At 50.4% G+C, this 69,617-nt stretch overlaps 1 protein-coding gene and 1 long non-coding RNA gene across 5 annotated transcripts; one reads left to right on the top strand and one right to left on the bottom strand.

The window, feature by feature from the left end:
- The first annotated feature begins 7,924 nt into the window (after positions 1–7,924).
- On the top strand, positions 7,925–36,180 carry LOC127194051 (uncharacterized). 4 transcript variants are annotated; one of them, XR_007831198.1, is made up of 5 exons: positions 7,925–9,852; positions 13,434–13,507; positions 13,611–13,831; positions 22,417–22,500; positions 22,772–23,583. It is a non-coding gene; the product is annotated as an uncharacterized LOC127194051 (long non-coding RNA). The 4 variants fall into 4 exon arrangements; XR_007831203.1 differs by lacking the exons at positions 7,925–9,852; positions 22,772–23,583 and adding an exon at positions 36,019–36,180 and having other exon boundaries at positions 13,160–13,507; XR_007831197.1 differs by lacking the exon at positions 7,925–9,852 and having other exon boundaries at positions 13,160–13,507.
- Positions 36,181–56,057: 19,877 nt separating this feature from the next.
- On the bottom strand, positions 56,058–60,556 carry Rtl1 (retrotransposon Gag like 1). The gene is made up of 2 exons (XM_051151480.1): positions 59,880–60,556; positions 56,058–59,792 (listed from the first exon to the last, which is right to left on the bottom strand). Exons 1-2 carry the CDS (start codon positions 60,322–60,324, stop codon positions 56,164–56,166), a joined length of 4,074 nt encoding a protein of 1,357 aa, XP_051007437.1. The 5' UTR covers positions 60,325–60,556; the 3' UTR covers positions 56,058–56,163.
- Between the last annotated feature and the right edge of the window lie 9,061 nt (positions 60,557–69,617).

Raw genomic sequence — 69,617 nt, forward strand, 5'->3', positions numbered from 1 at the left:
CTCTTAACTGAAACCAGAGTTCACCTCTCTGTCTGGGCTGGCCAGCAAGTCCCAGGGAGCCTCCTAATACTGCAGACTGCAGGCGGTGGCTTCGCTGTCCGGTGTTCTACATGGACACTGGAATCTGAACTCGGGGCTTTGGGCTTCAGCCGCCCACTTGTCCGTCTCCTCCTCAGCCCCCTGTGCTGCCTTGTCTTTTTCTCTTACCACTTTTCTATCTAGCATTCCTTCTAGATTATTTGCTTCTTATTTTATGTGGACGAGTGCTTGCCTGAAGGCATGTATTGCATCTCATGGCTGCCTTGTGTCTTCAGAGGCCAAAAGTAGGTGTAAGACCCCATGCTACTGGAGTGACAGGTTACGGGGAGCCACCATGTTTGTTCTTGGAAACAGACCCAGATCCTTTGCAAGAGAGTGCTTGTATCGACTGAACCATTTCTCTAGCTTCTTCGTCCTCCCCTAAATGCACACCGGGTAAGTAACATGTTAGTTGAAAAATCATATGGGGGGAAAAGAAACCTCACTCCAAATCCATTTACCCAGAGCAACCATTGAGAGTGTTGCTTCCTAACTTTCTTGATGACCCTGCTTAGGAAAAGCATGCTGTGTACCCAGGAAGGTACAGCAAGGGACTCTTCTCCCTGGGAGACGATTACCCCTGAATTCCTGCTGGCCTTGGCATGGCTGGGCAGGTATTGCACAAACATGACACGCACACAGGCCCTGCCACGAAACGCAGCAGTTTGTCGTGAAGTGAGCTTTACTCTTGGCCTTCTGCAGAAGGCACAGGACTGATTTTTTCTCCCTACATCTACAATATGGCCAATGCTTCTTTGCAAGCCAAGGAACTGGGCTGCAGGGGAAGCAGTGTACTTCTGACCCTGGAGATCTGGGGCTGGCATGCCTTCTAGGAGAAAGGTCCATACTTCCAGAAGATAGGACTTCTATTGATTAATACTTTCTGTGTCCTTCACTTTCTGATGGTGGCACAGAGGGAGAAACCCAGCTACCCACCAACTCACAAAGAAATCCAGCCTAAGACCCTCCACGTGCTCTCGTAGGGTTCTCTGACTCTGGCTGAGGTTTACGTGGGAAAGGAAGGGGTTCGGAAGTATTGTGGCCCAGAGATATCTGCCTATCTCTGGAGGACAGTGACAGCGGAAATCTGGAAGGGCCATTCCGTGCGGTGGCATTTATATGCTATTTTACAATCGACGTCAGCATGGTTTTACAAGAGTGCCATTACTAACCCATGCTCGGGAAAGGAAAAAATAAGACCTTTTGTTCACTTCCTAACTTCGTCCGAGAACATCTGTATACTTTACCACAGATATGGGCGTGGGGCAAGGGACTGTTGACGTACTTTTACAGTTCCTGAATATGAATTTTAACTGTCCACCCCACAAGAAAAACTGTGCTTAAAATTCCAAAAGCCAAGATGGCAGAATTGTTGTAAGTTTGAGGTTAGCCTGGACAATAATGAATTTGAGACCAGCCTGGGATACTCAGTCTTAAGAAAAGAATTAAAAAAGAAGGGAAAATATACCTTGAGTTAGATCAATCGGGAAGAAGAGGAGGAGGTGGAGGCAGCTAAGCGAGCCTTGGGTCTGGAAAGCTGGCTGCCCTCCAGGCTGCAGGAAAGCCACGTTGTAGCATGCATAGAGAGAAAGTGCTCTTTTTCAAGTATGGGTCTGTTCCTCTGTTTTCCTTCCCAATCTGGGCCCTCACATACCCTTTTTTTGAACAGGGTTACGTACTAGCATTGCCCAGGCAGAGAAACATTTCCTATCCAAACACTACCATAGGTTTGGCTTTTTCCAGAATTTCTCCCATTGCCTTGGACCAATAAATATTTAAAAAGTTAGGTTCTGAGCTCCAGAAAAGCCAAGAAAAACATTTAAATATATGGATTTTTTTTTATTGTGGTTAAACTATGCTCAGTAAAGATTCATTTACAGCAGCCCCCCATCTTTCTTTCTCTCTCTCTCTCTCTCTCTCTCTCTCTCTTTCTCTTTCTTTTCTTTTCTTTTCTTTTCTTTCAGGAAGCCAGAGGATAAACATGTTGCCATGGAGTTCTGTTTAAAATAAAATACAACGGAAAGAAAAGCCGCGTGATGAAGTGACCACGTGGACTGCAGGATACACCTGATACTAATTATTCTCATGAAGAATGTTCTGGAAGACATTTGACTCGCCTGATGTATACATTCAAATCAAGCAAAGCAGGACTGGAAGGCTCCTTGGGGACCCTCCTGTCCAACTCTTTCCTTTTTCCAGATGAGGAAATAGGGGCCCAGTTGAGGGGAAGGGCCTGGACCTTGGCCTTCCAGCAGGGAGGGAGCAGAGCTGAGATTCCAACCACTGTGCTTTCGTCAGAAACACATAGCTTCCAGGGTCTGTTACCTTGGCCTGTCAGTAAAGGCTTTGAAGCACAGGGATGCGGTTTGCTGCCAGGAACAGGCTTAGAAGCGAGGGGCCCAGGAAAAATATGCAGAGGCTGACTTTGCTGCTGAGAGGCCCTCCTTCCCTCAAGGGCATAGGGCCTGGAGGACAGAGAAGCCGAGAATGGCTGCCCGCTGGCTATCTGAGGGCCCTGTCAATGCTCGGCAGCGGCTCTCACCAGGCACCAACTCATATTCTTTTGGGGTTGCAAGGCTGACAGTGTTCAGGGACCCCCAAGTACATGGCTGCTGATGCTCTCTAGTGGCCGTTGTGGTCCCAGGCGTGGGCCACGAACATGAGGCCCCGTGACAATGCGCACCCCTTGCCTCTGCCCCCAGAGGCTAGCAACTGGGCCTTCTGGTGTCTGATTGGCCACAGGGGCTTGACGACAGGGTCTCCTTGTTCATGATTGGCTTCTGCCAGCTCTGGCTGTTTCCTAGCTATTAATACTGTGGGCTAATAAATGTCTCCTGTTGACTGGGGTGCTGGGAGCCATGTTTTTTTGAAGCTTTAGTGACGTCTGTAGCTGGTGAAGGCCTTTTTGCCTTGTCAGGGGCCCTCTTTTGGGGGGGGGTGTTTGCTTGCTCTACAGGCTGAAAAAATGGTGTGTTTTCTTTCTCTCCCGGTATCTGACACATTCAGATAGCTTTTCATGATGTCCCCAAAGCCCTAAACCTTTACTACCCCCTCCAGTAGCACCCCGGTCCCTACAATCACAATGCCCCCACCCCCAGAAAGGCCCGAGCCACCGGAGAGCTGATGATCCCTAAATCTGAGCTCAGCGGTGGCCCCTCTCTGTGCCTCTCAGCCCCAGGACCCGAGTTACCGAGTTACCGTGGCGGCGTTCTAGGATTGCTGGCCACAGGGGCTTATGTGAAAGCAGCCGCAGAGCCCCAAATAAGGGCAGGGGGGCACTTCCAACCTCACGACCTCCACGAAGCCTGCGATTTTCCTTTTAGGGGCTCAATCATTCTTGGTCCTTTTCTGTCACCAGGCGCTTCTGCCCTGGCCTCCCAGTTGCCACCCACCTGTCACCCTAAGATAGATCCTTCCTCCCTTTCAACAGCATTTTGACCTTTTCGAGAGGACATTTGATTGACGTGCTGCCCACTTTGTCACTTAGGGCAGGGGAGAGCAGCCGGAGGTACCACCTGTTAAGGCTTAGCTCTCCTGTGCCAAGTCTCAGAGAGTACGCAGCCAGGCAGCTATGCGCCATAGCAACATGTGTTACTGTCGGTCTGCTTGGGCTGTGGAGGGGGGGGAGCACCTTCCAAAGTGCGGGGAATCAACTCGAATTGGGGGTGTGCTTTAAGCATTACCACACAGAACCCCATTTTCACTCATGAAATGCTTTTCTTAGGGTGGGCACAGTCGCGTCTATGCGTCTATATTCACAGTACAGTCTGGGTTGCAGGGTACCCCCTTAACGGGCAGAAATGGAGTCTCAGAAAAGGAAGAGGTATCGCAAGGTTTGCGGTGCACAGGTTGTGTCAGCAGTAGAGCCCAGGACTCGGGGTTCTTTTGACTTAAAGATGCCGTACCGCCCTTATTAAGATCGTCCATCAGAAATGGGGTACGCTATGTGGGGGTGACAGCCTCGGGCTGATATTTGGGAAGCAATTATTTTATCTGGGGTTTTTTTTTATTTTCTAGCGCAATGATAATTTTTTAAAAATTAAAAAGAAAAAAAAAAAAAAAAACCCCAACCAACCCCAGCGCTCTCTTTTCCGCCTCTGACTGATGTTCTGCAAACCCGGGCAAGCGGTCTGCCAGTCCCCGGTATCCCACCTTTATCCTTGGCCTCCTGAGGACAATTATCATTTGGGGTTATTAGCCCCCATATTATGTCTACAAATTGCCCTTCTACCCATGATCAGGGCTCATGTAGGGAAAAAACATCAGCGACCACAGGGTGTTGGTCATGGCGGCCAGGGCCACTGCGGCAGATTTTTTTTTCCTCCGTTCTTTGCTGCAGTCTGGGTGCGGCTACAGCAATTTGTCATAGAATCTGGGGGGCTCATTTTTCCAGCCAATCACTTTTAGAGAAATGAGCGCATTGCAGCAGAATGCGCTGACGTCAAAGACCACCCCTTCTGCGCCTTTATATAAACCCCACCCAGCCAGCCCCTAGCGCAGACGGCGAAGAGCTGGTATAGAGCTCGCCTCGCCTCTGCTGGCCTTGGCTGCAGCTCTTCCAGAGACCGGGGCGCCCACGGGAGAATCTCTTACCTGGTGAGTTGTTGGCCATCCTCTGCCTGAAAGGATGTGCAAAACGAAGGCGACATCCCCCTCTTGCTTAGGTTCTGTCCCCCTGGACTTGCCGAAAGGCGTATGCTGGGCGACCTTCTCCTGAAGGCAGCCCCTTACTTAGACTAGTCCCCCGCATCTGACGTGAAATTCTGTCAGGAAGGGAGTCCACGGACACATTTTCCTGGAGTGTAGACCAGAGCTCCGTTCTCACTTAGTCCTGGAGGGTGGGCTGTGTGGAAGACACCCCAGTTATGAATAACAGCAGTAATCAGAGACCCCCCAAATCCAGTGTATTGTGGCTTCTGGGGTCTAAAAGCTTGATTTCGGGCGTTCAAAGCCACCTTTAGAATTGCATTAATAGTGGGAGACATGGCGGCGATGCGTTCTGCAAGCCTCACGGATTAGGGAGGGAAGGTACCTGAGAAGGGTCTTGAGCCATCTTTTTCTCCTAGGCTTTAGCCAGGTTCTCGGTGGATCGTGGGCGTGAGATTTAGAGGTTCGTGTTCACCAGCGATTCTGAATCCAGATGCTCATGTTTAGTGTAGACCTGACCTCATGCAAAATATAGGAAAAAAAATGTTGTAACCGTTACTATCCGCTTCCCCCTGATGCGGCCAATTTAACGGCGGAGAGAGATGGTGTCACAGGCAAATCTGATGGAGACCCTCAGATCACACAGGGAAGGCTGCAGTTGGGTCTAGGGTCAAGGAATCGGGGGGGCACAGATAGAACAGAAGTGGGAGGTGGGCTAGGGTAGACAGAAATCCATGTCCTTGGATCTGAGAAGAAGGAAGAGAAAACTGCAGAAAAGGGGGTGTGTGGAGGTGTGTGTGGGGGTAATCAGAGTGCTGGGAATTCAGCATTGCGGATGATGGTCATTGCAAGATTCTGAAGTGTTGAAGGTTTTTGACTTTTGGTAAATCACCTTTTGCCGTTTCCTTTGTCCCTGTCAACCCCCCCCCCTCTTGGCCGCCCCCTCCTCATCCTGGGCTGGCTGGCGGGGGGGGGGGGGGGGGGGGCGCCAGAGGGTTGCTACGTGGCAGGTTTCTGGAAGGTTCTCTTGATGGCCGCAAGAGGGCGCTGGTGGCACTGCGGAATTTTGGGGGGGGGGGGGGGGGAGGGGAGGGGAGAGGAGGAGAGGGGAGGTGGCCTTTGTTCTCCTGCAGGAGGGGGTCTGGCGGGAGATTGGCTGCAGGACTGTGGGTTCACTTATCTATGGGAAAATGTTAATAGATTCATGGGTTCACTGAGGCGCTCCTGCAGGACTTGCATAGGCCAGAGATGGCGTCATCTGCAGTAGTTGTGTGTTTAGGGTGTCATAGACGCAGATTAATTAATTTTCAGTGATTTTTGTTTTCGGAGGGGGGTCTTAGAATGGTGTGGCGTTTTAGAAAAAGGATTGCAGAAATGTTAATTAGGCACCATCCTTAGGGGTCTTGAGACTTGGTGTGGTAAAGGGGGGCCAAGGTTTTGGGGAGAAGGATGTTGATTCTGGGGGGAGGCAGAGTGGTCTGCCTTTATTTGATGTCATCTAGCTGAAGACCTGTGTATTAAGAACTGGGTCTTTAAATGTTAATTATGGTTAATTGGATTTATTGATAGTGGGGGGGGGGGCAGGCAGCTTTGTGTTTTTACTTATCAGAAGTAGAATTGTGGTCTGGGGGAGCCCCTTATGCAGGGTCTTATCTCTGCTGGGAGGTGGCTCCTAGATGTGTGTGTGGGTGCTGAGTCATGTCTGTAAATTGGCTCTGGCTACTGTTACCTTGGAGAGGCGATGGGGGTGCACAGCGACCCTGAAAGATGGGCTGGTATGGGCTATGCCCCCCCCCTGAAGCTTGAAACCTGTTGGGTACCCCCTCCCTCCTCCTACGTCAGCGTAGCTCTAACAGCTGCGCCTTGGCGCCAGTGGGGGCGCCGCAGGTGGTTGTGCTATTCGACTCTTGGTGAGGGCCGCGCGCCCCCTAGCGGTCTCTATGTGCAAATGGTTCTTGGCCCGCTAGCGTGGCACTAGAGTTGCGCATGCGCACATAGCTAACACTTGTGACCTGTCAATCAACTCATCTGTACCCCTCCCATTGCTGTCCTCCCCTCCCATTTCCCCTCCTCCTCCTCCCCCTCCCATTTCTCCTGTCCCTCCTCCCCCTCCCATTTCTTTTCTCCCTCCTTCCCCCTCCCATTTCTCCTCCCTCCTCCCCCTCCCATTTCATCTCTCCCTCTTTCCCCTCCCATCTTCCCCCTCCCATTTCTCCTCTCTCCTCCGCCTCCTCCCATTTCTACTCCCTCCTCCCTCCTCCCCCTCCCCTCCCCATTTCCCTCATTCCTTTTACCCCTCCCTTACTTCTCCCTCCCCTTCATCTCATCCCTGCTCCTCCTCCCTGATCCCTCCCTCTTTTCCTTTCAAGCCTTCCCTTTCATTTCACTTGCCCCCTCCCTCTCTATGCTATTCTATGCTGTTTCTAACAGGCCCCTCCCATACCACAGGATCGCTCATCAGGGATGACGTCACCCCAGTCTTCAAGGACCACCTTCTTTGGATATCAAGCTGCTGCTCAAGCACCTGTGGCGGTACCTGCTCTGCACCTCCGCCTTCTGGTACCACAGCCACTCCCTCAAGTTGCTTGCACATTATATGGCCAGTGGACTCCCCGGCCAATTTCCCACTCACCACCCCCAGACCCATTAGCCATTAAGGACAATTTAAAATGTTAAATAATTACCTGTAATTGTAATTAATTAGCTTGAATTGTAATTAATACTTGGACATTTACTGAGTTCTCTAACCTTTGGTTATTTGTAGAGCCAAGGAGCATGGATTCCTGGAACCCACCAGCCTACAGAGCAATCTCTTGTGGACCCCCCACGATCAGGACATTGAGGGACAAAGGACAGAGAGGACCAGCATTTCCAGCTAGCCTCCCTCTGGGTTTAAACCTTGAACCATTGCCCTAGTGAGGGGGCATTGGTCATTGCCCTCAACCTTTGCTCTGCTTGTGCCTTGAGTCTGAGCCCTTCCGTGTATGTCTCTGCTTGTGTTCATCTGCAGTGAACTGGAGTGCTCCCCTACCCAAGGGGGGCATTCTTTGTGCCTGATGATGTCCTAACAATGTCCTGAGCAGAAGGATCCCTTTGGGAACCTCTCAGGTGGGGGGCCTGGGCCTGGGGCTACCAGCATCTTGCTGGCAACTCTGTGGGTGGGGTTGGGTGCTTCTGGAATGAGCATGTGGCTGACCCCCAAAGGCATGCTCCCCCCTCCACCCACCTCCTTGGAGATGTCCTTTCATTTTGGGGTAATGGGGACATTAGGAGCAACCTCCTAGGGTTGTTGTGAGAATTAAATGAACTAGCGCAGCCTGAGGTAGGGCTGGGCAGAGACCTCAGCACATGTTTGTTGAAAGGCTTGCAGGTGGGTCCGCTCTCACCTGTGCATTTCTCTCACTTGTCTCGTCTATTCTCACACAGACTCCTGCAGTCCCTGCGCACCAGGTAGGGGCTCCTAAAGACAGCAGGCCGTCGGGGAGACTTTGAGTGAGGACATGTGGCCATTTCCAGAGCACTTTCTATGTAATACGCCTATGTTGTTTCTTTGTAAGATGTGTGTGTACAGGGGGTAGTGTCATGTCCAGAGAGGGATGAATTGGCAGTGCTATTCATGATTTTAAACAGGTAGGTGGGAAAGAGAACTGGGAGAGGACAGCCTCACTCATAGGCTTGGACTTAAATTTACGCTGAGGACAGTGAAGTATTTTGCCACGTTGCTTGGCAAGAGAAGGGTTCAGAGTTGGACTTGGGTGGCCCTGATGGTCCCATCCCCTGTCCTCTGCCTAAAGTTCTTCGAAGAGTCCTTTTATCTCCTATCAGACATTTCACAATGGCAAAGTCTGTCTGAAATCCCAGCTTCCCAAGGGTGGTCTTGGGGAGCTGCTGGGGAGGGGGTGCCCAAGTCTGGTCGCATGTGCTGACTTCACCTCTTAGTAATGATGTGACTTACACAAGTCACTTAGCTTCCACGTTTCAGTTCCTTTCACACCTAAATAGGTATTTTAAAAAGAAGAAGAAGAAAAACAAATAAAGAAAAAAAAAAAAAGGGGGGGCGGGGGAGGGGGGAAGAAATCAGTTTATCTACCCCACAGAGTGCTTTTGAAGACCAAACGGTGTACCTTATAAGAAAGTGCTTTGTAAATTGCTGTGAAATTGCAAAATACTAGCCAATGAGGCTGTTCATATCGCCCACTGTCCAGCCCTATATTCTCTCACGATAGTGAGCACCCCGTAGGTGCTGGGTGTATTTGTGTTCAACAAATAATTTCCAGAAGTAAAAAAGAAATTAATTCAACAAACATTTTCTGAGTTGCTGACCATGTGCCCAACTCACCAGGCTATGGCTGAGGTACAAAGACAATTAGAATAGTCTCTCTCGGTGGCTAAGCGAGGCCCTCATTTTACCAGCACTTTCTTTGGTTGCCTTTTAAGCCAACCAGTTTTGTCCAGACAAGACAAAAACGCAACTGGGTTGCTTTAGGGAAGCCCAGCTTGGAGTGGACAATAGTCCAGGCCTCTGAAAGGGCCTGATTGGATTATGAGGCAAATAAAGGCAGAAAAGGAAGACTTAGAAGGTGACAAATGCAGTGGGCGGAGACCCGCTCTGAGTTAATTCAGGGTGACCCTTTCTATCTTCCAGAGTGGCCAGGGGCGTTCACGATTGCCCGTCCCCTCGTTGCTCTTCAGAGCACGTGGAGACTGGAGCTACCCTGGTCCCTCTCTTCCAATCGTCCATTCATTTGATGCTCACAATCCCCTGTCCTGACCCAGGGCCGGCCTGCCATCCCCAGGGAAGCAGAGGTTACCAAGTGGTTTCTCCGTCTGGGGCCCCCCACATAGTGTTGCCCTCATGACCTCTTCGGTTTCAGCAGTGGACATGTACCTGTTTGAAGCCCGCACCTCCACCTCAGTTCCCCCTCTGGACTCCTGACTCTGCTGTCTCTACCTGGAGCCCACTTCCTCCTGTTCTCCTTCCTTGCCACTGCAGTGTCTGTCTTTCCTTCACAGCCCGGCTTCTCGAGAGGCCTGTCTACACTCGCTGCTTTCCTTCCTCACCTCCAATTTCCCCTCCAACCCACTGCTTCCTGACTCGCTCTTCTCCATCGATCGGCTCTCGCTCAGGTAAAGACTTTTCTGTAGCTTGACCCTTGGCCCGGTTCCAGCCTGGCTGGACACAAGGACACATGCACCTCCATCTTCCTGTTCCATGGCTTCTTGGCTCTGGTTCCCTTCTATTTCCACATTACTTGGCTTCATGGACACAACTCCTCTCACCTTCCCTGGGAACTAGCATTCCCAGATCTCTCAGTTCCCCAAACCTGCCTCGTGCCCCCCCCCCCCCCCCCCCCGCCAGATGGCAAAGTGCTAGAGCACACTGGACCTCTGGGTTCAGGTCTTAGGTAAAGCACTTGACCTGGGACTACGGTGTAGGTCAGCTCTTCCAAGCCCTCTTGGCTCAGACAACAGGGTTAATGATCTTCACCTGAAAGGCCAGGTGAGTTCTGCCAGGTAAGACACAGACTCCCTAGCTGAGGGACTGGAAGTGAAATCAATTAGGAATTCCTGAGCAAATGCAATTTGGGTCATAATTAAATTTTCTCGAAGTTAGGTTCCCACAGAAAAGACCAAAGAGGAGACGGGCAAGGGGAGGGCAGAGGAGGGCAAAGGGGCATTGAAGACACAACACAGGCAAGGAAGGGGGATTAGGAGACTGTTAGGACCAACCCAAACCTCATCTAGAAAAAGCTTCTCCTTAGCTTAGCCTGGGCTTAGAAGGGGGGAAAAAAAACCAGAAGGAAGCTTTTAAGTTGATTAACCAGTGACAAATCCCAGGAAACTCCCACATCACAGCACCCCATTGAAAGGTATTGAGTTCCTCTCTGAGGTTTAACCTCTGCATCACCAGCCCCTTCCGTACTGCCTCCCTGGACTGGTGATTAAGTTCCAGTGGTACAAGGGTCTCAGGGAATGACCCCCCCCAAGCTGAGCTCCCCCCCTCCCAGTTTTATTCTACTCTTTACCCTTTCTCCTTAATGAACATGGGGCTAATCTTGGGGCCTCATGGAAGGAAGAGGCTGCACAGCTAATGAGGTAGCTGCTGGGCTCTAATATTCACCTCCTAAGGAGCCCTCTTTGTCTGCAAAGGGAAAACACACTGATTACCATAATGAGCCAAGCTGGTGGCTGTGTGGTTGGGGAGGGGGCGCGGGGGCTTGGGTTCTGAAGCCACACTTTAATGTCAGGTATAGATTTCCCTCCTTACTTGAAGTCTAAGCCCTGTCCCAGCGCGAGACCCATTGAGTGGGGTTGCAAGTTGAAGGGAGCTGAGTTGAGGGGCTACAAATGGTCCACAGTGACCACACTCATACCTTCTCTCACCCAGCCCCCTGCCAGGTTTCCCAGTTCCACCCCAGCAATCAACAAACCTGTTAAAGGCCCTGTGATGGGGGCTCCCTCCCCTCTTCCCTCAGTGGGTCCACCAGCTAAGTTCTACAGCACTAAGGGTCCAAATTAGGTCCCCATCTTGTGTTAAGAGTTGAAGCTAGGCACTAGGCTGAAGGTCAAGGCCTCTGGTAGTCAGGAAACACACACGAGCTCCCCTCTCCACAGTGTAGAGTCAGTTATAGAGACCTCCACTGTCTCCAGGGTCTCCCCTCTCGCAAATACCTACCAATTAGTAAAATACTAGATCTCTGACACCACTTCTGATATTCTAGGACTCTGGGAATATTTCAAAAGTTAGGGAGCATGTAGAAGGCCTTGCTTAGCACCTTACAGTCATAAGTCATCAGGCCTCTAAACTTCAGCCTTGAACTCAAACAAGAGATCCCCCCCCTCCTCCTCCATGCCCTCCAGATCTTGATGGCAGGCAGCCTGTAAGTAGGAGGGTTCGAGCTAACTGCTTCCTTCAGCACAGTGTTTCACTCCCTATTCTACTTCCTGAGACTCAGCGAACATTGGTTCTTTCCAGGCATGCATCAGTGGATATAGCACCCTTCCCCCCTTTCAGCCCAGCTATCCAGGCTGGCTTCAGAATAGTTGGCCCACAGGCCTAGAGCATTCTGGGTACTCAACATCTGTGGGATCAATAAGGATACATTGGGACGCTGTGGGGATTAGGCCAAAGGGGGGGGGGCGAGGAGAGGCAGGAAAAGCCCTAGCCCCCAATTCTTCTGAGAACTACTGTTTTCTGCCTCTACTGCCCATTTCCCCCTCCATTCTTTGTCTCAGTTTCCCTCTGTTTGTCTCCCTCTCCCATTTGAATCTGGCCCTTCTGGGGTGCCCCTAGGCCACCCCTTCCTCCTCTGGGTGTCCCAGCACCAACCTGGTAAATAGTGGGGCTCAGTAAGAGTATGTGGGATGTATGGTGGGACAAGTGGACGAATGGATTGGCTCAACTGTCTGTCACGCCTGGGCAGCTGAGGGTCAGAGGAAGGAGGGGGCTCAAGGGACTTGGGAACTGCAGCCTCCTGCCCTAGCGACAGCCCCCTTTGAAGGGGGTCCTACTGTTGCGCCTCTGCATTCATTCGCGTGTTGACCCTGTCATCCAACAGTTGATCCTAACTGAGCGTGCCCATGGTCCTGGCCCTGGGCTTGGCACCTGCCACCTAGCTTGTCCCTTGATGACCTCTGCTTCCAGGGAGGGCAAGCTGGGGGGTTGTCTGGGAGCCAGAGCAGTGGTCTCTGGCTCCGTAGAGGACATTCAGAGGGCATGGGGTGGGCCTGGTTTGCCTGCCCTGCCTTCACGCAGACCTGCCCACCCCCAGGGCCTTGCCCCCCTCTCTGCCTCCCTCCCCATTCATGGCTGAGTACGGGCTACTGGCCCTGCAGCTTAGGGCTGAGGCAAACGCAAAAGGAACAGCTGTGATGTGCCACCGGTCCTGGCCACACAGGTCTCCCTCTATGAGATGATGATAATAATGGATGGGGGTCTGAGGCTTTTGGGCCCTTTCCACAGTTTGTTCCTCCCCCTGGGACTCAGTCCAGCCTTTTCGCCCCCAATTGGCTAGTGACTGTGTCCCAACTGCTAGGAGCCTTCAGAGAGCATGTGCAGGCCCCGCCTCTGCCTGGCTGCCCACCTGCTCTTCTTTACCTGCTGACTCACCCTCCCCCCCTCTACCCCTCCCCCCCCCCTGCTTCTACAGTGCCCGGGTTCATCACCCTCTTGGCATTCTGCTTGCATAGCCTTTTCCCATGGTGTCTCCCTAACACCCAACTGTGCCTCCATCCCTGGGGTCATCCTATTCCACCCTCTCTAGGGTCTCAGCCACTCCTCTCTGCTTTACAGTCTGGCTTCCCTTGCTAAACCCTGACCTGGTCCACCCGCTACCCTTAGCCTTGCCACCAGGTCCCTATCCCATTGTGCGCCTCGCCCCCCCCCCCCCCCCCCCCCCCCCCCTGCGCCGCCGCGACTCAGTTTCACCTCAGTTGCCAGCAGCCTCCCAGTGCTTGTTGGACAATCCCTTGATGGTTCTTCTTCTCCTGTGGGCCTGGTTTCCAGGGGCTGAGTGTCCAGGGGCTTAAACCAAAGTCTATGACTTGGTTTGCTGGCCCTGGACACCCCCTTATCGTCGTTGTCGTCGTCGATCTCTCCCTGGTGGGTGTTGGCCACACGTTCCACCACTGTGTCCCTGAGAGTCCATGCCTCGGCACTCCTAGGCCCCTTGCTGATCATTGGTATTGTTTTGGGGGCTACTATCCAGGCCTGTCGCGTCTTCCTGTGCCATTTCCTGTTGTGCTCAGGTTCCACGAACCGCCCATCTCCACAGAGGAGCAGGTGAGGCCGCTGCGTGTCTTCATCCGTGTGAGTACAGGTGCCTTTTCTTTTTTTCCACAGTATTTGCTTCGTAGGAATTCTAATTCATTGCCTTTCCCCAAAGCTGGCATCGCCCACCAGCCATGCTGGCTGAAGACTGAGGACCCCTGGACACCTGCCACGAGGACCCCGGGACGCTCTGTGCGAGGATCCCAGGATGCCTAGCGTGAGGACCCCAGGATGCCCAGCGCGAGGACCCCGCGAGGACCCCACAAGGACCCCAGTTCACCCAGCGCGAGGACCCATCCCTTCACAAAGACATTGTGCCACCCTCCTGGATTTGGGGTGAGTCTCTTGCGCCGACAAACACACTTTTGTTAGAAGTCACTGACATCACATCTTCACTAAAGGAGTACATGGGGAGGGGGCCGCTTACCAAGCTTAACCTTGCTACCTGGATGTCTGAATTCTGCCTGGAGCCGAGACTGTCGACACAACGAGACCGCGCGTGTGGGAGTCCATCCTGGCCACTGCCTAGCAGGGACCAGAGACGGTAAGTGGGGGTAGGTCACCATTAGTCTACACTCTTGGGAATGGTCAGGACAAGATACACAGCAGGCACACAGTCAACCCCACGGACCATGTTCGTGATATGAATCTACAGGCCCTTGGCCTTCTTTCACCTCCACCTCTAGCCTTTGTCCCATTTAGAGATGTGGACACAGCTAACTATCCATCCTTGGCGGGGAGACATCTCTGCCCCGCTAGCCATGGCAACTCTTGTTTCCTGGGAGAATTGGGGCCTTGCACACAGGGAGCTCCGACAATGTCCTCTAATGAAATGGTGGTTTTGAGAGAGTTTGTCTTTTTTTTTTTCCCCTCAACCCTGACACTGTAATGAGATGGGAATATTTTTGTTTAAACAAAATCAGTAATGGTAGAGAAGACACAGAAGGCTTCATAATTTGTTTCTTTCTTTGTGGTTCATAATAATACTCATAATATTAAAGGGTTTGTGTGTGGGGGGGGGGAGGGGCAGTGGGTAGGACCAGGCTTTACACAACAGGCTGGAAGGTCAGGTGAGTAGGGCAGTCCTCAAGGCTGCATGAAGTGGGGAGTACTCCTGCTTGGCCTCACTCGGGCCAGTGTGGGACATTAGGGAGTGTTGCCTGGGTCCAGGTCTGACCTTGGCCTACTTGCCATCCTTCTTGACACCCAGACGAAGCCCATGCCCCTGCCTCAAGACTCCTCCCGACATATCGGTCTTTCCCATGAAACCTCTGCTGTTGAATACCGCTTCCGCGATGTTCTTTCATTAAACAGGATTTACTGATGGTCTCTCTAGAACTCCACCTTGCTACCCCTGAAGTGGAAATGAGATGGGATCCTATTTTTAAATAAAAGCTGGCAGTTCAGAAGGGGGGGGGGGCAGCACCTAGGCCTGGCGTTTGCCTGCTTGCTTCTCTCGAGAGCCCAGGAGGCTGGAGAGAGGGGGGAATGTGTGCCTAGGGCACCAGCAAGGCTCGGTCCTGTGACATTTACTCCGTAGCTGGCATTTACTGAGCGACCTGCAAACAGTGACGTGGCTAGCGAGGAGGGCTGGGAGGGGAGCTTTGCTTAGGGCAGGGTACTAGCTCCCAGGGGCATCAAATCCCGAGCTTTAAACAAAGCCACTGGGTAGCTAGTCTTTGCTGAGCCAAGGGCTGGAGGGTCTGGGCTTGTTCTTCAAGGGCAGCCCAGAGCTTGGGAGGTGGGCTGAGGGGTTAGGCTAGGTTAAGGTGAAGCCTAGCCGTCCCAACAGCCATGTGACCAGTATGTCCCCTTATCCCAGAATAGCCCCACACTCTGCAGCCAGCCCTACCTATACTCCCAGGGGGTCTGGAATAAGCCATTTCCTCAAGACCAGGCTTAACATGAATGGACGTTTTTGATTGGCTGATGTTACAAAGACTGTAGAAGCTAAATCTCAGGCAGATAACATTTACTTTTTTGGAGATTTTATGTGACATTAGGTTTTTTTTTTTTTAAAGGCAGGCATAGACTAGATTCTCAATTAATGTGGTCTACCAGCCTTTCAGATTAGAATCTTGAGAACTGCTGAGAGGTTGACACTGCGAGAAATGATTTTTTCTTCAGAAAAAGTATTTTTTATGCTTTGGGCAAATCTCTGAGCTCTAGGGGTGGAAATGAGGCCCTAATTGCCAAGAGAGCAGGCATGGGGGCACCTTGTCACCCAGTGGAAAGATGGAAGGTGGTCTCAGGAATAGGCAGTTAGGGTCCCAGACTCTTCTCTAACTTGGTGCTCCGTGTGAGCAGACTGGAGAACAAGATGGCGGTTTCTCGTGGACGAGCCCCTCCATCTGACCCTGGGGTGGGCTGGAAAGGATGCCCCATCCCACCTGCGAGTGAGTTTGCTGGCTGCAGTCTCCAGGGCCCCTGACTTGTGGGATTCAAAGCCTAAATGCGCTCGCAAGTACATTTCTCTGAATGATGTGAGAACCTGGCAGGGGCCACAGTATGCATATGTTTCCTATTGGCTCATTTACATGAAGAAACTTAAATGTGTGGGGTTTTTGTTTGTTTATCTTTTTTTTTTTTTAAATGAGAAATCTGACTTCTTAGAATGAAAGAAAATCCACCAATCTTTTAATGAGCTGGATAATGAAGAGGAAATGGGCGTCACACAAAGGGGATGTGAAGGGGGACAGATTAAGGTCTTCAAGGGTTAAAGGGCAGTGGACATTGAAAGACAATGAAGAAGCCACTCTGGGAAAGCTGCTGTGTGGGGGTGGCTGCACTGGGAACATTTTCTTCTCAGAGACTGGAATCTGACCGGCTGGGACTGGTCCCGCGAATCAGCACTACTTCTGATGCTTTGAGCTCTGTCAGGCAAAAGAAGGAGGAAGCAGGGTTTGGGCCTCATCCCTGCCTAGAGGAGATGGATAATTCTAGGAGGATGGGGTCTTTCCGAGCGGGACTGGGTCAAGCACAGGGTTCCCTGAAATGGAGAGGCACTGGGTAGATGGGTGGTGGGCGGCTTGGGGTGAACCCAGGCTACTCATGGACACCTCAGGCTCTCTAGGCTTCTGAGGAAAGGGGTGTTGCAGGGTGTAGTTGCCTCTGTGGCATCAAACAATCAGTCAGGTGAGAGTTTGGGGTAACCTAGGGCCTATAAGGAGCCTGTGTTGGTGTTTCCTCCTGGGTACCTTGAAACACAGCAATGGGGCTATGGTGCAGAACAGCATTAGGAGAGGGCTTCTGGTGTTTTCTGAGATTGTCTGGTCCTGAGGCCAATGTTTGGGGCCTGCCTTTTCCTTGGGCAATTTGGTCACTTTAGCCAGGCTTCTCAGTCATTGTCCACATTTGTTTTCTCAACTCCCTTCATCTCCAAGTCCAGGGTGTGTGTGTGTGTGTGTGTGTGTGTGTGTGTGTGTGTGTGTGTGTGTGTGTGTGTGTGTGTGTAGGGCAGGTGTCAGGTGACAGAGGCCAGCTCCCCCCACCCCCAGCAGGATGTGTGTGGGAGAGGAATTAATTAAGGCAAGAACAAGAGTAGAGGGTAGAGTCTTGACTTTCTTAATTGCTCTCTAGTTTCTTTGGGCTTAAGAGAAAATTTGCAGATGGTGAGGTCTTCCCTCCTCTAGCCTGGGAGTGGGGCCCCAGAGCCTGGCTCCCCACCACCTTGAGTTGGCCTTCTCTTCTCTCAGTGAATAGGGTCTTTGGCTAGGGCTTAAGGAGGAGACTCTTAGCCTGGGAGCTCCCAGCCCGCTGCAGCTGGAAACAAAGGCCCAGGCAGAAAGGAATGCGGGGGGAACCCTGTGGAGCACAGCCACCTGGGGATAATTGGGAGAGCAAGCTCCTAGATGAGTTTCCCAGGTCCTGTGAATGCCTCCTGTCAATGGAAGGTGCCTTTCTTCAGATGAAAAGACGGAAACCTCAATTACCTACCTGACGTGGAGTGTGTGTGTGTGTGTGTGTTCCATGGGGGGCTGTGTGGGGCCCCTGGTGCATTCTTTCTCTCTGTCTCTCTCTCTCTGTCTCCCTGTGTCTCTCTGTGTCTCTTTCTTTCTCTCTCTGTGTCTCTGTCTCTCTCTGTGTCTCTGTCTCTCTGTCTCTCTCTGTCTCTCTGTCTCTCTCTGTCTCTCTCTGTCTCTCTCTCTCTCTCTCTCTCTCTCTCTCTGTGTGTGTGTGTGTGTGTGTGTGTGTGTGTGTGTGTGTGTTTGATGCAGGAGCAGACCCTGGTAGCATAATGACCCATGTAGCCATCTATCCACAGTTTGAGCCCTGGGGATCCTGGAGCTTGTCCTTCCCAGGGCTAGATGTGTGTACAGCTCTTGGGCTAGAGGGATAAGATCTATATGCAAGAATTTGATCATACTGGGCCCAAAGCCCAAAAGACGTGTTAGAGACAGAGTGGGGCCAAGGGATAGTCCAGAGTGGAAAGTTGGGGAAAAAGGATAGTGGACGGGCCAAAGAGTGAGCACATGTCTTCACTGGCCACCAGGGACCACAGCTGTGTGGCCCTTTTGCCTTCCAGTACTTTCTCTGGATCATCCTGTACGTGGGTAGACAGTAATCCCTCCAAGGTTAGGAAACTGGAGGCAGGGGTCTCAATTTGGGTTGGGGCGTGGTGGGTGTGTATGGTTAGGGACAAGGAGAGGAGAGAAGTCAGAGTGACCTCCCCTGCCAGGGATTGCTCCACCTCTGCCCTAAACTGGCTCAAGGCAAAGATCCCTGCCATCTTGGTGCTCAGTCACGGCCAGTGATTTTGTGACTGATGGTTTCTGAGCCTCAGTTTCTCTGTCTGTAAAATGAGACCAGGACCTAACTCTTCCCGTTCTGTAATTAGAAACAGCCCCTGTTTAAGCAGAGGAGGGAATGCAGAGGCCTATGACTCTCCCCTTTGGGTCTCCATTAGCTTTCTGGTAAGAGCATCTTTTTACTCCTTGACATTCTCAGGTGGTCAAGGAAGTGTGTTCTTGGGTGCAGGGTAGAGAGCGACCTTCCAGCATCTGAACGCAGTGCCTTGGTACCCCTGCCTGTGGTTTTAACCTCAACTTCTGCCTTCAGCCCTCAGGGTCATCATGTGTCTCCATTCTTAATATGGGGAGTGCAGGCCTGTAGTCATCTGAGGCCTTCGGGGTCCCAGTGCACAAGTGTGGGTGTTTTGATTGATAAAAAGAAAATGGGATGATAAGATGCCAGGCAGAGTAGGGTCCGTGGTGGCCTCATGTCTGTTGCCTACTCTTTTAGCTGTGACGGGGTTGGAGAGTCCAAAGTTTCAAAGTCCCACTCCAGCTGGCTGCGGCCCTGGGTGAGAGCTGCTGATTGCCAGTCCCTCAGTGACCCTCATGGTCAGCGTGTCTCAGACCTTAGCTAGTTCGTCAATGACAGTCTTTGGAGATCACAGGTCTTAGTGCAGACCAGAGGCAGGTCCCTAGGGCTGCCCTATGTGCTGTGGTGAAGGGATTGCTTGTTATAGGGAATTATTCAAACAAACATGCCACAGGCCAAACTGGGAAACCCTTTTTGGGCCAGAGAGCAACCTTAGTATAATGACACTAGACCCATGACTTCCCTGCCAGGAGGATGTGCCCCAGTGGTGTTGTCCCAAGTGGGTCACTGTCCACCCTTTGGTCAAGAGGCACTTGGCATCACCCTTGTTGGCATCCTGGCCCACTCAGGGAAGAATTTGCAAAAGCCACCAAGATGGCAACTTGTAAAAAAAGTGAGTGGTACCCACCCGCTGCCACCCACTTGTGTACTTGTCTCTGTCTCTGGGCCTCAGCGTGGTAATCAGGAGCTCACAGGCCTTTTCTGGCAGTCTGCACCCGTTATTTCCATGGTGGGCTGAAGCTTTTGTTTTCTGACCTTGGTTGCTACAATACCTGCGAGCTGAAATGAGGAATCAAAAAATTGCCAGCTTCAATTAGACTGGCAGACTGTGTTCCCAAGGCTGCCTCAGCCTCTATCCATTAAGGGTAAACATGTAGCAAATAGGTCCTAATTCTCTCTAATTGCCCACTCCTGAAGCAAAGAGGTGAAATTCCAGGAAGAGGCACATATAAACATCCTCTGAAACCCGACCAACGAAAATTAGAGGGCTGAGGGGGGCCCCGGCGCAGAGAACGGGACATGGTTTCAAAAGATGTCCCAATTACCTCTCCCATTTTCATAAATGGGCCCGTAATGTCCAGGGCCTGGGTCTCAACAAAGGCACAGGAAATGAGCTCTGCAAAGAGCTTGCATTTGTCAGGGGAACTTGCGAGAGGGTAGTATTTTCTCAACAGGTAGGAAGCAGGCAAGGCTGATCATTTGTGTAACTGCAGACTCTATTTCTTGAAATCAACATTTCAGTAAAAATAGTCCTTTGGCATTTTTTTTCCCCCTCCTGTGTTTGAAACATCAGTAAAATATTTGTACTAAAGACAAGCTAGATCAATTAGGTCTGGTGTGCCTATGGAAGAGAGAAAGTTAAAAAAAAAAAAAGCAACAACAACCAAAAAACAGACAAGCAAACAAACAAAAAAACCCACTCAAGATGCACAGCTAGAATGTTCTAATTCCGCTGAGCCATGGGGCTGCACTAAGTGCTGTGCACTTTATATGTGTGCCATGAGCTCAATGCATGCACTTACAAGCTTTTCCATCAAGTGCATGTTTCCTGCGGACTCTATAAGGTCTTGTTTCTCCCTTTGGCTCTAGACAGTGACTCATCTCTGCAGTTTTTCTGACATTTGTTAAGATTCCAGTCCCCGCACTGCGTCATTAATACCTCATGACAGACCTGGAGCCGGTACACGCAGCTTTTAAACCAAGGCACGACTTTGCTAGGGTTATATGCTAGTGTAGCAGCCTGGGGTCTGCATGCCGAGTTCATTAAGGAGAGTCGGGAGCACTGAGGGTCCACAGGGGCCTGGAGAGAGGCAGGAAAAAACCCAGATGCCCTGGGCTGCTTCTGATTACTGCACTGCCATTAAAAACAAAATCGACGACAACAGAAGCAGCAGGGCAAAGGCCCCAGCTCATGTTCCTGCAAGGAAGCAGCAGTGTCTTTGGTCTTGCTGTGTGTTCTTGGTCTGGAGTCTCGCTGTCACCTAAGGGACCATGGTTATGATGAGTGGCCACCCCAGCCATGCGGGGCTCCTGAGGAGTTCGTTGTTCAGTGTGCAGTAGGTGGTCCTGAGCTATTGGATAAGCAGATAACTGCCCCCCCCCCAGGGCACCCAAATCTTCTGGTTGTCCTGTGAACACTTGTTTTTAAGTCAGAGTTGTGTTTGGGGAGCACAGGCCAGAGAAGGGTTGGAAATAAGAAATGTGTCCTCACTGTGCCCTGGCAGGGTTTGGGGTGCCTCAGCCAGAGACCTATCTGAGAATGAAAGGTACCGGTGGGAGAATCTGTCTATGGGCAGTTAGGGGAAGGGTAGGGTAAGAGTCCCTGGAAGGCCAGCAGCACAGGTGTCTGGCAGGTTGCACTAGATGTTTCCTAGGTCTTGTGGTTCTTGTATCCCAGTCTGTGATCTCCCAGAGCCCTGGCCACACTCACGTCCCCTCGTTGTCATTTTCCCAGGAGCCCCCAGCCTCCCCATTCACCTCTCTGGGTCACTTGCTTCCATGTATCTCACTTAAAGACAATCCCCAGCTGGGCATGGTGGTGCACGCCTTTAATCCCAGCACTCAGGGAGACAGAGGCAGGTGGATCTCTGATTCGAGGCTAGCCTGGTCTACAAAGTGAGTCCAGGACAGCCAAGGGTACAGGGAGAAACTCTGTCACCAAAAACTGAAAACCAAAGCAAAAAAAAAAAAAAAAAAAAAGACAGTCCCCCAAGGGGTTTGGCACAGACCCTAGCATTTTCCTGCTTACATCCTGACCCCGTACTTCTAGCCATGGCAGACACCCCTTGGCCACATTATTTCACTTTTACCAGAAGCTAAAATCAACTCATTTAAAACATGTTGCTGAGTGCTTGCCTAGCGTGGAAGGAGTCTTACAGCTCAGTCCTCAGCACCCCATAGAACCCTATGTGGTGGCGCCTGCCTGTAAATCTCAGCACTTAAGGAAGGCAGAGCAGGAAGGCCTGAAGCTCAAGGCCATTTTCTATGACATTTCAAGTTTGAAGCCAGTCTGGGCTACATGAAAACCTATTTCAGAAATAAAATTAAAATTAAGATTATACACACTCGCACCTTCCCACTTCATCAGCATCCCGTGTTCACACAGAGTGTGAATAGTAGAAAAAGTCCATGCCATGAGCCTGGCTTGACATTGTACACTTCTGCTGGTAGTGATGTGAGTTTCCCGGCGTATCTCACAGTGTGTTGGTGTTCATCAGGGTTTGTTACACTCCTGTGATATGGTTAGCGCGGAGGTGGCTGCCCAGGTACCATAGAGGTCTTCTGTCATCCTGTGTGATACGTGTGCCGTGGTTGGTCAAGACTCTACCCACTGAAAACCCTACAGTATAGGCACCATCCACATGCTGAATATGGCAGCACTGTCCTTTTTGTGGTCACCTGGTCTCTGTCCAGCTTTGGGCCGTGCTGGTTCTTGTTGGCCCACTGGCTTGTTCCAGGGTACCACCTGTGCCCTGCCTTCAAGGTGCCCCCCTTAGGTATCAGTTTGCATCTTATAGGTGTAGTGGTCCTGAAGTTGTGCTTTCCACATAGCTGCTCTTGGCCCACCATGCAGTCTAGTGCCAGGGTCCTTGGTACCTGCTCCATCCCCACATAGGCAGCTGGTAGAGTCTGAGCATGGACTGAGTGGGTTGAACAGAGAAATGCTTGTTTCTGTGGATTTCACACTTGTTGCAGTTGACAGAGTCCCTGCTTTAAGGCGTCCTTGCATCTTGCATAGGTGTCCTCCTCTGCCAGCCCCCTCCTCGTGCTGTCCTGGGTGGGGTACTATCCTGTGACTGCAAGCTTTCTGATTCTAGCCAAAGTCATCACCCTGAACCCTGCGTGGGACCCTGGACACACGGACACGGACACACGCCCTCAGGACCCTCCAACTGTAAATTGTAAGTGCCTAGAGTTCAGCGTGCACACTGATGGGGCGGGGGCTCAGCTCCAAAGTGACAGGCGAGCTGCAGCCTGTGCAGATGGGGGCGGCGATTGGGAGGGGGTTGCCCAGTGAGCCAAGTCGAGGGCTGGCCTGGTGCTTGTGTTGTAAGATGGGCGCCTCCATCTGCCCTGTGTTGTCTCTGTCTCAAAAGAATTCTATAGGCAGCTTCAAGTGTGGGACCCCAAAAGAATTTCTTCTTTTCCAAATGAATGGGCCTTTCATTGCAGACTCTCCCTCTGGCTCTTGTACTAACTAGGATGGAAGCGCCCTTGTGAGTTGGGGCCTTCAAAGGGCTGAGGAGAAAATGCAGACGGAGGGACCAGCGTCTCAAATAGGCTTCAAGCCTCCATGACCTGAGCTCACCCCCTGGAAATGTCTGGAAAACATAATGGGCAGGTTTTCTGTCTTCAAAGTTTCCATCTAAACCTCTTCAAATTCCTTATTGTTTAGGGCTGAGACACTTGGGGACGGTCATGGGGACTTTCTTTTGTATCTGTCTTGAAAGGCCAAAATATTTTTATATTGCTGTAGACAAAGCCACCTATTTACGAAATGAACTCTGTCCCGTCGTTTCCCACCGGGAAGACCGTGCTATGTTTGTGTCTCTCTGTATTCTGGGGTCTTGAAACAGGTTTCTCATGGGGATGGCCATTCACTGGGGCCCAGAGGGGCAGAAGGGGAAGTCTCTACCCTGCCAAGGGGTCTGGGGAAAGGAGGGGGCGGGGCCAGCCTTGGATCTGGCCCTTGTATGTCTAGGGGTGAACCCTGGGAGAGTTGGGTGATAAAAGAACATTTGCTGTGTTTGCCCCACATCTGCCATTTGTGTGTGTTTCTGGGCTGTAGGTTTGCATACTTTGGTGGTTAACATGGTGGTGGGAAGTAGGAAGGGCCAAAAGGGCACGGGTGCTCCGGTTTTCTTGTTGTGAGTCTGTTTCACTGGTGTGTGTTACACTACATAATAAATGTTTAGACGGATGAATGAAAGAAGCATGCGGGGGATAAAGAAACAAATAGGTATAGAAGTAAAGTGAGTAAGACACGGGGGAGAGGGGGTTATACTCAGCCGTCCTCTGTGTCTTTGGTACCCAGATCATCCACCTATTAATTAGTTAGCTGCTGGATTGATAGGTATATATAGGGCCACATACGAACTGGTATTGGGTCATTATGGGCCTAAGAAAATTTTTAATTAAAGAAGAAATCCTAAATAAAAGAAGGAAGGAAAAATGGAACCATCTAAACCAACACTAAAGTTTTGGGGCCCCTTAATATGAACAGATGGATGATGATGTGACCAAAAATAAACAAAATTAAATTAAGCAAAATGCCTTAAAATATATGAGGGGATGTGTGACTATGCGAAAAGAGCCCAGCTAGGTTAGTAGCAGGGTGTTAGTGGTTAGTTAACCTTGTCTGGGCTCCTCAGTGCCAAGGGGACGAGAGAGAGAGCAAGTGAGAAAGCCAGGACATGCAGAGAGCTGTAACAAGACAGAGTGAGGGGCAGTCTAGAAAGAAAGGAAGAGAGAAGTCCATGAAACAGACAGATGAGTAGCTAGCTTCATGGGAGGGTTAAGCTAAGGTTCAAAGTGTAGTAGCAGAGGCTTGGATGGTAACAGAGAAAGAAAGCAGGAAAAAGGAAGGGATAGTAGGCATGAATGCGCAATGAGAGGAAGAGATGGGAGCTTATGGCTGTGGAGGGGCGTTTGCAGGTGCAGCTGAGAAAGACTGAAGAGAGGTAACAGTGCTCTCGCAGATAGGTAGATGAATACAGGCAGAAGACAGAGCCCTGCTAGGAGACAGGATGAAAGGCTGTGTCAGCGACTGGTTAATTCCCATCTGTGCTTCTGAGATGGACAATGACCCACCTGACCAAGAGACCTTTCAGGCATCAATATGTCAGGGGAGGCCCTCAATGGGGCAGTGGAGGGGAGGCCCATTAATAGCAGATTATGATGTATCCAATTAGGTGCACCTGCCCTCTGGAAGTGTAGAAACCAGCATTGAAAAGGGGGGAAAAAAAAGACTGAATGGATGCCCGAGTGCACGGAGAATGAGTGAATGAGGAAAGAAAAGATTTGCATTCACTCTGAGGGGGAGGGTGCTGCAGAGCCCCAGGGTCATCTGATCTCCCAGAGAATAAAAGAGTGAGAGTGATAGAAAGTAACAATAAGACGGGGAAGAATGAAAAGAAGTGCAGAAGATAATAAGCAGGACAATTAAGTCTAGGAGAGGGGCTTGTTTAACACAAGTCATCTATATTAATTCAAACATTGAGGCCCTGGGCTGGGGTGGAGCTCAGGAGTGGAACTGTCTGTCGCCTAGCATGTGCCCAGCTCTGGGTTCAATCTCAGCCCTGCAAAACACACACAGGAAACAAGATGATGGCCCCGAGGTTGTAAATATTGTTGTTGTTATTGATGATGATGGCAGTGGAACAAAGAACTAGATAAATTGGAAGGCAGAGAAAAGGAAAGACATAGAAAAAAAATTTAGATGAACATAGGAGAAAAATGCGGTTCTTAGACAAGTATATAAGTGTGATGAATACATATTATCTGTCGAGTGAGTTAAGTAGACGAGCAGAGATTCATGCATGAAAGAGCAAATATTCAAGATTACAAGCAACTATGAAAGGACGAACAAGAAATCTAAAGATTTAGTAAAATCGCCGCTGCACTCAAGCCATGTAAGGGCTAAGAGTGTGCAAGGGAGACAAAGGAAGACACAAGGAGTACAGAAAAGAGACAGACAGACAGACGGACAGACACAATGAAAGGATTGAGGACATAACTGAATACACATGTAGACATGTGCCCGAGAGGGTCATACAGGGATGAGAGAAAGAGAGAGAGAGATATATAGAGCAGCAAGAATTATGATTAATTCAAAACTGGGCTCTTGAGATAGCTAACCATCTCCTGAACCAAAGCATCAAGCACAAGGAATTAAAGAACAAAAGAGCTGCAGGCAGACCCATGTGGAGAAGGCTTGGGACCCTCAGATCACGCTTAATCTAAATCTGTGCACCTGAGGTCCATAAATAAAAGAATAAATATTGAAATAAAAGAGTGACAGAAAGAATGAATGGACACACGAGTGACTGAATTAGAAATGGAAATGGCTGGAGCAGCCAGGAAAGAGTTGCCCATGGGAGTTTTGCTCATCTTACGCTGAGCACCTGAGGTCCCTTAGTGAGGAAATGCAAGGGAGAAAGGGAGACAGCAAAAGCCACAACAAGAGAAAATGAAAGAGGACGTAGCGAGAAAGTAGTAAAGAGAGGAAGTGGTATGTGGGTGCCTCCTAAGAGAAAGATCCCAGAGGATTAGCAACGAGGGTCTCATTAATCCTAAAGATCGATGAGGTAATCCAGACCCAGGTTCTTATGGAGAGGGAGAATGGAGAGAATTAAAAATAAAAGATGCAAAAAGGAGCGAAAGATAATAAAACAAGCAACATGATAAATGGGTAATTAACAGAGGCTGTCTGGACAGAAATAGTAATGAGTTCCCATGCATAGTCCTTAAATAGATAAATACATTACACCTTTCAGAGAATGCGTGAAAAATCGAAGAACACTGTGGCCCCCAAACAAGGCTGCACTTTCCCTTGCTGTAATAAAACACATACAGTGGAGGGCCATAAATAACAGCAAATACTTAAGTGTAAAAGGTGACCAGACATGAGGAGGAAGACTGCAAGCACAGATACATGAGGGAGGTAATGTTTGTCTTACACGTGGGATTTTTGACTAATACAATTATGTTCACAGGAAATTAATAATAGTTAAAAAAAAAAATCCAACTAAGACAGCAGAAAAACAAGGAAGGGAATAGAAGTGTGAGAGACAGGGGGAAGGCTCGAGGTGGGTTGGGTATGCCTTCTTCCATTCTGCACACCCGGGCTTATAAAAAACGAGACTGTCAGGAATAGAGAGAGCTGAAATATGGGGGGGGGGGGGGAGAGAAGGGGATAGGAAAGGAATGAAAGCAGCCTGGGTAGGGAAAAAAAAAAAAAGAGGGATTTGCAAAGAGAGAGGTTCTAAGATCTGAGACTGTGGTTCATTGATGTCCCCGAAGTAATCAAGTCTTAATGAATGCTTTTGTGAACGAAGAGAAGATGGCAGGCATCTACAAGGACAGGAAGTAAGGCAGAAAGGAGGCAGAAGAGAGGGAGAAGTTTGCGTGTGCTCTATGTTGACTGAGATTGCTAATGGATAGCTATTGGCCCACTACAGGCTGCTTCCACACAGCCTACTGGTTGGGAGCAGCTAGCTGAGAAAGACCCTAGCCTTGGACCATGTTGCCGTCCCCTGGCAGTGGCATCATTGCCATTTCCTGGTTGCGTGGGCCATTTCACTCTGTCTGTCCCATTTTCAGCCCAAGGACACATGCCTGCACTGTGACCTATTCACAGACATGGATAGAGGGCTTAGGCTCAGGCCCAGGCCCTGTAGGCTGTTGCATGAATAAGGAGTGCTAAGCCCAGTGAGTACCTTGACCCATCTCTTGGAAAGGATCTCTTGTGAGCCTGCTTGCTAGGGGGCTTTGCCAACCAAGGGGCAGGAAGAGGTCAGAGGGCAGGAGGCCTTACCTGCTGCATAACATCTTGGGTTTGAGCCATATCCAGGGTCTGGTGCAGGGAAAACAGGGGTGACCTGGAAGTCCAGAGGCCGAGGAGGCCAGGGCAAAGCACCTGGATTCTTGCTTTTGCAGCTCTCTGAGCTCAAGCTTATGTCATCTCAGGGCTCTAGGCACTTGTACCTCAGCCTGAGCCCTCAGACATGATCCTGGGTCCCAGCCCCTAGACATGCCACCCCTGGAGTCTGTTTCAAGGCCCCTCTTCCCAGAATGTTTAAAGATGATGTATTCTGTAACCACTAAAAAGCATGTTGTACTGTTTTCTAACTTACCCCCGTGGACCGCTGGGGGAGTCACGGAGAGCTGTTTATTCTGGTGTCCCCCTTCTGTCCAGTTTTCTTTCTCTGTTGTGGACAAGATTTGTTCGGTTGTGTGTTGCGTGCTTGTGTCTGTCCATTAAAAAACAGTCACAGTTCCCCCCTTGACTTCTCAATTCTTATTGGAGACATTAAAAGAAAGAAAGAAAGAAAGAAAAAGACAAAGATCTTACTAAGTGCCCAAGCAGAAGCAGAGTAGCTTGGTTGGATCCAGGGAGCACGTGCAGACCCAAGAGCAGGGTGGGCAGATGGGTTATAGCAGGGAGGGGGTGGCTGTTAGTGACAGCCATGTCTAGGTCCAGTAGAAAGACGGCATGGCAGGTTGGGGCAGGTGAGGCTGCTGAGACACCAGCAAGGGATAGGGGCCCCAGGACGGTGGATGTCCCTCAAGTCTTTAGGATTGTAGGCAGGGTGTGCTGGAGTGAGCTGGCTGAAGATGGAAGATGGGCACTCCCTCCACTTCTAGCTTTGAGCTTCTTAGTGTAGGCCCTGGATAGATGGCAACAGCCTCCGCTCGTGGAAGACACGGACTTCCCGTGTCAGAAGCCACCTTCTGTGCCCCCAGCACCACGTGTCTGGGCCACGTGAGCAACGCCACGTGGGCCTGACGTGGAGCTGGGGCCGCAGGGGTCTGCTGGCCTCCTCTTTCAGAATCTGGGGCTCCAGGCTCTGCCGCGGCGTTTATCATCCCTGGGACACCTGCTCACCTGGCTCCTGAAGATTGTCCAGCAAGCCTGAGTGACCCTGTGAGATCAGAGGGGCGGGTGGAGATGCTCAGAAGAAAAAGGGCCAGACGAGTCTTTGCATGGGACTCACACGCAGGTGTTTAGAGTCAGGCAAGGCTGTAAGATGGCAGACTCAGGAGTTTGGTGGGGAGGAGAATACAAGCTACGGGAGGGAAGACAGTGACATGGGGCCACATGGGGTGGGCTTCTAGGTGGGCCCTGTCTCAATACTCATGCCAGAAGATTGGAGGAGGTGCCATGGGTTACTTTGGGTCAGTGGGACCCAATCATGAGGGCGTGGGTAGGTGCCTCTGCTGTGTCACCCTGGACATAAGGAAGGGTAAGCCCAGCTGTTTGCATCTAGTCCTGGGGTTCTGAGAGTCACAGTAGGGTTCCCCGGGATATGTGGAGGGAGGGTGGTCTGCATGTGTTCCCATGTTGGGATCCCAGCACCTCTGCCTGCTCAGGGCTATCTTAGACTTACTTCTTTCATATAAAACAATGCGAAATTTGTCTTTTGGTTGACGTGTGCACTATACAAAGTCCTTTTTCTGATGATTCTGGGACCTACAGCTCTCCTTGGTTTCCCCACAACTTGCAAACTCATCCTTGCAGGGGCAGGTGGACCAAAGCCCCTGGTGTTTTGTGAGGTGAAGGTTTTGATGTAAAGATGTGTGATTCAGAGCAGAGGAAAACATGCCCCACTCTACCCTTCATGTGCTCTGGTTTTTGTCCTGTCTTCCGAATTTTTGTCTTATGAGCACAGCTTTTTTTTCTTTTAATGAACATCCTTTTTTTCTTTCTTTCTTTTTTTTTTTTTTTTAAATAAAGCCCCATTGGCATTGTTTACTTTTAGTTGTTGCTTCCTGTCTGTTGCAATCAACATCTTGTTGTCCGTGTTTTCTTTGCTCCATAGTCTCTCTCACCTGCTTGTGTTTCCACTGAATGGCTGTGACGTCATCTACTCATGTGACTGTGGCTGGTGCATGCTCATCTCCTTTTTCACATTACAAATAACATCTCAACCAGTGGCTTTGCATGGCCATCTTCTCCAGCCATCCCTAGCACATCTGCACATCTAATTCTTACCATGGCCTTTCCCCCCCATGTTGCTTTCTTCTGCTAGACTGTGAGCCCACCCAGGGCAAGGAGCTTGTGGAGCTGAGTTCCGTATCTCTTGTAGAATGCATGTGAATGTTTGTTGGGTGTGTGCAGAAGAGTGGATAGGTATGAATGACAAGAGTGTTTGAGCAGTTGGCAGGCAGATGAATGGATTAGTGAGTGAATGAGTGAATGAATGAATGGGTTCTCTGTGTTTGAACTTCCTGGATGAAAGGTTAGGGGTGTCTGTATGGCTGTTGATTGATTTCAGGAGGCTTTACAGTATTTTATCATGCCATTCATGTATTTGTACTTAAGGTGATCTTTTAGTGTTTAAGATATCTGCTAATTTTTCCCTCTGCTAAAAATGCTTCCACATGTGTTTTAAAACCTATTCTAATTACTAATGAAGGCTGAATACTTTCCACCTATGTTTGTTAACAAACTGTATCTTATCTTCTGTGAACTGTTTGTCCAAGTCCAGGGGGTCATGGCTTCTTACGTATATTGGTCAAGGATGTCCTTAGGTTAGGCAAGGGCCTTTTATCTCTGGTGGCGACCCTGTCAGGAGAGGACCATTCTCAAACATTTACAGAATAGTGTGGGAGGACCAGCTGACCTTCCGGGTCAGGCTGACTTTAGAATTTACTTTCCCTGGGAAATGGGAGGGGTAATATCTTTCACCAGCAGGTAGGGGACGTTTTTAGGCTTGCATCAAGGTACACCATGCCTTTACAGTTTATGGACTCTGACCTGTTCCATGTACCTCTTGTGCTTTGGCAGCCCTCCATCTTGTCTTCCTCAGTGATGGACAACACTGTATATGCTCTTATACTAGGTGTGTGGACCATGGAACCAGTTCTCATAGGAACTGGATTCTTAGTGTTCTGTCACACATCTGCACACATCCCTTAGCTCTGGCCTGCATTTGTGCCTCAGTGGCAGTTGTGGCCTTTCTGTAATGGATGGGAAATTCAGTCCAGGACTGATGTGAAACTGCCTCAGGTTTAGTCCTGGGAGCAAGGCCATCCTGTGGTCTCTGCTCTTGCCTTCACCTCATTACAGGGTAGTTACTGACATTTGTGTAGGGAGTGTACTCAAGGAGAGCTCATCCCTGCCTTCCAGAACACCCTCTCACCCCTCTACTATAGCACTTAGCGTGTCTGCCTGTATTCAACCCTCTCACCCCATGCTTATCTCAACATAAAGCTTGGGAAGCCAGTGGTGATTTTCAACATGACTTTAATTCTTCCACCCACCCACCCATCCATCCACCATCCACTCACCCATCCATCCATCCATCTATCCACCCATCCATCCATCCACCCACCCACCCACCCATCCTTGCATCTATTCACCCACCCACCCACCCATTCATCCACGTTTCCTTCTACCAACCCACTCATCCATCCACCCATCCATCTACCCATCCATCCATCCATCCATCCACCCACCCATCTACCTACCCACTCACTCATTCATCCATCCATCCATCTATCCATCTATCCATCTATCCACCCATCCATCCATCCATCCACCCACCCATCTACCCACCCACTCACCCATCCATCCATCCATCCATCCATCCATCCATCCATCCATGCATTGGGCCTCCATCACTTGACCTGGTACTTTGAGCCCCTCCCTCTCCTGAAAGCAAACCTTTTCACCTTGGGCAAGCTGTGTGGCACCATGGGCTGTGGTCATGAAGCAACACCCCCTTCTGTAGTCCCCAACTCCTAGGTCACGAGCACGTCCCAGCTGGATCCCATCACCACAGCTTTTTCTCCATGATGCTTCTCACACATCACACACCTGTACCTTGATCCAGGAGGTTGGCCTCGCCCACCATAAGCAGAGCTGCCTCCTCGGGCTTCACCCTGCCTGGTGCATGGTCCCTGTCATGAGCTTTGCCTTCAGCCTTGCAATTTACCCCACCAGATGGCAGTGGTTGTAACTCATGTGCGTGTTCCTTCACCCCTTCATTCATTCTCCTACAGTCAGCAAGCGTCTTTAAATATTAGCTAGTGCTATACTAGAGCTGGCCCACCGGGACTCGTTCCACCACTGCCCTTGGAAAGAAAAGATAGGGACATTGGTAAAGAAGCCATGTTTGTGTGTCTAATAAGGCGAGCTCCTTGATTTCAATTCAGACTTAAGGTCTGAGTTCTGGTGCAAGCTTGATTGCTCTCTCCAACTTTGTTCCTCACAAAACTAGGTTGATTAATAATCAGCAAACTGTGTTCTCTGGGTGCTCAGAAATCATAGCCCGTATCCTTAAGAGGCCCAATGGGGAGTGGACGAAGCACTGAGTAGCAAGCTCTGGCTGCGAGCAGGCTTTCAAGTCTTTGAGACACCCTGATCTTCTGCAGGAACGATCTGAGAGTCATTCTGGTCACTTTTGAGCTCAGCTAATGCTCGGCTCCTTTTTAGACAAAATTGCAGGAGATGGTTGCTTGTACAGGTGACAGGGATTATGCCCCAGGGTTCTTTCTGAACAATCTACTCACAGACCAGGGTAGGCAAGACACAGGGCACTTTGTAAAACCCTGTGTTCAGCCCTGTGTATTTGAGAGGGGTCCCAAGCCAGGGGAGACCTTCCTCCAGCATTTCTGCTGTGGAGGGGTAGAGGCACAGGCCTCTTCTAAATTCTGTGTCTCACACCAGAGTGAGTAGATAATGGTAAAGCCAGGACCTGGAGCTGGACAAACTGTGTAATGATCTTATCTGAGAACTTGAGGCTGTCTATTTCGGTGGTAGGGACTATGGTGCCCACCTCTCAGGCCTGTTGTGAGGCTTGCTGTAACTAGACACTTCTGACTGTGACTCTAGAAGGCAGTGTATGTGTCCCTGGGGGTGTGCCAGAGCAGTGGGAACCCTTGCCCCGGGGTGGGGGTAGCCTTGCTCCAGGATGGTTTGGTTTTGTTTCTGATCAAAGGGTACATGCTAAATTGGTGTGTTATTTTCCTACAGACTAGGGACTTTCACACCATGGGTAGGGGGACTCTTTAGGTAGTACCTCTGCCCTCCCTCCCCCCTCGGACACATCCACATCCACCTCTTTGAGAGGTTGGGGGTGCCTCTAGTTCTCTGACTGAGGACCATGCCCCTGAGTCAGGCCTGTATATAGCACCTAGTTACATCCCTTTCCGAACGGCTCTACCCAGGAGAGTATTTGGCGCGGTCTGCCAGACACCACTGTCCCTTTCTCAGTGTCTTCCCTCCTACTGACAGCATCAGGCCACACTGCCTGACCTCTAGTGCTTATCACAGTGCCTGGCCAGGGGTAGGGGCCCACTTAGCTTCCTCGGTTGTGTCTGAGTAGACAGATGAACAACTAACCAAAGTGTGACAAGTCCCAGGGGCTGATGTTTGTGATCTCATAGAGAGGTTTGTAATGGAGATTGTATTGGAATGCACATCAAATGATCTCATTGTATTTCTCTCTTTCCTAACCTGTTAACTAACCACTGTTATGTTGTAGTGGACTTTTGCACAGTGTCTCGTTGTTTTACATGATAAGTAAAGGACCTTCCACTTTCCAGTGAGAGTCTTTTTCTTTTAGAATTTACCCAGGTGTCATCTGGCAGGGCCACTGAACTGTATGAGTCTCTCTACTCCTCTGGCTCATGGTCTTTTTTTTTTTTTTTTTTCTCTCAGGTGTGTGTCACTAGAAAGCCTACCTCACAGGGTTGTTGTGAGGGACAAGGGCTAAGCCACGATAAAAGTGTGATGTACAGGCTGGCTGTCACCAGAATGGTGGCCTGGTGGGGTTGGCGTAAACTCACGAGCTATGTCTTTGTCAGTAGTCACTGAATAAAGAGCCAGTGTGGACTTTAAGCTGAGGTCGTATTTCCAACAGTTGATGCAGTGTGCGAAGTGGGCTGTTAGTGGCTGGCTGTGTGGTCTAGGCTAAATGCTCGTGTGGCTCATACATGCTGGCGCCTACATTCCTCTGTGGTTCCCCACCCCTCCTGTACCATCATGGTGCTGCTGCTGCTGCTGCTGCTGCTGGGCAGGCCAAAGCAGGCTTGCCCACTGTGCTTTTGGGTACTATGAAGGGTGATGTGTCCTGGGAAATGCTTCTGCAAGCTTGTGTTTCTCTGTGTGTGAATATATGCCCCTGGGCCAGTGGCAGGAACCAAGGGTCAATAGACAGGGTTTGAAGTAATGGCACCTTTGAGGCCTTTTTGATGCCTTCCTCCACTCTTAGCTGGTCGGCTTGTGTGGCTTGATCTCCTTCCTCCCTCCCCCTTCTTCCCCTGCCAGGAGATGTGTAAATTTAGTTTCCCCTATACCCAACTCAGCTTTTGGCCCAGCTTATGTCTCATACATGCACTTCCCTGCTGTCCTTAGCATGGTCCCATTCTGCAGACAGACTCAATATTCACAGTCCTGTGTAAATAACTCTTTCCATTCCACTAAACAAAGCCTCAGTAAACCATGTTTCTCAGCTTCACCCCTGTCTGGCCCTGGCATGCACTCACGATGGTCTCTATGCCACGTGTACCCCACTGTCCACCTACTAGTTTCCTGGTAGGGTGAGGCATGAAGGGAGGAGTGAGGAGGCCGCATCCTTCCAGGTCTCCTGGTTCCACGGTGGCCTGGTCATCTGGCTGGGATCTTGGCTCATTTCTTACTAGAGCCTTTCCTCGTTGTTGAATTCCATCCCCCATCCTGTCCGGTGTATCTGGGAGAGTAGAATTCTAAGTTCCCACTCCTTTCTCTCTCTCTCTCTCTCTCTCTCTCTCTCTCTCTCTCTCTCTCTCTCTCTCTGTCCATTCCCACTCCACAGAAGCTCCACCCCCTCTCAGTTTTTTTTAATGTTGTCTCTGGCTTTCAAAGCCCTGGTGTCTCAGCCCTGGTTGCCCTTATGCCCTTGGTGTTGTCACTGTGTCCTGTGGGCGCAGGAGCTCGTGCTCTCATTGTTCCCTCTGATCACCGTGTTTTTGTACCTATCACAGCCACTGCCAAGATCTTGATTCTGCCTCCCTCAGGCTGTTTTCAGGGCCCTGCAGTGTGGCCCTTCTTGTCCATCCCCTGGCTTTGACAACTTGTTGGAAGCTTTGCTTCCGTGCTCTGTGGTGTCATGTAGGGAAGGGTAGATAGGGGCCCTTTGCTCAGATGATTTTGAGTCTGTGTCTGGGTTCCTGGTTTATAGGTCCCTCTGTTAGGTAGCTTGTGTCCCTTAAAGATAACAAAAGGAATACCTGGAACCTGGCAAATAAGAAATGCGTAGATTAAACTCCAAGGTTTGGGCATGCTCTAGTCCAGAGTCACCCTGTCACTCATGGATGCCTAATACTTGCTCCATGAAAGAGGATGTGGGGAATACTAAGCGGATGTGGATGAGTGGATGGCTGGGAGGTCTTTCTGTAAGGGATTCTCCCCGACAAAGTCTACAGAAACCTTGAGACCTTTCCCTGGAATCTAGTCAGCCACAGGAGGTCCCTCCTGGTGGAAACACAGTTTGGGAGATACTTATGTCTAGAATAAAACTTTTTTTTTTTTTGTGACTAAAATGTCCTCATTGATGTTTTGGCATGAGTGATTCTGAAAAGGATTGGTTTGGCAGTTCCCAAATTCTAGGGAGGACTTGGCTGTGCCCATATCCTCTCCAAGGCCCCCTTCCCCTAAAGCCTTTGTCCCCACCATTAGTGACAATCAGCAATGACTTGTAAGTTACTTGTGAATTCTGGGGCACAGCCTTGAGTACCCAGAAGAGTGGGAATAGAGGAGTTTGGAACCCAGACCTTGGTTTCTTATTTTCTCTAGAGTACTCCTTGGGCACATGGGTATCGGTGGGGTTCCAAGGGTCTTGCCCATTTGGGCTTTGGATCTGTTTTTCTTTTTTCTTTTCTTTTCTTTAACTAACTGAACCTTGAGCAGGTTACCAGAACCATCCTGAGCCTCAGTTTTCCCTCTTGCACAAAAGAGTATCACTGGTGATATGATATCTTAGGGGATGGCCAGGAGCCCATCTATGGTTGCTCATGAGAGTCAGGGTCTGGGTTCTAGTCTGTCCTATGCCCTTGCTGACCATGTGGCTTTGGCTGTTTGTCATAAGCTTGAAATAATCAAACCCACCTGGTGTGGTTATTGGGAGATTCAGTAAGCTTATTTGTGTGAGTGTTTGGTTGCTTGGTATGCAAGTATTCCTGTATCCTATCCCACACTGGCAGCTATGGAGGTGGCCATGGGCACTGGGTCCACATGTGCTCTGGTGTTTAAGCCCATGTGAAACTCCGTCAGAGTGGAGGTCTGGAGGGGTAGCACCTACCCAGCTCTGGAGAAACATAGATGGAAGCAATGTTTAAGATTCAGTAGTTTTGTTGGGGGACATTGAGGTACAAGTGGGAGACAGACTTGGGAGAATATTTAGAAGATCCCCTCCAGGAGGGCACAGCTGATGTCTTTGAAAAACCACCAAAGTTTAATAGAGGGTGAGTTGGCTAGAAGACGTGTGGGTGGTGTGAAAAAGGTACAAACAGTGTAGAATACATTAGTGAGGGCAGGAGCTGGTGGCTAGGTGTTGCCCCACCTCCATAGCTGCCCAGAGCTTAGGCTTTCTGAGCATAGGGCTGGGTGGTCCCCTCCAGTCTGTAGCCTGCCTGGTGACAAGAACTCTTGTCAGCCACTGGGATGGGGAGCAGGTGGTCTTCATCTGCAGCTGTGTCTCTCTCGGCCTCCACAGCCCCGGGGACGCCTTGCACATTTCCTGTGGGACATGCTGGACCCAAGACTCTGGACCTGGGCCTCCCCTTGTGTAGAGAGACCCACCTACTGACTGATGAACTGCGCTGACTTGGGGGTCAGGCATATGGCCTTGATCCCTGCCCATGGACCCTGAGACTTGGGGGGAAAGCTATTGAGCCCACAGCTGTGCAATGGGCTCCAACTCCCACCTCACAGGGCTGTTGTGAGGCAGCTGCAATGTGCTTAGAAGCATGGGGCCTGGCGGCTCATGGTGCTCTCAATAAATGTTTCTTGTCTTAACTAAAACAGTGATGGGTGTGCTACTAACACAAGGATGGGCGGGTGTCTTGCTGGGGCTTCCTTTTGCAGTGTAATGGGGCAGAGGAACTGCCTCCAATGCCTTAAATCGCCTTTGTGCTGCCTGGTGCGATGATGCACTGGGGCCCGATGAAGGGCCTCCTGCGTTCAGGATGTCAGTTTCCTTCCGGAAAGGAGATCAAGCAGGAGATGTGGGAGGTCTGGCTTTGGAGCCTAAGGGGCTCACAGCTCCGGTCCTTGGAGCTCCAGAGAAAATGTTGCTCCGGGGCTGAGTTCTGTGCACCCCCTTGCCCTCCACATTCCCCGGGGCCATGCCAGGGCCCTAGCTGAGAAGTCATCATGACCCAGGTGCTGGGCCAACACGGCTTCTACAAAAGTGGTTCCTGAGTGGGTCTCTGTGAGTGCTCAGACATTCCCTTGCCTGGCATCAGGTATGCTGGTTGAGTGTGGGGATGTTAACCCTACCCTCATGACTTCTGAGGGGCTTGGGGGTGGGGGGATGGACAGTTAGGCTGTCTGAGCAGTCTGGGCCTGAGAGGAGGGAGTCGGGAGCAAGTGGGAGGGGAAATAGAGTTGAATGCTGGTAGATCCTGGCTCTTCTAGAGCAGATGACATGAACATCATCCCAACCAAGAAGAAGATGGCCATAACCACCACAGCTGCCACACGCCTACCACCACCACCGCTGCCACATGACGACCAACATCTACTATGATCACTGCCTTTGCTGCTGCCATTATCGCCACTACCCTCCCTTTCTCTCCCTTCCTCTTCCCTCTTTATCAATCCTTCTTCCAATTTCTTTCTTCTCCCTCTGCCTCTACTCCTATGCATCTTTCTTTTTCCTTCTTTCAATTCTTCTTCCTCTTCCTTCTTCTTCCTTCTCTTCCTCCCTCTTCTTGTCTTCCCTCTTTTCTCCACCTCCTCATTCTCACAGAGAAGTGAGTTGAGAGTTCTTCAGACAAATGCAACTGCAAGTACACAGGACCGACCACGGGCTCTCTGCTGAAAGCACCACCTTGAAGAACTGGCCACAACCCAGCCCAGAAGAACCAATACCAGCCATGGATGGACACTATGACATGAGTGGTTTACGAGTAACAGTGCAGACAGCAGTGAAAAGACATGCCTCCAGAAGTTGTGCCCAGCCAAGAGAATACAAGAGTCCAGAAGATCCCTTTCTTTGGTGATCAAAGCCTCCCTATGAAGTCCAGGCTTCTAGAATGAGTGCCCTAATCATGCTCCATAGAAAAGACCTCCACTCCAGCCTCTGATGGAGCCCACATGTCCAGAATAAAGACTTCCTCAATGTTCCAGATAAAATTCCTCATCTTTCTGCAAGCCTCAAGTTTTGTCAGAGTCTCTATGTGAAGGCCTGTTTCTATATAGTCCAGCTGAGTCCCAAGCCTCTGATGTTTAGACATACAGAATAAGGAATCTGCTGAGGTCACTGAACCAGGATACTAACCGCAGTCTCTGACAGACTTTGGACATTAAGAATGAGGTCTTCTTTTGGTATCTCAGAGCTCAGAGCCCAGCGTTAGCCTCTGATGGATCTCAGAGACCCAGAAGGAGGAACTTTTTTGATTTTTCCTAGAGATGGGTCTCTAACTCTAGCTCTTGTGTCCAGTAGAGCCCACAAGTCCAGAAAGGGGGACTTCCTTGACCTTCTTGGTGCCAAGCTCCAGCTGTAGCCTCTAATGAAACTCAGATTTCTAAAGAACCTCCTTCATATTCTAGACCTGAAACCCAGCTCCAGTCTCCAGTAAAGCACAAATATTTGGACAGTAGGACCTATTTGAGGTTCGGGAGCTGGGGATCCATCTTGAGTCTCTCAAAAAGCCCAAATGTCCCAGAGAAATGAACATAATTGACAATATAGAGCCATCATGCCATCTGTCACTTTTGAAGATGCTCAGAGTGACCACCAGCATTTTCTAGATCTAAGACTTTGGTTTAAGACTCCAGTGAGGCTTATAAATGCAGAAAAAGGGACCTCTTTGACTCCATCTCCCTCCATTCAGATGTCCAGGCCTGGCTCTCTTGACTCTCTAAAGCTAATATTTAGGCTCGCATCTTGAGTGATGCTCAGAAAGATGGGTGCTCTAGAGCAAGAACTTCACCTTTACTCCTTGATGAAACTTAGATGTCCAGAAGGAGGGACCTCTCTGATGTTCTAGAACCAGGACTTCACCTCCAGCGTTTGGTGAAACTCCATGATGTTCTTCCGTGATTTATAGAACCAAGACTTCACCTTCAGCCTTTTATGCCTCATTTCCAGTGAAGCTTAGGTGTCTAGAAGTGGCATTCTTCATTGTGTTCTAGAACCAGGACTGTACCTTTAGCCTTTGATGATGTTCAGATGTCCAGAAAGAGGGGTCTCCACAATGTTCTAGAACCAGGACTCTGTCTCAAACATTTGGTGAAACTTAGACGTCTTAGGTCAAGGGAGACCTCCATGATGTTCTAGAACAAAGGCTCTGCATTTAGCCTTTGGTGATCAGATGTCCAGAAAGAGGTATCTCCACAATGTTCTAGAACCAGAACTCCATCTCCAGCCTTTGATGCCCAGATGTTCAGAAAGAAGGACCTTCCACCATGTGCTAGAAGCAGGACACCACCTTCAGCCTTTGATGATGTCCAGATGTCCAGAAAGGGGAGCCTTCCTGATGTTCTAGAATAAAGACTGAACTTTCATTCTTTGATGAAACAGAGAAGTCTAGAAAGAGGGTCCTCAGAGTTCTAGAACTAGAATCCCAGCTCAAGTTTCTGAAACTTAGACACTGAGACCTCCTTGGTGTTCTTCAACAAGATCTACAGTCCAGTCTCTAGTGATGACCAGAGGTCCAGGAATGTGGCTTGTTTTCATGTGCTAATGCCAAGAATCCAGACCATCCTCAGAGAAGCTCAAGTGTCTAGAAAGAGAGACTTTGTTGATTTTCTCAATCTAGAATTTCATTCCAATATCTCGTAGAGCTCAGGTGTTTAGAAGGAGAGAACTCCATATTGTTCTAAAGATAGAGCTCTGGTGAAGTTCAGATATGCACAGAAAGAGACCTCTTTGTTGTTATAGAGTGGAGATTCAATCCTTAGCCTCTGATGGAGTTCCAATATCCAAAAAGAGAGACCTTTGTGATGTTCTAAAGTGGATGATCTATCCAGAAGAAGAGACATCTTTGGTGTTCTAGAGCTGAAAGTCAAGCTTCAATTTTGCAGAAAAACCTCAGATATCTGGAATTGGAGGAAAAAAAAATCTTGGAGACTATGTGCTTTACTGGGACAGGGCTGAGAGTGTCCAAAGTTTGACTTAAGACTGGAGAGGGCAGACAACAGTGCTTTCCTTGTGGCCCGTGGCATTCAGTGACACTAGCGTGAAAGACACTTCCAAAGTTACAGAAGAAGGGATGTGGAAAAGGGACTCATCGTAGCAGAGCCAAGTGTTTTAAGAACATGTCAGCTGACGTCATGGAGTGCTAATAAGGAGCATTCAGTGATGCTTGCCGAACAGTATGTAATGCCACAGAAAAAGACAGTTTTATGCTTTTTAGATGTGTGTGTTCATGGCTGAACATACACCAGCCTTGACCCCACAGGAATGCCAAGTTGGCTGGACCCTGGAATGTAACCCAAGCTAGTTTCTGCGGCTTAGCTCCTCTCCCAGTGCAAGGTGCTAAACGCCCACTCTGTATCCTGGTGTCAAGCTGTGACCTCAGAGCTGGTTAGAAAGGGCTGCCCTCCTTTCAGCAATAGAAGTTCAATGAATTTGAGGCTGGGACCAGGCAAAGACCATTGTGATGACTCTAAAGACTGCATCAGCCACAAAGGAGATCCCCAAATATTTGGAGGCATGGACACTGACATACCAGATGAGGCTATGTTTGGGGCTGAACTCTTGCCTTGGACTTCTTGTTAGCATCTTTTGTCCTCGAAGAACATGGTTGACCCCATACTGTTCACTGAGCTTGAGAAATGACAAATGAGTAAGAGAAAATATAGTGACTTATTCAGAAACTGCAAAAGCATCATGGAGGGCTCCAGTCCATGACAAGGGATGGAGGTACTTGGAGGAGGAAACTTTAAAGGTCATTCTGGACAGGCCAACTGAACAGCCTAGCCACTGAGGCTTCTGAGGACTTGATCTCATCAGTTACACTATTCCTACATGGTTCCATCGGTGTATCTCCCCAAAGGACTCTTTATTTACCTGGAGTGTGGAAGAAAGGAAGCAGCTAGCCAGAGTTCCTGAGACACACCCTGATGATGCTACCATCATTTTGTGATGCTTCCTGGACATTCGGTTGAAATTGGACTGTGCACACAAGAACTTAACCTGATGAGTAACTGGCATTCTAGAGCTGCGATGGAAGGAAGGAGCAATACCATCTTCAAGGACTGTCTCATCCCATTCCTGCTGATTGCTGAGTTCCTAGACGTCTCTACAACAGATTTTGAAGCCAACTGAAGGACTGGTGAACCCAACTCAGCGCTATGAAGAATGAGCAGATCTTCAGAGATGCCACTCCTCAGCTGTACGCGCAAGACTTGGGCAGAATGTGGTGGTGCCAAGAACAGCACAGACTCCAAGACCAACAGACACAGCTTCGGACTTGAGGTAGATGTGGGTGCTTGGGCATAGCTTGCGTAGTGGAGTATTTGCCTAGCCTGTGTGAGGTCCTGGGTTCTAGCACTAGTCTGACACACAAAGTAAGGGAGAGAGGGTGAGAGAGAAAGAAAAGAACTAAAGAGAGTAATGCCCTTTCTTCCTGTCTAGGTACTACTGGGTATTTGCTCAGATGCAGTTTATCCCTCGAGCCTCAGTTTCCCCCATTACTCCATTTCTTCTTTTCCAGGCTGCTGCAGGGTCACCTGTTTGTGTCCTTTCCATCCACCTGATTCTATAACTCTTAGCATTCAGAGTCAAGTGGTGTGGTCCAGTTGACCATCGCCAAGGCATGCTGAACTTTGTCAGTGATAGCCAGTGGACGAAAGGACCAGAGGCAGGGAGGTGGATGATGACTGCAGGGGAGGGAAATCATAGTCTCTGTCCCTCTTAAGGAGGAGCGTCTCTGATACTTTTAGCTCAGTTGGAGGGCTTGTGGCTTGGATATGCTTGGGTCACAGTTTTCTCCAGATGACTGTAATTTTCCTCTTGTCCTCACTGGCAGCTGCCATTACAGAGGCTGAGCTGGAGTGGGGCAGGGCGGGTAGGCAGTCAGTCAGAAGCTTTACCCCCAGGAGTCTTCACGTGCCAGCTTTCATAGTTGATATTTCTAATTGTTCGTCCTCCCATTTGCAAGGTATGTTGGACTCAGTCCCAGATCCCATACCCACCTCTCCCACACAGTGTCTTATTTGGGGATGTGGAAGTCTGATAGAGATTTCTAGAAAGACCCTCGCAGAGGCTGGAACCATAAGTGGTCCAGGGGATGGAGAGGCCAGTCAGTAAAAGACAGGCTGAATTCAACAAAGGAGGGAGCCCCTGAGTGTCCTACGAAGACACTGGTTAGGATCACGTGATAGTGGTAGTATCCTAGACACCCCAAGGTTTTACAGCTGACTCTCTCAAGCCCCAGGCCCCCCTCCCCACTTACATGAATCATCCTGGACAAGGGTTTTGGAGTTCAATGCTAGCTTAGCTCAGCCTGGCAGGTATTGACACCTACTGTGTGCAGGTGACATTCTGGAGGGTGGCTAGGTAGTAAGGTGGGTCCACTTGGGGGGAGGGTAGTCAGCAAGCCTGGTCAGGGGGCCTGGGCATGGAGGCGGGCTGCTGGGCGGGGGGTGGGAGGTGGTGTTATCACAAATCACTGTTTATATACCTGCACTTTAAAAAGCACTTTATTGTTTGCATGGTGTTGGCTGATGGTAGAAAGTATGAGTGGAGTTGTACAAGTGCATGTATGCATGTGTGTGCATGTGTGCATGTGTGTGTGCATGTGTGCATGTGTGTGTGCATGTGTGCACGTGTGTGTGTCTGTGCGTGTGTTCGTGTGTGCACATGTGCGTGCGTGTGTGTGTGTGTGTGTGTGTGTGTGTGTGTATCATAGACAGAGACCCTGAGCTCTGAGGGAATGTGTCAGGACCAAGCCATATATTTCTGGGTGACTCTAGTGGGAGTACAATCCTTTTCCTTGCTGATGTGGGCTTCAAATTAATGCCCTAGCCTTGCTCTACTTATTAGAATCATTGTGATCCCTCCAAAAGCCTGGGCCTTATGGCTCACAAACCCTGTGCTCATGAAGCTTATGAATGTGCCTCTTCTGGAGGTTTTGCTACATGGGAGCCTTGGCTGGGGTCGATCCCTACCATCTCTTTACCCATTTCTTGGGCATTCACAGTCTGACTGGCAGGGCATAAGTAAGCTCACATGCCCACTGCTGCATGTGTTAGGTTCAGATGGGCACTGAGCTCCCATCAGGGGTCTCAGCATGCAGGGGCCTCAGTCTATGTGAGTTGTGAAGATGTGTGTGTGTGTGTGTGTGTGTGTGTGTGTGTGTGTGTGTGTATGCATATGTGGATGTTAGGATATGTGCCTGCCTGAGTGTGTGCCTGTGCATGTGAGGGTGTGTACAATGGATGGTGGTGAGTGGCTGCAAGCGAGAAGAGACTGAGTGGATCTCCCCCAAACCCCCAGATGCCCTAGGTGCAGACTCCACATACACTTTTGCCCCAGCGCCCTCCTCCCCCACCTCACCTCCCAGCTTTGCCCATCAGCCAGTTGGTGTGGCTACTGCCACTACAGGGTAAGAGTGGTAGTCAGTTCCTCCCACTTGCATCTTCCCACTTCCCCATTCCCCCTTCTTTCCTGGTCGTATGTCTGAGACATCCTTCACTGCACGCATGAGTGGGGTACTAACCCTCCTGAGCTGCCAACAGCTCCTTCCATTGGCTTGTCTTCCTTACATGGAGTAGGCCGGTGGCTCCTGACCCCTTGCTTGTGGTTCTAATCAACTCCCTAGCCCCTGACACCCCACTCCCCAGTTTCTGGGAGAGGTGGCTGGACTAGAATGGGCCCACCTCCTTACACCAACCTCCCAGCCCCTTCCTGGGGTATCTGTCACCCTGTGGTGCTGGCCTGGGGACCTCAGGACTGGATGACCTTCCCAGCTTGCACTGCGGCATCCCGTCCTCCACAATGCCTCCGACATTATCCCAAAGGTCCACCGAGATGTGACGTCATCCACCGGGCTCCAGGTAAGTTCCCTGCACCCTCCACTGTGCAGATAATGAGATTCGGGAACTGCGGGCAATATATACGTGTTTTCCTGATGAAAATGGCTACCATAATCAGAACTGAAGGTCACTGATGACATCGGAGTTTTTCTGAGAAAGCACTGGGTGATATGCCAGTGAGGTTTGGTGTGGACAGACAAATTCATATGGCACTGGAAAATTCTGGCGAATCAGTCACAAGTCTATTGGACAATATGCCAGAGGCCACTTTATTGCTTGCTAACTTTTCTACCTGCCATGAAAGTCTGATGGTGGACAATGTAAAAGTTAAAAATTTTTTAAAGAAAAGTAAATATGACTTATTAGATCGACGAGAAGGCTCAATAGGTGAAACCTGAGTTCAATCCCTAGAGCCTGCTGGAGGAAAAGAAGGTTCTTGAGAAAGTTGTACTCTGGCCTCCACAGTGCATATCTATACTCTCACATACACAACAATAATAACATTTTTAAAGACAATTTAAAGGGCTTTGGGAGGAGGAGCACTGGCTCTCCTGAATTCCACATGAGGATCTGTAAACAGAATCTGTTTACCAGGCCCTGCTCAGGGGCATCTACTACCCCTACCTGGTGGACTCCCAGGCTCAGAAATTCTCCGAACATCACGTGGGGATAACAAATGATCTGTCGTTTTGAATGGTTGGGATGTGGGATCAAGTCAGAATCATGGCCCACACTGGCCTTCACAGAGAGAGGTTTTCCAGGCTTAGCCTGTGTCCTGGCTTTTTCTTGCTGCCTATCTTGTTTTGGGGGATCCATCTCATGCATGTCTGTCACCATGGATTTCCTCTTCATGACTTTCATCACTTCTACCTGGCCTCTGTCATCATCCTGGGCACAGCATCTCACCTCTGGCTAGTCCGGCCTCCATCACCTACCTCACCTCCATCACCCTCGCTTCTGGGCTCATTCTGGCGGCCAGGGCCTTGTACATGGTAGGCTTTCATTCATTCGTTTCCACATTCGGTGAAGGTCTACTGTGTGCCAGGCCCTGTGCCAGGCATCGTGTAGATGGACGTTGCCCTTGGGAGTCCGCACCTCTGGGAGACACATGCAAGCCGCTGGATGGCAGGAGAGCCCTGTGTCAAGGCTTCTTGGGGACACGGAAGCAGGGAGGGGTTGTGGATGCAGACTCTACCGAGGTATTGCCAAATGAATCTGCAAGGGGAGTCCTTTGTCCCATCTTTGTTACCCATGGGTACGGGGTACCCAGGCCATTAGACCCGAGACCCTCCCAGATGGTTCCCTCCCAGGTCCCTGTTCCCTAGCAGCCTTGTTTCTTTGTATTCTGCACCCTGGTCTCTGCTCAGCACTCTTGGATGTCTGCTTGGCTAGGGGTTGGTCCCTGGGCTATTTTCTATGCGCTTTGGGGCTCCAGGGTGAATAGGCACTGCTCTGTCTGTTGTTACTAATACTTTTTTTTTTCTTGTTCATGTGCTGTTAATCATCTCTTTTGGAAGTTCCTATGTCTGAGAAACCTGTCAATTTTTCTTAGAAGGGTGGGCTCACGACTTGAGGTTTCCTTTAAGGCTTGGCATGTACTTAACATTGGGTACTGTGGTGATCTTCAGGGGCTGTTCCAGGGTTCTCAAGAAGGCACTGCTGGGGTGACTCTGTGTATCCTTTGTGGTCTATGTCCTTGAATGTTTTCTTAAATTCAGAACTGGAGTTGGGTTGGGTATGTTGATTGCTTGGGGCCTGAGGATGAGGCCCCAGCACATCCCTTCAACCCAGGGCACCACAAATACTCGGAGGTGGGGGTCGGTCAATCTTTAGATGCTTCTGAAGGGGTGTAACCTACTCCTCAACTCAAGTTATACCAAACCCCACCAACGTATGCCACCCTAAGCCCCCACCTCTCCTCACATGTCACATATTTCTACTTCCCACTTCTGTATCCCACTGACTTCCTCAACCTGCTTAAGTCCTCCACGGCGAGTCACGTGAAGGTTCTGTCACCCTGAGAAGTTTCCCCATTCGTGGGTCACATTCATTCCCTCCTCCTACCCACATGTGATGCTCAGTCCCTCTGTGTCACGCTTACGCTTGTCACCTCCATGTTACGTTAGGTCCAGTATCTGCTCTCCTGTCATAGGCTTCCTCCTACCCATTCGTCACACTGATACCCTCTGTGTCTCACGCCAAGTCCCTTCCACATGTTAGCTGTGCCTGAGGAGCTTCTCACTCATGTCAGACTGCCCCCCTGGACTACTGCCTCTTCTTCCTCCACTTGAGATACGGTGCCAGGCGCCATACCAAAACCCCTCTCTCAGTTCTGTGTTAAACTGAGCCCCTCCTCCTCTGTGTCTCACGGAGTCCCCAACAGTTACCATATGGCCCCTCTAACCTATGCACACAAGTCAAGCTGAGTCCTGCTAATGAGTCCTCCATACCTTTCTCTAGTTATGTCATACCAAGGGCCCCCCTTTTATGTCCTAGTAAGCCCCTCCTCCACGGAATTATCACTTGAGTTCCCTTCCCTCATTCCTGTGCCACACTGCGCCTTGCTCCTAGTTGAGAACTACACAGAGCCATCTGTTTATTCATGAGGCTCGCTCTAGTCGTGTGTCTCAAAGGCTTTACCCCACATGTGTGGCTGGACTCGCCTCTCTTCTTGATATGTTGAACCCCCTTCCCCGCTCTGGATATGTGTGATACCCTGAGTCCCTCTCCCACCCTCATGTCACCCCAAGTTGCTCCACATTTGGATGTCACACAGAGGTTCTCCTGCATCCAGAGCTCACATAAGGCTCTCCCCACTGAGGCCACAGTAAAAGCTGTGTCTGCTCCAGCTTCTGTCGCAGCAAGCCCACTCCGCTTCTTAGTGTCCCACCCAGGCTCGTGAGGCCCTCCCCCACCATCTGAGTTCTGCCCTATCTCATATCATACAGATCCCCCTCCCTTCCTGTGGTCACAGTCTCTCCACTCACATACCTCTCTCCCTTTACCTGTGTCACCCTCTCCCAAGTTGCATGTAGCCATCTCTCTTCTAATCATGTCATACCAAGGCCACCCCCGCCCCTTTTTGGAGTTTCTACTGCAAACTGCTGTCAGGCCATGTGCAGACTTTCTCCCACCTCCCTGTCAGCAAGAAACGTGTGTCACATCAAGTTCTTCCATTCATGTGTCACCCAAGTCCCTTGCGTGTCAAATCAAACTCCCACTCCTGTGATGTATCACTTCGCAGCCCCCACTTCCAAGTGACACTGAATCCTGCCCCCACTTATGTCACCTGGAGTCCCTCTCCTCAATTACACAGCCACTGAGTCATGGACACAGCAATCATGTGGAGCTCCTTCTCAACCTGTGTGCCCCCACCAAATCCTTCACCCTTCCTGTCACATTGAGTCCCACTCCCCGATGTTCCCCCCCCCCCCACTCTGTCCCTCATGTGTTACCTAAAGCACAGCCCGTGTACTACCTCTTCTGTTCACAGGGCACGCTGACCTCATGCTTATGAATTGCATAGTCCCTTCTTCAGTGTTTTGTACCAGTTCTCCCCTGTGTCTGCATTTACACCTAGGTATCGCACCCACCCGAGTGTCATATGTCCCCTCAAGCCCTTTCTCCATTCATGTGTCATGCTAAGCTCCCCCCCAATCCCCGAATGGTTACATGAAACAGTGCCTTCCTGTGTGTCATATAGACAGGGCCTCCACCCTGTGTGCGCCACATTGAACTCCTCACAGATCCATTTGTCATCCTGCACTCTGCCCCATGTCCCTCCGTCAAAACTTTACCTATGCTTTCCAACCAAGACCCCTCCCCACTTCTCCTGGCACATGGAGTCTTTTCTCATGTCTCGCCATTCCTAGATCCCATGACAACCCTCCTTCCCCTGTGACACGCTGAACCTTTGTCCCCTCCCCTTAGTCACACAGACCTCCCTTTGGTCATTGTCACTCGGAGTCCTTGCCTTCTGCTGGGTCCCCTCCTCACTCCTCCATTGTTATGGAACCTCCCCCCCCTTTCACTAATGTGTCACACAGAGCGTTTCTCCCACACATGTGTCATATGTAGCTCTGTACTTAGCCACGTATCACACTTTCACTTTCTTCTACCTGTGTGTGACACTTTGACACTGGGCTCCTCTACTGTGTTGCACCAAACCCCTCTCTTACCTGCTCATGCCTCACACAGAACCCTTCCTCTTCCAAGTATCACACAGGATCATGCTACCTCGCTATCAAGTGCCATCTTATGTCTTTCCTCAGTCATGTGTCCCATAGTTCCTCATTCCTCCCCCGTGTCATTCCAGGTCCCTTTCTCCCAATGACACTCAGAGCTCTGAGCTCTTTACCCTCACACAAGACATTTGCATCTCTTTTTCAAAAGTGTTTCTCATCTAGACTCCTTTGTATGTCAAAACAGAATGTTTTATACCCATGTCACACACACAGTCCCTCCTACTGCCCATGATTCACAGTAAGGGTCTTGAGTCACACCGAGGAGTCTCTCCTCATGTGTCACACTCAGCCCCACCTCCTATGCCCGATCACAGTAAGTTTCTTTCCCATGTTTTTACAAGAAGCACACCTGTTTGTGTCACTGTGCCTGTCCACTTCATCTCAGACAGACTCCTCCCGCCACGCTACACTCCTGTGATCTCCTGTGTTTGTGTGTTACACTGCTTCTTATGTCTCATGCTGGCATCTCTCCTCTTCCCTTCATGTATTAAAGTTATGCTATCCTTATCAATGTGTCTTAGAAAATTTCATGATGGACCATGCTTAACCCCATCTGTGTGTCCTATAGAATACCTCTGCCCATATGTCTCATAGTTAGCCTAACCTCACCCATGTGTCCTATAGAGAGAACACCTCTCCTTAACATGTGTCATGCTTAGCCTAGCCTTCCCATGTGTCCTATAGAGAGAGCACTTTTCCTCAACATGTGTCATGTTTAGCCCAGCGCCTCCTACTACGTGTCCTGTAGTGTCCCACTCCACAGCATGCCAGGCTTAACCTCTTCCCTCCCATGTATCTTTTCAAGTACCTTTCTCCATCCTGTATCATGGTGAGCCCTGCCCCATCCACATGTCCCATACAATGCGTCTCCCGATATGTGTCATTCTTAGCCTAGCCTCATCCATGCATCCTGCAGAGTACCTCTCCTGATCCTGTGTCGTGCTTGGCCTAGCCCCATTCATGTGTCACGGAGAGCATGTCATCTCATGTTCTGTGCTTAGCCTCGCCTCACTGCTTCATCATGTGGACTCCTGCTTCTGTCCCTGTTTCCCCCTGAGCTCCTTCCAACCCTGACAGTGTCCTTCACTGTTGCGTAGTAGTTAGAGGTCTTCTACCCATGTGACATGACACACATGACACACCTCTGCCTCATACTCATCTCCCTCCCCACTCATGGGTCATACTGATGACATCTTACAGGGAACATGGCTCTCACCATGTCTCTCTGGGTCCTCATGCATGCGACAGTGAGTTTCTTCTCAACTCAGGCCACATACAGTACCCCTTTCAGTCATCATGCGTTTTACAGAATTAGGTGCCACCCCATTCTTTTTCTAGTATTCTGTCAAAAGAAGTCCATCTTCTGTATCACGTGGGACCCTTTGTACCTGTGCTTCCCACCACTTACTCCCCGTGCACATTAGGCCCCTCCTTTACTCGTGTCATGTTGAGGTTCAGATGAGTACCTCCAAACCATGGGCCACATATATTCACAGTCCCTTTTAGTCACCACAAACTCTTCTCACGCCCCCGATGTGTTACACAGAACCTCTCTCGTGTTACGAAGTTCCGGTGTAACACACTGAGACCTTCGTGTCCCCTAGTTCGCGGAGCCCACCTCTCTATGTATGCTGCTGTGCAATTCATCTCCGTGTCACAGAATAACTTAACTCGGATGTGTCCTGTTTAGTCCATTGCTGTCATGTGTCATGGACACATTCCTCTACCAGTGTCATACTGAACCTTCTCTCTTCCTGTGTCAAGGGTCCCCTCCTCTTTCCCAAGGCACATTGAGCTCCCTGTGTACAAAGGTCAAGCTAAGCCCCTCCTCTTTCTGATGTATCATGTGACCCCTTCCGATGTACACCAGATTTATATTTCTTTCTCTCATGCATCATGGATTCTCTCCCCAGTGTGTCACTAAACCACTCTTCCTTCCTGTACATCATGGGGCCTTATTCCCCCCAGTAGCTACATTTAATTTAATTCCACAGTCTCCCCAATATGTTGTGGACACCGTCTTGTGCATGTACATGCGAAGTCTGTGTTCTCCTCTCTTCATCTGGCATTTCAAGTCCTTTATCTCTCTCCCATGTGTCATGGAACCCCCTCCTCTACAGAGGGTTACTCTGAAACCCGCCCGCCTCCCATGAGCCATATAGCTTGGCCCCTACATGTGTCACTTTGAGACCCTCTCCCTTCTGTGTCATGGAATTGCCTCTGTCATGCGTCACTGGGCCCCTCTTGCCTCCCATGCTGTGTAGAATCCCTTCTCCCCTTCTCTGTGCAGTCTCTCTTGCCTCATTGCCAGGCTGCAGGAACCTTTTACCACTCGCAGATCACACCCGAGTTACACTGAGTCCCTCCCCACTTGTGTTGCCCTCAGCCCTTCTGGGACCTGTCTTCTGTCTGGCCTCCCACCATTACTTTCACATACTTTCCCAAGGAATGTGGTAGCTTCACCCCGTTATTCAAAAGAGTTCGTTGACTGCCCCTGTGTTGAGACTGGCGGCAGCGTAGGTGGGCAAGTGTGAAGTGAAGCTGGCAGTGGGGAAGGTGGGTGTGGTAGTCGAGCAAGAACACTGGGACAGGAAAGAAATTTCTCTTTTGTACTTTATTCATATATAACCTTGATGCAAATGTGCCACTCAAGCTGGACACGGTGACACAGGCCTGTCAGTCATAGCTCCACCTGGAAACCCGAGGCAGGAAGATGGAGATTCAAAGGTGACTCTGGGTTACACAGTGAGACCCTGTTTCAAAAACAAACATAAACAGGCAAGCAAAAAGCAGTTTATGTTTTTAGTTACTCATAGAAGTGTGTAATTAAAGCCCATCTGAGGACACTTCTCTCACCCTCAGAGAATCCAAAGCGCAGTTAGCTGTGCCTGCAGTTTGTCCCCTTACTGGTGAACAGCTGCTAACCCACACATTGTCTTTGGGGTTCCACCTGGGGCTGCATAAGCTCCTACTGGTTCCCGCGCACCCTTTCTAGGTTTCCAGAGGAGCCCACCGGACAGGCGCCTGGGAAGGCCGTGGCTGCGCAGAATCGACCTTAGCAGCGTGCCTGGCACTCCTGTGCCAGCAGATGTCCCTCCCACCCTCTCCCCCTCCTCTCCCCTCCCTCTTCCTTCCCTCTCCCTTCTTTACATCACCTGGATCTCCTCCAGAGTTTATAAGAGATCAGTTTGGATAAGGGGCGGGGGGGGGGGGAAGGGGGGAGGGAGGAGAGTCCCACAATGCCACAGGTGCCCTAGGGCTGGCTGTCCCTGGCTGTCACTAGTAGCAGGAGTCTGTCCTACCTGTCGTCTGGGCTTCTTGCATTGCTTCTTTTCAGGAGGAGGAGGAGGAGGAGGAGGGTCTCATCGTAGTCAGAAGTTGGGGGGTGGGAACGGCGTCATGCAGGAGTTGATTGCACAGCCATTCAGCTCCTATATGATGCCTTTCTTCACCCCCTTCAACCGCGTGTGGTCTCCAGACCCTCCTCTGCGTCTTGTGCTGTCTGGGACGCATCGTCCGGCTTGCTGTTTCCTGGCATGTGTTTGTTCCTTTCCCACAGCTCTCCAAGTTCCTGGAGGGGAATGCCTAGGGCTGGGCCATCTCTGAGGTTCTTCTTGGAGGGGGAAAGCTAAATCCTTCGTGGGACATTCCCTGGGGATGGGCCAAGGGTCACCCTCTGACTCTGTGGCCAAGGGTAGACAGGTCAGAGGTCGATCCTAGGCCTACCCTAGGGCTTCTCCCACTGGGATCCCAGGAGCTGTTCTCTCTTGGAAGCTCCCTGAGGGGACCCAGCTCACAGGATGGAGGAGGGGTGGATCCTAGAGAGATGGAGTCTTTTTTTTTTTTTCCGGGACAGGGGGCAGGGCTGAGACAGAGCAGGGCTGATCCTAACCAGCGCGCTCCTGGAACAGGGTCTCCTTGAGGGGCCTCTGCCTCTACCCAGGATTATTTTTTTATGACCAGGAGGCTGAGGTCCCTTACAGGCGGCCTCTTACTCTCTCCTTGAGCCCTTTTGGAGACGTCTCACCTCATACCTTCAAACTCTGGATCCCCTACGAACTATCAGGAATCACCTCGTCTCCCCCCCCCCCCCCCCGTGACACCCTGCCCAGGCTGGGGTGCCTATAGAAACTTCAATAGCACGCTGAGCAACGGGCATAGAGACCTTCTTCTGGACCCTAGGAACTCAGGCCATTGCATGCATATAGGACCCATCTCCATCCCTGCGACGCTACCATCACTAACTGCATTAGCCCGCTATGGCAGCCAGCCCAGGCACACGGGAGTGCCCTGAGTGGGAAGCCTTGAAGCTGTGAAAGGATTTGAGAGTGGGACAAGGAGGACCCAGGCCCCGCCCTTCCCTTTCCCACCCTTGTCCACCATCTCTCTCCCCTTCCTTGTTCCCTTCCTCGCCATCCCCGCCTCCCTTTTCCCAGCTGCTCACCTTGTATCCTTCATTGGTGTAAGGATGGTCCTGCTGCTCCCTGCGCTCACACAGGTGGATGGACGTCCAGACGAGGTTCACTGTTCAGGTCTCAGATCATGTCTGATGGGCATAGAATAACAAGTGGTCCCCTGGGGCCCAGTGGCAGGGCTCAAGGTGGGTAGGGGTAGTCGAGGTGTGGGTGGTGTTAGTTTCTTGCTTACCTTTCCTTTTCTTACTATGGTGCCAACCGAGGTAGCCCAGGTGTACTTGGAGCTTCTGCCTCTGCGCCAGCCTGGTTAGGAGCTGGTAAAATTCCTGGCTCAGGGTCCTGTGTTGGGACCCCTAGTGTGACCCATGGCCACTTGTAGGAGAGAGTGACAAATCCTGTCCTGCTGGCTGGTAGCGGGAGTATATGCTGTCACTGACTCTCGAGATGATATGCTTGGCTTGGAGCCTGCAGGAGCATCTTATAAAGGGGAGGAGGACTCAGGCAAGAAGGGGTGGCCAAGGGAGGGCCTTGTGCTCTTCTTTGTCCCCGGATGCTGTGGGAACTCTCTGGATGGTGACTGAAGCCTCCTCCGGGAAGTGGGAGGGGGGGGGCACCTCCTCAGTGGGTGGAGTCTGCAGCCAGGGGTGGAAGTGATGTCATCGTCACCTAGTGGGAACTTTCACACCAATTTCTTCCTTTGCTTTTCTCTTAGGAGAAAAAAAAGGTTTGTGTCCCGCTTTTTAATCTCTCTTTATAAGGGGCTCCGTGATAACCCACTGATAACCTACCGTTTCAGCGCGTCACTGGCTCTCTTTACAGCCTAGGCTGCCTTCTTCTCCCGTAAATGGGGACAAAGCCCCCGCTGGGCAGATTGGTAGGCCAGCATGCCTTTATTGCTTCTTCATAGTCTGTGTATGTGTGGGTTGTGGGTAAATGCGCCCACCTCTGTGGTCAACACCATTGGCAGCCTCTTGCCAGGCTGCTGGCCCACTGGTGAGCTTCATTTTTTTCCCCCCTTTACTCACTCTTGCAGTGGAAGGTGTTGGGTCCCCTGGCAGCAGCAGGGACTCAAGGGTCATCTGTTCATCCACTGTATCCAGAGAAGGTCTCACCAAGCAGGGACAGAATTTTGGTTTTGAGGCCCAGCTTTGTGTGTGGGGTCCCCAGGTAAATTATGCTAGGGCACAGGACTGGTATGTTTCTTTTCCCCATTGGGACCCCAGTCCCACCTCAAGGTCATGGACCTTTCTTAGGAATTCCAAGCAGAGTGTCATGGTGGGCAGGAAGTACTTGAGGAACCAAGGACCCAGATAACCCATCTTGTCTTGAAACTGACCTCTCCTTTGCCCCTGCCTCCCCCCACCTCAGATAATAGGAAGGCAAGTTAGTGGGAAAGTAGTCCCCCTGCCACTTTGAGCCAGGGATTTCTGTGAGCAGCTTATTAAGCGGATACTGGAATAACTGCAGCCAAACCTCTGACCTTGTCCCATACTGAGTCATTTGGAGGCTATTATAGATATGTAAACAGACAAGATAAGACATTGTGTCTCTGGGGGGGCTGTTGTGATGTCAGCTATATGTGGGGTTCATGTGTTGGGTTCTGACACTATAGGTTATGTGAGAGGATAAAAGCCATAGGAAGTCTCCTCAGGCCTGTTGTGACTGTGCCTCTCTATAGTCCTCTCTGGACCATGATTTTCTGAATAGATACCACAGAAAGCCTCTGGATGGGATAGAGGGTAAAAACTGTGTTGCTTGCTCTGGGCACTTTGTGATCCCTTTGAAATCTCACAGAAGCCCCCACCATGCTCTGCATGATAGACAGGGAAACTGAGGGGAGAAGAGGTTGCCCCATATTCAGGAGCTTCCTGGGGCCATTGGCAACTTCCTTAAGACCAGGAGAGGGTGATCCCCTGACCTGAAGCCTGGGATCCTGCCCATGATCTTCAGGTGCTACCGTCAGGGGTAGATTCCTTGTTAAGGAGGCAGCAGCCAGTTGCCCCTGAGGACCCATAGGGCACAGTGGATCCCACTGTGGGCTGCAGAAGGCATGAAGGGGTTGGTGTTGGGGTCTCAAGAATGTTTCTCTGGGACCTAAGCACAACCCTCTTGCTGGAGGTGGCATGAGGGAGATGAAAGCAGGCGAGGGAGGTTGTCATACCACATTGGGTAGCCAGGGCTTTGACACATTATCAGGGCAGAGAAGGGTGTCTCCGGGTTAACTCCGGGCCCGGTTTCCAGGCAGGATGTGAAGGGCAGAGCTAGTGGCCCTTGAGTATGAAGGCCCAGTGCATTGTACCCCCACACCATCCTTGGGTTCACACTGGGAGGGGGTCCTTGGTTTTATACTCTTAGTCTTTTTGCACACTTCCTATGTGTGTGTGTGGGGGGGGGCTGCTCTTGGGTAGGAGGTATAGACTTTGTGAGTGAGGGCCACTTCCCCTATTTCTTTACTCTCCCAGAAGCCCCTTCCCTTTCCCCTGCCCAGAGTAATATGCCTTCATGATAGCCAGCTTGAAGATGAGGACCCAGCCCTTCTCCATTGGGGGCAAGTGTGGGAATGGTTTCAAGACAGTACCCATAAACCCTCCTTAGCTGTAGGCACTGAACACAGTTGGCTGTTGTTCGTTTCTCATGTGACTCGAAGGCTGGGACCAGATGAGAACAGGGATTTTTGGGCGCCCTCCCTTTGCCCCGTGAATCCTGTGTTCATTTTCCATGTGTAGCCCTTCCTTGGAATGAGGCTGAGGCAGGGGCAATGGAGTGGTTTCTCTCTTGAGGAGGAGGAGGAGGAGGAGGAAGAGGAGGAAGAGGAGGAGGAGGAGGAGGAGGAGGAGGGAAGCCTGTTGCTATGTGAGAGAGTCACGCCCTCCCGACCCTGCCCCTCCCATCCGTGTAGCTGCCCACCCCAACCCTCTCTGCACCCACCATCCTTTCTCCTCTATGGCTCGTTGTTCCCCAAACCTATCTCCTGATTTTCACCCCTCCCTTTTAGAACAAACCACAGAGTCAGATAATCTTTTATTCTCTTTATTCATGGGGGGGGGGGGCAAAAGCAGGTGTGGGATGGGAGAGGATGGAAAGAGTCTTTTCCCTGTGGCAAAGAGCGGTGGTCTGGTCAAAGCACTCTTGGCTCCTTGGCACAGGTGGCTGGGCATCTGGGGCTTCACCAGTGTCTCTTAGGGGCTCCCTCCTTTATGTGAGGTCTCTGGCCCCTGCACTGTCCACATATCAGTTCGGGGAGGGAAAGGGAGCCCCACTTGGTGCCTACCACCCTTTGTGGTGTCTCCTGAGCCTCAGGGGCATTCAGGGTGGGCAAGTCCATCAGGTAAGTCTCACTGGTACGTCGGATGCCCCATGGAGCGATCAGAGTTCAGGTAAGATTAGAGTTCAGGGTCAGATGAAGTGTCAATGGAGCCAGACCAGACGGGTAGTGGGGTTCGGGGTGGGCTTGCTTGCTGGGTGGGCTGGGGTTGTGGGAGGCATGGCACCACAGCACCTCGGGAGGAAGGGAGGGGGTGGGGGTGGGGCCCAGGGGAGTTGGAGCACCGGTGTGGAGGTAGAAGTCAGTGAAGCACCCAAGGTCAGTGTCCCAGGATGCACAGGTGGCCGCACGCCATTTGGGTGGTGGTGGTGGTGGGGTCCCTGGCATCTGCTTGCTTGGCTGCGCCTGTTGTGTCTGCTCTGCATCTAGCCTGGGGTGACAGGGGTCATCACTGCTCATCACTGCTCTCTCCTCTCCTTGATCTCACACCCGGATGTGGGCCTGGGGCCCGGACAGTTAGGACAGGGTTGCACAGTCTTGGCTGGCTCTGGGACGCTGATAGTTGGCAAGTTGTTTAGCACAGATGACGTTGCTGGTTGATGAGTTGAAGTTGTGGCCCTTCACAAGTGGGTTCCCCTTGGGTTAAGTAAGAGTGGCGAGAGCGGGTGCTGGATTTGAGCGAAGCTGGCTGAGGCACAAGGGAAGATAGCAGACACTTTGGTGTGTGTTCAGTCAAGTTCATCGTCTGAGTCAGACAGTTCTGCTAGCCTCGCCCGTTCCCTGGCTGGGGAAGGCAGGGCCATTCTGGAGGCCATGCTCAGGAATCTTGTGAGGGCCCTGGCCACCTCATCTCTGCTAAGCAGGGTAAGCCGGCCGTCGGCACCAAGGATATAGAGTAGGCGGTTGTTGAGGAAATCTAGGACCTCTGGGTCCAACAGGTTCCGTGGGCGGAAGGTGACCGCTTCTCGGTCAAGCAGGAATTCTTGCACGTCGTTGTCCTGCGCGTCCTGCGAGGTGTCTTGCAGGCCGTCATGCAGGCCACAGTGACGGTAACGTTGCAGGTCGTCTTGCAGGGCTTCTCGCAAGACGACATCTTCATCACCAACGACGTGCAGCTCCAGGTATCGGTGCTGGTGGAGGTCAGGGAAACTGTCCTGTTCGGGGTTGGCTCTGACCCCGAAGAATTCACACAGGGTCAGCCAGAACCCAGGAGTGAATCGCAGGCCCCGTGGGGGGCGGGAATGCAGTGCATTCCGATGCCAGCACCTTGGGCCCAGGAACAGCTCAGCCAGCTCTCGAGCTGGGAGGGTGTTGGCACCCACTAGAGGGGGCATCTGGCTGAGCAACTGAGCAATGGCTGTGGCCATGCCACTACTTGCGATGAGGGTGGAGTCCAGGATGAGTCGGAGTGTGTGCCCGTGCTGAGGCCTGGCCACCTCCAAAGAGGGGGCAGGCAGTGGGGAGAGGTGCTGCCTCACCCTCAGCATCACCAGGAGGGCTGCCACACCCAGGACACTTTTCCAATAGAGAATGGCACGGAAGAAGTTTAGGACCACGGCCCGGATCTGGGCTACGCTGAAGTGAGCCAGGAAGATGTTAAGGATCTGGTTTATTGGAATGGCAGACAGTAGCTCCTGCACCATGGCCTGCCTGTCCTCTTCTCGTTCTTCTTCGTCTTCACTGTCTTCTGAGTCCGAGTCTGAGGACTCAGGGAGTGAGTCCCTATGACCTCCCCTCATGGCAAGAAGCAGTAATGGTCTCATAAAGCTTCCTCTTAAGCCTCTCTGGTTCTGACTTCTCCTGAGGTACAGGGCTCGGGTGTCATCTTGATCAGGCAGCTCCATAACATCAAAATGGAAGTGAGAGAAAAAGAAGACCCAATGCCCGGGGAGAAGTACGGTGAGCCTGTCATTATTCAGAGAGGCTAGATCCTCTGTGTTGAGAAGGATCATGATGGGCTCCTCGGTGTTCTCCAGGTAGCGGCACCACACCATGAAGGCAGCCCGGATTGGAAGGATCCTCATCTCCACTTGAGGGTACTCCACCTCGATTGGGGAGAGGTTTCGTGAGTAGAAAGCGCAGGTGGCTTTCTTGCCAGTCTCCTCGTCAGTTTGGATCAGGGAGGCGTACAGGAAGGAGCCGATAACGCCTGTTTCCAAGTAGAATGGGTTCTGAGGCTTAGGGTGGTAGAGGACGGGGGCTTTGCGGAAAGCCCTCTTCAGGGACTCGAAGGCTTCCTGCTCCTCCTCTCCCCAGGAGTAGGGCTCTGTGCTCAGCAGCTGCCTCACCAGGGGTTCTGCGATGATGGCGAAGTGCTCTACAAAGTGGCGGTAGGGATAGACAAGTTCGATGACGCTTTGTAGGCACCTCCTGCTCATGGGGACAGCACACCCTGTGATGAGGTTCATGAGAGTCTTGTTGAGTTTCACCCCTTTGGGGGATAGCACGAAGCCTAGGATCTCTGCGGTTTGGCGGTGGAATTGGCTTCTGTCTAGCGAGCAGTAGACATTGTGGTATCGGAAGCGGACCAGGACTTGGCGGACGTGTAGGAAGTGTTCCTCCTGACTCATTGAGTAGACCAGGACCTCTCGGCCATGGCAAATCACAAAGAGACCTAGGATGTCTTTTAGGATTAAGTGAATCACGTTTTCTGATTCGTTGGAGTAGGAGTCTTGTGTGAAGGGCCGGTAGCATCTCATCTGGTGGAGACCCAAACCGAAGGCTGCTCTCCATGTGTCTTCTGTGCCGGTGAAGCTGTAGTCCACATTCTGTTTCTTACGACCCCCAAGCAGCTCCAGCTTTGTGAACCATGCGGCTCCATGTAACTGGTCAAACAGTTCTGGTATCATCTGTATGTAGTCCTGTCTGTCATGCAGCATGTCATATAGCACCCAGTATTGCTCTTGCTCCTTGGCTTTTTCTTGCATCCTGGCGCTCACAGATTTCGAGGACTTTCTGGGACCACGCCTGTGACGGACGCCTCTTCGATGATCACTGTCTCCAGCCTGCTGAAGCTCAGAGGGCTCTGATTCAGAAAGATCATCGGATCCGTCTGAGCTTGGCTGGTCGGAAGTCTCATCATCTGCTTCTTCCTTCGGGTTAAACACGTCGGCCAGGTCTGAGTATGGGTGCGGCAATCCGGGCAGTAGGCTCATGCTGTAGTTCTCCAGTGCGATGCATGGCGGGGGTGGCTGGAAGCAATTCTTCAGACAGTAGGGAGAGTGGAAGGTGCAACGGCCTCTGGTCCAGTCAACTTGGGGTGCATGGGTTCGGAGCCACTTGATGCCTAAGACCACAGAGAAGTTGGGTGAAGGTACGATGTCAAATTCGATGTACTCATAATGGTTCTGTTGGACACACATTAGAGGTTCGGTGTACAGCCAGATTGGTTCATTGCCGAGCAGGGAGCCGTCCACAGTCTGGATTGTCTGTGGATAGGGTTTCTCGTAGAGCTCCACGTAGTGTTCTTGGGCAAACTTCTCATCCATGTAGTTCCCTTCTGCTCCCGAGTCCACCAGGGCCTGCACTGCAACGCTGTGGTAGGGGCTCACCCTCACCAAGAGCAGCAGGAAGATGTGATCACGGTCGATGTCAGGGTCGTACTCGTTGGGCAGCCAGCTGCTCACCATCCACTTCTCCGGGGCAGGTGAGTCAATCCAGGTCATGTTTCGTGGGCGGGATTCAGGGGGCAGCCTGAGCACGGCCCTTCGTTCTGCTAGTTTGTCTTCAATTTGCAGGACAAGCACAAAAAGGTTCTCCAGGGAATCCGGCTGAGGGATCCGGAACAGGTAGTGCCTGATGTCTTCATTGAGCCCCTGGCACAGGTGGGCCTGCAGGACATCATCTGGCCAGCCTAAGGTAGGTATCAGACTCTGGAACTCATTGATGTAGTCGGCGACAGAGCGGTTCCCTTGCCTGATGTTGAACATGGCATCTTCTGCCACACGCAGTGTCTGCCGATACTCAAACTTTTCAGACATGGCCTCAAGGAAGGCTGTGTAGTTGTTTATCAGGGGGCTGTCCTCCTCTACCAGGGCATTGGCCCATTCTAAGGCTAGGCCAGACAGGTGACAGATGACAAACTTGACCCGCAGGCGTTCGTTGTAGATCATGGATGGGTAGTTCTGTAAGGTCATCTGGCAGAGCACGATGAACTCGTGGTACTCTCTGCGATCTCCAGAGAAGTGCCTGATGGCAGGCAGCCGGCCTTCATTGATGGCTTGCATCAAGAGCTGCTCAGCCACTCTCTGTTGTTCTTTGAGGTCTTGCATTCTGAGGAACAGTGAGATGATGGACCCCATCATGGACATGACTTCTTCTGGAGAGTTTCTGGGCTCTTCCTCCTCCTCTTCCTCCTCTTCCTCCTCATAATCATAATCATCATCCTCATCGTCTTCATCTTCATCGTCGCCATCCTCATCATCATCTTCATCTTCATCATCACTTTCGTCTTCCAGGTCAGTCTCATCTTCTTGCTCAGACTGGATATCAGATACATTGAATGATTGTGTTTCATCTGAGTCATCAGATGCCTCACTGAGTGGATCCGCCCCTTCCTGATCTGAACCATCGCATGACTCCTCCATGTCTTGGAGTAGGTCATTGGGTGGATCCTCTTTTTCTTCATGTGGGCCACTGGATGGCTCCTCCATGTCTTGGAGCAGATCAGTGGGCAGCATTTGCATTTCCTGGAGAGGGCCACTGGGTGGCTCCTTGCTCTCCTGGGCTGGGCCACTGTCTGAGCCCGCCTCCACCTCCGCCTGCACCTCACTGCTGCCTGGTGTCTCCTCAACGGTGTTGGATGAGCCCTCGGAGGACTCCATTTGTTTTGATGATGGATTCTTAAGCTCCATCATCGTCTCAAATGAGTCTTCAGAGGGTTCTATCATGTCGTCGGTTGGAAAGGAGTGTGCTCTGAAGACTGGTAAGGTTGTGATGTGTGTGGTCAGAGACCGCAACCCTGGAGATCAGAACCTAGGGACAGAAGGAATAAAAGCAGGAAGAGAAGCAGCAATTTAGGGTCTTGAGATGTCAGGATCAGAATTTCAAGGAGAAACCAGACAGCCAAAGTAATTAGAATCAGAGAGAAACCAGAGAAATCCTTCCTGCATTTAACGCAGCCTCCTCTGGTCACTTGGGCACCTCGAGGGGAAAGGCTTTTTCAACCCCTGACCTGCCTCCCAGGCGGAATCTGACTGCCCTGCCTGCCTACTTCCTCCGCTGGAATGAGAAATTCACAGCCCATAAATTTGTGGAGCAACTGGCCCAGAGCGTCTTCTGTGGCAAGCAAGCACCTGGCAGGGCATGCTTCTGGCCCATTGTGCCCTGGTACCCATGCCCGGTCAGTTTCCCTTCCTGTCTCTAGTCACTCGAAAGTCACAAGGGGTCACATCTCGGTGCCACTTGAAGCCATTGCTGTCAGGCTTGGTGGTCTGGAGCCAGCCCAGTGTGCTTGGTTGGAGGCGGGAGTCTGTAGGGAGATGCCTGCTGTTTCACAAACTCTAGGGAAAGAGGAGAAATCGGGCACTTGGCCACTCTCCTGGCAGTTGGGTCAGCAGCCAAAAATAGCTTTTATTTCCTCATCCAGGCTCCACGCCGAAATAAGTGGGAGAAAGACATGGCTTTCGGTTTTAATTTTCTCCCCATAAATGTTTATAAAATGCCTACTGTGTGCTGAAAGCTTGTACTTTCCTCGCTTCATCCTAGGTCACACTTGGTTGGGGGAAGGGGATATTTCTCTTTCTTAATTTTATCTCTGTCCAAAGCCACATTCTCACCAGCACATAGCTGGAGGTCTCCAAAAACCTTTCCCAGCCTTTCAAAAATCTCCTCTCCCAGGACTGCCCTTGTCTGCAGGGCTCCTGGAGCCTCAAACATCTGGCCTCAATTCTGCGCATGGAAACATTTCTGCATGCCTCTCGGATCCTATCTTTGCAAGTTTCCCCTCTTCGCAGGCAGGGCCAAGCTTTTCCTTCTCAAAAGTGTCCCCTTTTCTCTGTCACTGTTCATTTCCTCTGGTCTGGGGCTATATCGAGCAGAGGTACGAAGCTGGGTGAAAGAAGGGCATGGGACCTTTGAAATCTGATTGTCTGGTAATTTTTCAAGATCTGGCCATGGGAGAGTTTAGTGCACGGAAATTGAATTTAAAGGGATGTATTGGTTTGCAAAACAAATTAAACTAGTGATTGAATAGCTCAGCCATATAGCTATTGTCTTTATGAATTCACCATCTTCTGTTATTTCTCAGTTTTCTTTTTTAGGGCCACTGGGCTGACCTATCCAAGAAAGGGAGAAAAAACCAAATAAACAAAAATCTCCATGCTGTCCTTTGTGTAAAACTCCCATTGGCTAAAGTCCAAACCTTCCAGCAGGATACAGAATTTGGATCTGCAGTTTCTCAGAATTAGACATACCCTTGTTAGCATGACACTTAAATTTGATCGTGCAACCTCTCTGATTAAAGCCTCTCACTGTTTATTTACTGTCTGCAATATTAAATCCAAACCTATTGTATAAACACATCTGACATGTAAACGTACCAAAACCCATTTTCTGGCTAAAATTGAAAGGCCTTAGCATAGCACACAAGCAGGACTTGTCATTCTTGGAGGTAGAGATCACAGTTTCTAAGCCTGTGTCCAGACAGTCATCTCACAAACATGCACAGCGCAGTGTACAAATCAATGTGTTTCCTCCTCAGAAATGTAAAATTTTTGAATAGTTCATCTACAGGTTCATTTGTCAGATATAAAAATCTCAGCAAACCTCCCACTCAAAATGGCTCACAGTTTCAGTTTTAAATTTGTAGGAATCTGATTTTAAAACTAGATGACACACCTTTTAAATAAAACGCCTATATTTAAAATACACTAACCAAAGTGATCATCAAATCTTTCTCCTTTCTGACTTTCAACCAAAAATCTCATGTCCTAAAAATATTAACATGCCTGGATATCAGAATAAACTTTTAGCAAGATAAACAATTTTTATCTCATGATTTCCCAATTTAACACACACACACACACACACACACACACACACATGATAGCACATTTCTTTCTTACACTATGAAGTTCCAATTGCTTAGCATAAATTAATTTTTTAACCAAGTGATTTAATCGACAACTAATCAATACAAAACCACAGAATCACAGACCACTCCAGAAACCATTGACTGCCGTCATCCCAAAGCTCTTACATGACAACAAAAGTTTGCCCTTCCTGCAACATGCATGCCCTGGCTTCTGCTTCCGTTCACAGCCTTACAGAGTCTCTGCCTTACCTATGAGACCAAGTTTTACAGTGTGATCATAAAGCCATGCATTTCTCAGCCGACTGAGCCTACCCAACAGGCAAAGTTCATGATGTCATTCTCCTAAAATCTCACCATGGCGGGAACCCAAATTCCTCAGCATGGCAGGACAGCGCACTTCTCGCATTCCTCAACACCGTGTCAAACTTGACATGCTATATAAATTCATCGTAATGTCCAAGCCCCATCTAGAGGTGACCCCACTTCTCAGCACAGAAACCCCACTGCGTGCCCTCGTACCAAGGGAGCGGTGGGCACTCACCCATACATTAAGCTGCTCGTGAAACCCACACACCTTAGCATAAAGCATGCTTTAAATCATCAAATTCCTTTGGAGACAAAACATTTGACCATTTCACTCCTTAAAACTTCCTTGGCCAAATTTCAAGCACACCCCGACCCCCGCAAAAGGATTCAAACGATACCTCACCCCTCACTCAGGATGCAATAGTGCCTGCGATGTGCACAGGGGTCACATCTCCTAACCACGTTATAGTACCAGCTCTCTTCTCTGCTCAGTTCGTAAACTATGAGGCGTCACTCCCAGATATAAAACGTTGCAAAGTTTCTTTGTAGCATAAAGCCCCAAATTCTTAACAGACACAGCAGTATCTTATCATGTCACTTACCTCTGGGTTGGGCTATTAAAAAAAAAAAAAAAAAAAAAAAAAAAAAAAAACCAACCAACAAATCTTCCCCCATCACACTTTAAGCTGTTTATTGGCTTAAATCCAAACTTATTCGAGTCATATTATAATCTGATATGTCATCCCTTAGAATAAAATTCACACGTCTTAGCACAGTTCATTAAATTTGAGCTTGTAACTCCACCTTAAAAACACTGCAATGTCTCTTAATTGTGCACGACATAAAAAGTCCAGATTCTTGGCATACGGCGAGAATTTGATTTCATAACTGTGCTATGTTGTATCTATCAAGCGTGTGTGTGTACGCGCGCGCACACACACACACACACACACACACACACACACACTCACCATGTCACTCCGTTAGAATTGGATAAATCAAATTTTTAAGCATGTGCAAAAACCTCCTCCCGTCAGAGCCTCTAAATACATTCCAAACTTTTCTACACAGTCCCCATCTCGGCCATGTAACTCCTGTAATTAAAACCTTTCCTCGGTGTCAACATTAATCATATCTCCTTGGCATGCCCTGAGAGTCAGACTTTGGCATTCTCTCAACATATAAAGCCAGAATGTTTGGGCATGATCCTTAAATGTGTGCCTGTTAACTTTCCTACTTATGATTTCTCAGTGTTTCTTGTTGCTTGTAATAATAAAGTCCAAAGCTGTTAGCCATAAAATATGTTTTATCATGCTTTCTACAAGCTTATCTCCCACAAGCAAACAATCTCACCATTAAGGTTTTTTTTTTTTTTTAAAAACCTTTTGGCAGAAGTCCAAGCCCTTAGTGTGATAGAAAGTTTTGATCCCATCACCCCTCAAAATAAAGTCCAGATTTCTACTCCAGAAACCCAAATCTATTCACAAAACTCCCGTGTAAGGCTTTCTCATCCATTTCCCTGTAATGCTCAAGGGTTCCACTGTCTTTGTGTGATACCCCCATTTAACCATGGCACTCTCAGCTTCCAACCTGTCACATTTCATGGCCGTGACATAAAACCAAGAGCTTCAGTGCTAAATGGAGCCTGGAGCAAGTATAGTTTGTGTTGAAAACATACAGATCGCTCCATGTGCTTGGGGAATGAGATCCTAAATTGTTTTGCATGAAATAAAAATATTCACCATCTACGGCTTCCTTCCTTGTTTTTCCTCAGGCATTTCTCTAGAAAACCCTGACTCTCATGTGCCCCCCGTATCCAAGACCCATCTTGATTTTGTTGTTTCTCAGAGCTTTGTATTTTTTCAAAGTCTTCAGTCCGCTAGTTCACCCAGCAGCCTATTCTCACTTTGTTTTTTCTTGTGGCTTAGGCATCTTTCATGGACCCCAAAGAACTGGAGATAGTTAGCACCACACAGCCCATCAGCAGCCAGGAGGCAAACACCGTGCCCTGGACATTAAGGCCCTGCTGGGGTGAGTGAGCCCTTCCTGTAACAAGAGGAGGACATTCTACACAAGGTGGCCCAGCTCTCAGGTATCTGTCTCTCTGGGTGGACCTGGGGCGTGTCAGATTGCCATCCTTACTTTCTGATGTCTTTTGACAATCGGTAACCTTCACCTGTTTTCTGCTCTCTGCCTCTTTACCCTCTTGCCTCTAGGATGTGTGGAAGGGAAAGTCTCCACCCTTCAAATGCATCTCAATGTATATTCTCAAACTTTACCTAATTTCATTGATTGGGAAATTTCTATCAAAATCTGGATCTAGCACTTAGGGATGGGAGGTGCCCTTTGGGTCTTTGGTGGGACCCTCTACCCCACAACATTCAAGACAGACACCCCAGTCTCACCACTGTTAGTGCCCCAAGACTCGGTCAGGTCAGCTCCTTGCTTGCCTCTGAGCAAGTGGCGCATGGGGTCAGGGCTGCCACGGAGCATCTATGAAGGGTTCAGTGAGGGGGGGTTGGAGGGGGGGGCAAATCCCTCAGCGAATACCTTTCCCTGAACAGTAAAGGAAATCTGATTTTAAAAATAGAGCTTGGAAGAGGAGATGAGGAGATATTTAGGTGCAGAGTTGAGTGTTGCACACGGGTGGGAGGGAGGGGCTTGGAGGAATTAGGGGAAAGGTGAGGATGAGGGTGAGGGAGGAGGGAGGGAGCCCCCCAAGATCCCAGGAGGAGGGTAAAGCTGAGCAGAGATGAGGACAGCCATGGCTCTCTAAGACTTGCCCTGTCATACCAGTGATGTTGGCTACAGGATGAGGGTCAGATAAAGACCCTGCACTTTGGAGTTCTTGCATAAGACACTCAAGTGTGAGGGACACAGCCACCAGATCTTGGGGAAGAAGTGGCCTCAGGATAAATATCTTTCTGTCATTCTTCCACTGCCCTGGCCTTCTGGTGGCACAGAAGCGAATGAAGCGCCAGGAAAAGGGTAGACATGCAAGGACAATGAGGGATACACTTATGTTGTTCACTTATTTTGTTAGACTTATTCTACAAATGCCATGGTCAGGATGTGACCTTGCCAGGTGGAACAACAAAACCCTCAGCAGGGTGTTCCAGATGCCCCATAAGGAGCTCAGGTCAGATGCCAGGGCCCAGTACTATTAGAGTCTGCAGAGAGCAGGCTGGGCCCAGCCCACATCTAGGCCTAGCACTCTACCCTGACTTGGGCATCTGAGATAGGAGACCCTTCAACCTTCAGGGAAGCATAGCAAACTCCCCCATCCCCCTGTGGTCTGGATAGAAATCTTCAATCATCAGACCTTCAACCCCATGATGGGGTAACTATGTTTTTGAATGGAGGGGGGGGGAATCCCATGACTCAGGGTAGAGAGTGAATCAAAGTAGATGGAAGGCTTTCAATCTTGGGTTTCCTACCAGGGTCGGAAGCCTCTAGCTGAGGACCCTCAACCTGTCGCTTGCCCAGTCGTGTAGAGGCAGAGCGGCGCCCTTGACCCAGCAGCATTGTGTCCTGGCCCATCCATGTTTAACTGGCAGCTTGGGGGGGGGGGCAGCTGGATTACTCTCCGAGAATAACCATGGACGGGGAGAGTGTGCCACTGTGGGGAGGGGCTGTGGAGCCATGCGGGAGCTCACCCTTCCACTTTGGGCTGCCTCAACTACAGAACCAATCAGCTGCTCCTGAGGCTAAACTTTCCTTTCAAGGCATGTGGGCAGAGGAGAAGATTGGAGAGGGAGGAAGTCTACTACGCAGCTGCTAGCTAGCCCTGTTGGGTCCACACTTTCTAATTGACTTTCTTTTCCTGCCCCTCAGTTTTCCCCTGTTTTTTTTTTTAACTTTCTTATGGAGTTTCTGAGTGGTGCTTGAGGGCTACCCAGGTTGTGCAGGCACAGGCAGGTGCTGAAAGAGCCAGTGGAGCACAGAGACTTCCTGACCTCCCTCAGTTCTAGTAGTTATCCTACCTTTATCTAGCTAGAAGAAGTGGCTCCCTCTCTAAGCAATGGCTGAAAGCACGTATTGACTTCTCCTGGCACCCGCCTTGACTCTCCACCTCCTGCCTTGCTCTGGCAAGCTCTTTGCCATGCCTGGTGCTGTGAGGACACTATGCATGTGCCTTGATGGCACCAGGTATTGGAGTGGCAGTCTTTTAGAGCTTTAAGGCGGGAAGACCTCACCCTAAGGGTTCTGAGAGGTAGGGCTAGACACAGAGGGAGAAGGTGGCTGGCCTTGCAATCCCGAGTCTGGGCCTGCTTTTGTTATTAGCCCATATCTGATTGTTGCTTTCAGAGCACCCACTCTAGTTTAGACAACATTGCACGTCTGGTGTCAACTTTAATTTTCCCATTAGCCCCATGAGGGGAGCAAGTCATGCGTTGAAGAGAGTACACTAGAGTCAATGGGTGGACTTGTTGTCCAAGACCCTTGATTATCAGTGTCAAGAGTACAGACCTACACCAGTTACAACCACTCTGACCCGTCGCAGAGTGGCTGATGACTACACTGTAAAGGATAAGGGTACGGCCATGCAGAAGACTCAGGCTGGTCCAGTCACAACTGGAGCCTCCATGCCTCAGATAAGGCTAACTAGACTTTTCCATCCTAGTGAAATCTGCCCAGTGCTCTGTTCTATCTTAGCCTCCAGTACATTGCTTGGAGGAGCACCTTACCATTGGCAGAGTTTAAGTGCCATTTGGAGGGCCTGGGGCTAATGACCCAGCTCCCAGGAAGGTAGAGGCAGGGCTAGGGCCCTGAGCCAGGTTTCTCCCCCTCCCCTGGTAGATGGCACAGGCAAAAACAGGTGCCCAACAGGGATCAGGCAGCTGCCATTTGGGGACCTGGAGGACCTCGTGGCCAAAGGCTGCCTTCATTCCATGCTGCTGATGTGGTCAGTCTCGTGGTCTGACAGTCAGCCAGACAAAGAAGCGGGGGCCTCAGTGTCTGCCTCCATCTCCCCAAGAGGCTGTCATTCCCAATTCATTGTGGCTTATTTGGTGCCAGCAGAGGGACAGGATGGGATAAGACAGCTGGCTGAGGCGCCACTAATTATAGCTACTCAAGCATTTGAACAAAGGTATTGAGTACCCCAGAACACGTCCACACTAACCTTTAACCTTTAGTCCTGAGCATGGCCACACCCTATCCTTTGACCAAGTGCCCCCCTTTTCACTGGGCAGAGGCCGGCATGGGACCCCTAACCCTCCTTACCTTGGCTGCAAGTGTCCAAGTGGATCTCCTGTGGTCCTTCTCGACTCGAAGCCCGCTTTGTTCTCAAATCTGTTGGATAAACGTATTTCGTTAGCTCTGGAGGAACCATCTAGTGCTAACTCCCCGGTGCCTTTGCCTAGTCCCCAGAACAGGATTTCTGTTTTGAGATGTCTTTTCTGCCCTTCTGTTTGTTTCCCATGTGCCGGGCCTGACTGGTTGAGAATTCACACACCAGTTCTTTCATTCCTTAGGATAATCCGTATAGGCTTCGCTTTCTAAAATTCCTACTTTGGATAAGAGGAATGTGAGGCTTGGGGTCCACCACCACCACCTCATGTGGGCCTAATTGAGGGCCAAACAAAGAAAGCCCTTTGGCCCTGAGATGGGCTCCTGAGCATTTGGCAAGGCTTCATGGAGGACCCCTACTAAGCTCCCCAGCAAATAGATACAGATTTGATGTGAGTTTGGCATCCTAGTCTCCTCTCCTGATGACCTCCCCTGCCAGGGGCAAATGCTGGAACATTTCCAGGGTGGTCCCTTCTTTCTCATGCTGAATACAGTCCATAGTAACCTCTTTGATCCTGGCGTTAGTCAGCAATTTCTGTCCCAGTCTCGTCTGCTTCAAGCACACAGTAGGTCTACTGGTGGCAATGAGACTTGGGTCAAGGGCCCAGGGAGACAGGGGGACTCCTGACTCAGTGAGTGATTTCTCTTCTTCTCTTTCTAGGTAGCCTAGAGACAAGATGGCTGCCTTCTCCTCACAAGGGAGCAAATGCCTGACTCAGGATCAGATTTTAAGGTCTGTGGAATGATCTCTTTTCTTCTTACCATGTTAATTTAGAGAATTTGCAAATTTGTAGAATTTCCAGAATGGAACTAACTGGAGCCCTTCTTTTTGCAGCTGGGGCTCACTGCCCCTTAGGGGGCAGGGAGCCGGCCATCCCCGAGGGAGCCCTGATCCCTCCCAAGGTGAGGTGTCCTATGTGACCTCGGAGAACCAGCAGCCCAAGCCCTGTGCTCTGCCAGGCATGTATGCAATTCTCTCTTGTTCTCTGTTCCTTTTTGAGGAAGGGGCTTCCTAGAGGAATGGCAGTCACACAATCCTAATGAGCTAGTGCCCTGCCCTGTCTCTCCATGTGTAGCCAAGGGAGCCTTTAGTATCTGTTGCCTCCTGTGAGGATGCCGGCTGCGACCCTCCTGAGAGGAGCTGGAGGACTGCCTAGGGTCGGTGGTGGGGTGGGTTGGGGTGGACAACCTCGGAACCCTGACTGTAGCCGCTTCCCCCTTCTCTAAGACCAGAACAGCAAGGCTCAAGTCTTGATATCTAAAATAGAACAAAATAGACAATACCTGGCAGGCGAGGAGCCCTTGCCTCGTGCGGAGGTGACTCCTTCTAGGAAGGTCTTTCGCCTCTGGACACGTTTGAAAGCTCTTCTCAACATTTTTATGTCCAGAGGAAAGGGCCAAACAGGAAGGCGGGGTTGGGCAAACTCTCCCCCACCCCCTGCCCAAGGTGGGGGCTGTTTTCCGGAGGCAACTTTAGATTTTATTGGTGTTGCCTTTATGCTATCTGTTTCCACGTGGAAGTAAGCCTGGGCTGCAGAACAAGTGTAGGGA

Source organism: Acomys russatus, chromosome 1 (genome assembly GCF_903995435.1).
Source record: "Acomys russatus chromosome 1, mAcoRus1.1, whole genome shotgun sequence".
Classification (NCBI taxonomy): domain Eukaryota; kingdom Metazoa; phylum Chordata; class Mammalia; order Rodentia; family Muridae; genus Acomys; species Acomys russatus.

Coding starts and splice junctions, on each gene's coding strand:
- Rtl1 (XM_051151480.1), bottom strand. CDS start 60,324: ATGATAGAACCCTCTGAAGACTCATTTGAGACGATGATGGAGCTTAAG. Junction 59,793..59,879: donor GACTGACCTGGAAGACGAAA/GTGATGATGAAG, acceptor ATGAGGAGGAAG/AGGAGGAAGAGGAGGAGGAA.